The 72,089-nt window shown below is 43.5% G+C and overlaps 2 protein-coding genes and 1 long non-coding RNA gene across 8 annotated transcripts; all 3 read right to left on the reverse strand.

Annotated features, from left to right (window-relative positions):
• Positions 1–17,220: 17,220 nt before the first annotated feature.
• On the reverse strand, positions 17,221–20,865 carry LOC109757199 (uncharacterized). 5 transcript variants are annotated; one of them, XM_040388740.3, is made up of 4 exons: positions 20,394–20,865; positions 19,640–20,080; positions 18,983–19,218; positions 17,221–18,050 (listed from the first exon to the last, which is right to left on the reverse strand). In XM_040388740.3, exons 2-4 carry the CDS (start codon positions 20,040–20,042, stop codon positions 17,490–17,492), a joined length of 1,200 nt encoding a protein of 399 aa, XP_040244674.1. In that variant the 5' UTR covers positions 20,043–20,080; positions 20,394–20,865; the 3' UTR covers positions 17,221–17,489. The 5 variants fall into 5 exon arrangements, with proteins under 5 accessions (XP_040244674.1, XP_040244673.1, XP_020171621.1 ...); XM_040388739.3 differs by having other exon boundaries at positions 19,634–20,060; positions 20,331–20,863; XM_020316032.4 differs by having other exon boundaries at positions 19,634–20,080; positions 20,331–20,862.
• Positions 20,866–23,839: 2,974 nt separating this feature from the next.
• LOC109735202 (uncharacterized) lies at positions 23,840–24,854 on the reverse strand. The gene has a single exon (XM_045228472.2). The coding sequence runs from the start codon at positions 24,422–24,424 to the stop codon at positions 23,879–23,881; it is 546 nt and encodes a 181-aa protein (XP_045084407.1). The 5' UTR covers positions 24,425–24,854; the 3' UTR covers positions 23,840–23,878.
• Positions 24,855–39,462: 14,608 nt separating this feature from the next.
• On the reverse strand, positions 39,463–46,939 carry LOC141023269 (uncharacterized). 2 transcript variants are annotated; one of them, XR_012183990.1, is made up of 7 exons: positions 46,624–46,934; positions 46,279–46,404; positions 46,136–46,166; positions 45,275–45,464; positions 44,587–44,823; positions 44,128–44,190; positions 39,463–39,798 (listed from the first exon to the last, which is right to left on the reverse strand). It is a non-coding gene; the product is annotated as an uncharacterized lncRNA (long non-coding RNA). The 2 variants fall into 2 exon arrangements; XR_012183989.1 differs by lacking the exon at positions 46,136–46,166 and having other exon boundaries at positions 46,624–46,939.
• Between the last annotated feature and the right edge of the window lie 25,150 nt (positions 46,940–72,089).

The following is a 72,089-nucleotide window of genomic DNA, read 5'->3' on the forward strand; positions in this document are numbered from 1 at the left end:
ACCCCGAGGACGACGACGACGCCTAGGGCAGGGCCCCGCCTCGTAGTTTAGGCTGTTTTTATTTTTTTTTAAATGCAAATGTGGACGCGTGGACTCTCGCCGGCCTTCGTGGCCGGCTTTAATGTTTAATTAATGTTGTTTCACTTTTTTAATATGCATGCGTTCATTTTTTTTTCTAGCGCCGTCAAAATGGGTCAGGTCAGTGTTGGGCGCACGCGCCGACCAAACACGGAAGCGGACATCCGCATCCGCCTGGCCGACCTAAACGAATAAAAAACGGATAAAATCGCGGTACGTTCGGGTTGGCCCGTTGGAGTTGCTCTTATTTCTGTATTTTTGTTGTTTGTCTCTTAATGACTCGTGTCCTCACACATACATAATCTGTTGTATACCAGCCCAATCATCGTAGTAATTGGTCGTATGTGGTACTGTGGTATGTACAGTATGATGAGATGGTCGCGGTCGAAATGGAAGAAGAGCAGCACTATGTGCACGACGCATGCCAGCCGATTTATGCACATGAGCACATCGTTTAAGATCGAACCACACATGCATAAGACTAGAGAGTTCACAGCCGATGGATTGATCTGTCGTGCATGGATCGGCTTTTACTTGTTGTGTGTGGAGCAGTTTGTGGACAAAGAGAGAAGCAGCCGCTAGCTAGCAAAGCAAGATGGGAATCTTCAGTGGCTTGCGGCGGCGGGGCTTTCAAATAAGACCGCTTTTGAATACATTTTAACAAAAGAGATTAAGCTTCATTAAGCAACATTGCAAGGAAAATAAGCTGTGTATTTGTGCTAGGTGCCTTAAATCTTACTGTAGTGTTTTGGGCACTGCGGTGTTTTTTTTTTCATAATCTGTTGAAGATACTGTAACAAGTAACATTGCAAGGAAATAGAATGAAGCTTGCTTATTTGGAAACGTGAATCTCTTTTCGGCGGTGTGTGGAAAGAAAAGAATGGAAGAATGATGTGGACAGAGAGAGAAACAACGGTTAGCTAGCAAGCAAGGAAGATGTGAATCTTCAGTGGCTTCTGGCCAGGGCTTTAAAATACGACCGCTTTTGAATACATTTTGACAAAAGAAATTAAACTCCATTAAGCAACATTGCAAGGAAATAGGCTATTTATTAGTCCTAGGTGCCTTAAATTTTACTCTTAGTATTTTGGGCACGGCGGTGTTCTTTCACAATCTGTTGGAGATATTGTATGTAATAAGCAGCACTGCAAGGAAATCGAACGAAGCTTGTTTATTTGAAAAGGTGAATCTTTTTTCGGTGGTGTGCGTTAAGAAAAGAATGAAAAAATGATGTCGACGGAGAGAGAAACAACGGCTAGCTATCAAGCAAGCAAGATGTGAATCTTCAGTGGCTTGTGGCAAGGGCTTGGAGAGGACTTTGAAATAAGACTGCTTTTGAATACATTTTGACAAAAGAAAATTAAACTTCATTAAGCAACATTGCAAGGGAAATAAGCTGTGTATTTGTCCTAGGTGCCTTACATTTTACTCTTAGTGTTTTGGGCACGGCGGTGTTCTTTCACAATCTGTTGGAGATACTGTATGTAATAAGCAGCACTGCAAGGAAATCGAACGAAGCTTGTTTATTTGAAAAAGTGAATCTTTTTTCGGCGGTGTGTGTTTTAAGAAAAGAATGAAAGAATGATGTCGATGGAGAGAGAAACAACGGCTAGCTATCAAGCAAGCAAGATGTGAATCTTCAGTGGCTTGTGGCAAGGGCTTGGAGAGGACTTTGAAATAAGACTGCTTTTGAATACATTTTGACAAAAGAAAATAAACTTCATTAAGCAACATTGCAAGGAAAATAAGCTGTGTATTTGTCCTGGGTGCCTTAAATTTTACTCTTAGTGTTTTGGGCACGGCGGTGTTTGTTTTTTCACAATCTGGTTGAGATACTGTGATAAGGAGCATTGCAAGGAAACCGAATGAAGCTTGTTTATTTGGAACGGTGAATCGTTTTTCGACAGTGTGTGTTAAGAAAATAATGGAAGGCTGATGTCGACGCAGAGAGAAACAGGGGCTGGCTAGCAAGCAAGGAAGATGTGAATCTTCACTAGCTTGTGGCTTAAGTAAAGTGGGAAATTCCGTCCGTCCAAGCTGTCCGACTCCGATCTGACTTGACCACACATGCACGCGGAGGGAGAAAATAAAAGAAACAGATGGATCGACCGCATGCGACAGGCGGCCGGCTTGCTGATCCGCCGTGACCGTGGGTGCTAGCAAGAAAGTAGGCCGCCGGAGCGATTTTTTTTCCATGGTACTCCTATACTACGCGATGTGGATCATCTCAGGCCACTTCCAATGCATAAAAGCTTAGATAAGGTGCTAAGGATATTAAAAAGTTTAGCAACTAATATCCACAATGTATAGGTGCTTCACTTGTTGGTGCTAAGCTCCCCTCATTTAATGCTTTAGCAACTAAACTATGTCATCTTCCAAGCGACTAGTACAACGATACATGTTGTCGGAAGATCCCAACATCCACCTGTGTCACGTGCAGACAATTGCCCTCCCGGCTGACTGTTGCTGAGCCAGCCACGTCACCGCTTCAATACAGTGCGCGACTTGTGCACGTGCAGATATATTATCCACACATCATCGGCATTTCTACCTCTACCTGCTCTTCTCGCCGTCGTCCACCCGACAGTCATACAAATATATATTAGTAATAATCTTAAGAAAATGATACAAATCTGAACTCACACAGCTCTAATGGAGAGGAGGCCCGCGGGTGCTGCTAGCGGACAGACAGTCGCGGCCGAGGCTTGCGTACGCCGTCGCCGGTCGCCGTCGGAGACCGGCCGTATCGCTGGAACAACCGGGAGCACGTTAACCATCAACCCACTAGCCCGGCGCACCGTACTCATAGTGGAGATGAGACTTGCCGCATGTATACACAGTTTGTTCGTTACAAAAATCATTCGTTATTTCTGTATTTTTGTTATTTGTCTCTTGATGACTTGTGTCTCTCCTGACACATACCTACGTCAGGGAATCCGAGAGCAACTCCATACCGGCCCGGTCATCATAGTAATCGTTCCTACGTACTGTATGTATGAGATGTTCGCGGTCGAAATGGAAGAATGTTGTCGAGAGAGAGAGAGACAGACAGCAGCTAGCTAGCAAGCAAGGAAGATGGGAGGCGAGGGCTTTGAAATAAGACTGCTTTTGAATACACTTTGACAAAAGAAATTAAAATTCATTAAGCAACATTGCTAGGAAAACAAGCTGTGTATTTGTCCTAGGTGCCTCATAAAGTTTACTGTTGTGTTTTGGGCACGGCGGTGTTTTTTTTTTCATAATATGTTGGAGATATTGTAATAAGCAGCATTGCAAGAAAATCGAATGAAGCTTGCTTATTTGGAAACGTGAATCTTTTTTCAGCAGTGCGTGTTAAGAAAAAGAATGGAAGAATGATGTCGAGAGAGAGACAGAAACAGCTTGTTTTGCCAGCATTCGTTCGAGCGGGCGCTACCTTTTTGCATGATCCCGCTCCTCTCGTCCTCCCGCTAGGGTTTCCCCCCGCCGCCGCCGGCGCGGGCGCCCCAGCGCCTCCCGCGCCCCACTCCCCCTCCCCTCCTCCCCGTATCCCCCACCCCCCGCGTCGCCCCCCAAGCGGGGCGACCGGGGCGGTTCCCCTACCGCACCGCCTAGTCCGCCCCGTATCTCCTCCTCCTGCCGGTGCGGCCGGGCGCTGCCCACGCAGCGCCTTGGCCTGGCTGGCGGTGGCGGCCCCCTGCTCTTCCCCAACGTGGATTCTCGGCTCGGGCGGCATTTCCGGCGGCGGTGTTCCTTGGCCTACGACGGCCCAGCGGCCTGGTGGCGGCTGGCGGCGACCTGTCGCGGTGGTGGCGACGCCCATTGGCGGCGGGGCGGAGGGATGGCGCAGGTCGGCTGGCGGCGACCTGTCGCGGTGGTGGTGACACCCTTTGGCGGCGGGGCGGAGGGATGGCGCGGGTCGGCCGTCGGCGCGATCCCGACCCAGATCTGGGTCCTATGGGCCCCATCCGGGTCCTAGCGGGCCGGTCTTGGTGTTGCCTCGTTGCTCTCTGCGCGGTGATGAGGTGGAGCGGCTCGGACGGCGGGCGGCGGCGGCGTTGGCACGTCTTCTGCAGCACGAAGGCGGGGGCTTTACGGGCATTTGAGCGCCCGGGCGGACCTGTGTGCCCACGGGTCTGGTTTGCCCCTGCTATTGCATCCGGTCGGTTACCGTCGTTGACGGTGGAGGTTGTGCCCTCCCACGTACCGACGGTGCTGCTGCCCTAGTCCCGGCTCCTCCTCATCGTTGTGCAGCCCCTACTTCGTGGTGCCGTGGTGAGACGGCGTGGAAGCTTCAAGTCCGTGTTGGCGCAGTGTGTGGTCGGTTTGGTGGCGCGCTTCGGAGCGCCTGAGTGGTGGGTTGGGATCGGGACTAGGGCAGCGCGCGACTGTTTCTAATGTCAAGTATCTTTTCCTTAGACCATGAGATTGTGCAACTCCCGGAGACCGTAAGGGTACTTTGGGTGTGCCAAACGTCACAACGTAACTGGGTGGCTATAAAGGTACACTACGGGTATCCCCGATAGTATCTGTTGGGTTGGCACGAATCGAGACTGGGATTTGTCACTCCGTATGACGGAGAGGTATCTCTGGGCCCACTCTGTAAGACATCATCGTAATGAGCTCAATGTGACTAAGGGGTTGGTCACGGGATGATGTGTTACGGAACGAGTAAAGAGACTTGCCGTAACGAGATTGAACAAGGTATCGGTACCGACGATCGAATCTCGGGCAAGTGCTATACCGGTAGACAAAGGGAATCGTATACAGGATTGATTGAATCCTTGACATCGTGGTTCATCTGATGAGATCATCGTGGAACATGTGGGAGCCAACATGGGTATCCAGATCCCGTTGTTGGTTATTGGCCGGAGAGATGTCTCGGTCATGTTTGCATAGTTCCCGAACCCGTAGGGTCTACACACTTAAGGTTCGATGATGCTAGGGTTATAGGGAATAGATGTACGTGGTTACCGAATGTTGTTAGGAGTCCCGGATGAGATCCCGGACGTCATGAGGAGTTCCGGAATGGTCCGGAGGTGAAGATTTATATATGGGAAGTCCATTTTTAGTCACCGGAAAGGTTTCAGGGTTTATCGGTATTGTACCGGGACCACCGAAGGGGTTCCGGGGGTCCACCGGGAGGGTCCACCTGCCCCGAAGGACCTAATGGGCTGTAGTTGTGTGGGAACCAGCCCCTTAGTGGGCTGGTGCCCCCCCCAAGGGCCCAAGGAGCCTAGGGTTGGAAACCCTAGGGGGGCGGGCGCCCCCTAGTTGGAAACCCTAAGGGGGCCGCTGCCCCCCCCCCGAGGGGCCGCCGCCCTGGGGGCCGCCCCCCTCCACCTCCCCTATATATAGTGGGGGTTTTGGGGCTGCGAGAGACACAAGTCTCCTCTCTCTTGGCGCAGCCCTACCCCTCTCCCTCCTCGTCTCTCGCAGTGCTTGGCGAAGCCCTGCTGGAGTGCCACGCTCCTCCACCACCACCACGCCGTCGTGCTACTGCTGGACGAAGTCTTTCCCAACCTCTCCCTCTCCCTGGCTGGATCAAGGCGCGGGAGACGTCACCGGACTGCACGTGTGTTGAACGCGAAGGCACCATTGTTCGGTGCTTAGATCAAATTCGACCGCGATCTGAATCGCTTCGTGTACGACTCCACCGACCGCGTTCTTGCAATGCTTCCGCATCGCGATCTTCAAAGGTATGAAGATGCACTCCCCTCTTGTTGCTAGTAAACTCCATAGATTGATCTTGGTGATGCGTAGAATTTTTTTAATTTCTGCAACGATCCCCAACAGCTCTCTTGCCGGAGTGGGCCACCGAAGTTACCCTCACGACGTGGGTCCACGTCCCTATCTTTCACCGGCGACGAATGAACAGTGAAATGGTATTTGGGGAGTGAGCTAGTGTGCTTCACACCCCGACTGTGGACTGTAGCCGACGCACCTTCTCTCGTAAGCCATGGGCGTACTATACACCGACGGTGCTCCAAGATATTTTGTGCCACATCTCACACGGTTGGTGATAATAAACTATGTGCGATCTACTTGATTTACCTTCTTGATCATTTCAATTACGTAATGGGGTCACAGCTACAAAGGATGGTGTTTGAATTGTTAGAACTTATATCTGCAGTGAACATGCAACTATAGGTGTGTTGTCAAAAAAATTGGAATGACTCAGGGTTCGTTTGTACATTTTTATACATTAACTGGGTTTTCCAGGCATTTTATGCGCATAATTCAAATTTGAACTACATGCACATGCTCCAGTGCATAAAAACTTATTGAAAAATCAAATATGTGTCCTTGGTTGCATGCTTAGGTCCCATGCAAGAAATGGGAATGAATTTCAGACACCCTGCCACTGTCACTCGGCCGCAAACATTGAGATGCCTGGTTTTTAAAATTCTAGTAAATCTAAAACTCGTCTGAAATTCATGAAACTTGGCATGCTATCCTGTAGCGGCATCAACATGTCGTGGTACAAATTTTGTCCCATTTGGGGCAGGTTTGGGTATAAGCTTCTCACAAACCAGAGCTTCTCACAACAAGCGTGATGGTTTCGGTATTGAACGTGCCACCTTTGGGGACGAAACGATATCCGTTGCCTCTTATTGCTTTCAAAAAATTTCGAGTATCAACATATAACAAGAGGAGTGTTGTGCGAATTTTTGTGATTTTTCAGGGTTCGTTTGGACATTTTTATGCATTAACTGAGTTTTCAATGCATTTATGTGCATAATTCAAATTTGAACTACATGCACATGCTCGAGTGCATATAAATTGGTTGAACAATCAAATTTGTGTCCTTGGGTGCATGCTTAGGTCCGATGCAAGAAATGGGAATGAATTTCAAACACCGGGGCACCGTTGATTTCCGGCAAAACATTGAGATGCCTGGTTTTTAAATTCTAGTAAATCCAAAACTCGTCTGAAATTCATGAAACTTGGCATGCTATCATGGAGCGGCATCAACATGCCGTGGTACAATTTTTGTCCCATTTGGGGCAGGTTTGGGTATATGCTTCTCATAAACCGGAGCTTCTGACAACAAGCATGATGGTTTTCGGTAGAGAACGTCCCACCTTTGGGGACGAAACGATATCCATTGCCTCTTATTGCTTTCAAAATTTTTCTCGTGTCAACATAGAACAACAGGAGTGTTGTGTGAATTTTTGTGATTTTTCTGGGTTCGTTTAGACATTTTTATGCATTAACTGAGTTTTCAATGCATTTTATGTGCATAATTCAAATTTGAACTACATGCACATGCTCCAGTGAATATAAATTGGTCGAAAAATCAAATCTGTGTCCTTAGGTGCATGCTTAGGTCCCATGCAAGAAATGGGAACGAATTTCAAACACCGGGGCACCGTTGATTGCCGGCAAAACATTGAGATGCCTGGTTTTTAAATTCTAGTAAATCCAAAACTCATCTGAAATTCATCAAACTTGGCATGCTATCACAGAGCGGCATCAACATGTCGTGGTACAAATTTTGTCCCATTTGGGGCTGGTTTGGGTATATGCTTCTCACAACCGGAGCTTCTCACAACAAGCATGATGGTTTTCGGTAGGGAACGTCGCACCTTTGGGGACGAAACGATATCCATTGCCTCTTATTGCTTTCAAAAAAAATTCTCGTGTCAACATAGAACAACAGGAGTGTTGTGTGAATTTTTGTGATTTTTTGGGGTTCGTTTGGACATTTTTATGCATTAACTGAGTTTTCAATGCATTTTATGTGCATAATTCAAATTTGAACTACATGCACATGCTCCAGTGCATATAAATTGGTTGAAAAATCAAATCTGTGTCCTTGGGTGCATGCTTAGGTCCCATGCAAGAAATGGGAATGAATTTCAAACACCGGGGCACCGTTGATTGCCGGCAAAACATTGAGATGCCTGGTTTTTAAATTCTAGTAAATCCAAAACTCGTCTGAAATTTATGAAACTTGGCATGCTATCATGGAGCAGCATCAACATGCCGTGGTACAAATTTTTTCCCATTTGGGGCAGGTTTGGGTACATGCTTCTCACAAACCGGAGTTTCTCACAACAAGCAAGATGGTTTTCGGTAGGGAACGTCCCACCTTTGGGGACGAAACAATATCTATTGCCTCTTATTGCTTTCAAATTTTTTTCTCGTGTCAACATAGAACAACAGGAGTGTTGTGTGAATTATTGTGATTTTTCGGGATTCGTTTGGACATTTTTACGCATTAACTGAGTTTTCAATGCATTTTATGTGCATAATTCAAATTTGAACTACATGCACATGCTCCAGTGCATATAAATTGGTTGAACAATCAAATCTGTGTCCTTGGATGCATGCTTAGGTCCCATGCAAGAAATGGGAATGAATTTCAAACACCGGGGCACCATTGATTTCCGGCAAATCATTGAGATGCCTGGTTTTTAAATTCTAGTAAATCCAAAACTCGTCTGAAATTCATGAAACTTGGCATGCTATCATGGAGCAACATCAACATGTCGTGGTACAAATTTTGTCCCATTTGGGGCAGGTTTGGTATATGCTTCTCACAAACCGGAGCTTCTGACAACAAGCATGATGGTTTTCGGTAGAGAACGTCCCACCTGTGGGGACGAAACGATATCCATTGCCTCTTATTGCTTTCAAATTTTTTTCTCGTATCAACATAGAACAACGGGAGTGTTGTGTGAACTTTTGTGATTTTTCTGGGTTCGTTTGGACATTTTTATGCATTAACTGAGTTTTCAATGCATTTTATGTGCATAATTCAAATTTGAACTACATGCACATGCTCCAGTGAATATAAATTGGTCGAAAAATCAAATCTGTGTCCTTAGGTGCATGCTTAGGTCCCATGCAAGAAATGGGAACGAATTTCAAACACCAGGGCACCGTTGATTGCCGCAAAACATTGAGATGCCTGGTTTTAAATTCTAGTAAATCCAAAACTCATCTGAAATTCATCAAACTTGGCATGCTATCATAGAGCGGCATCAACATGTCGTGGTACAAATTTTGTCCCATTTGGGGCTGGTTTGGGTATATGCTTCTCACAACCGGAGCTTCTCACAACAAGCATGATGGTTTTCGGTAGGGAACGTCGCACCTTTGGGGACGAAACGATATCCATTGCCTCTTATTGCTTTCAAAAAAAAATCTCGTGTCAACATAGAACAACAGGATTGTTGTGTGAATTTTTGTGATTTTTCGGGGTTCGTTTGGACATTTTTATGCATTAACTGAGTTTTCAATGCATTTTATGTGCATAATTCAAATTTGAACTACATGCACATGCTCCAGTGCATATAAATTGGTTGAAAAATCAAATCTGTGTCCTTGGGTGCATGCTTAGGTCCCATGCAAGAAATGGGCATGAATTTCAAACACCGGGGCACCGTTGATTGCCGGCAAAACATTGAGATGCCTTGTTTTTAAATTCTAGTAAATCCAAAATTCTGTTAACCATTCATGTGACGCCACGTATGCAAAGTGAGAGCAGCGCAGGATTTGTGCATCCCTTCAACGCAAACGGTTGTTCTGGATGACCCATGTGCAACCACGTACAAACAATTTGGTAAGATTTGCATCTGTCATATTGGGTATGTTGCCATTTGTCAAACTGGAAAGATTTACATTTGTTGATCTAGTAACGTTGCCATTTGTCAATCCTTGTAACACTGCGACTTGTCAAAATATGCAGCTAGAAATCATTATCACTATGTAAGTTTTGCAACTAAAATTCAGTAATTAAGCATAGATTTCATTCATACATTAAGCAGTCGTTGTTAATTTATACAAACAGTTCAACTCGACAGCTGAACCGACCAAACTTCTCCCCAATTGTTGCCAACCATGTACTGAAATAGCTAGTTCAACTATATATACTAGCTAATTTTAAGTATGTTGTACAGTTCGACCACACTTCTATAGTCAGATGAACTGAACAAAATAGCCCCTAAATACTACTACTACCACGGAGGGGCTTTGTGCTACTTCCGGCAGCCTCTCCTCTGCTGAGCGCGCTCAGTAAGAGGCAGAGGAGGAGGAGGAGCCTACCGACGAGCTGGACAAATGCAATACGGTGCCTGCCGCTGCTGCACGTTCAGCGACGCTCGCCAGCTTGAACGCCCACTGCCGCTCCAGACGGTCCCTCTTGATTCTCGAAGCGGCCGGACTGCTCGTAGATCTCCTGGTTCCTCGCCTGTGCGTCGGCGTATGCTGCGGCCACGGCTGCGGTAAGGCTCTTTGCGTGCTCGACGAGGCGCTCCTCCTCTTCCCGCAGGAACTCGATGTAGCGTGCAAGGTCGCTGACGCACGTGCGGGCCTCCACCTCCGCCCCCCTCCTAAGGGCGGAGGTGGCGGAGTGGGTGATGATCCCGGTGGTCGACGGTGGGATGGCGGCCACGGCGGCCGACGATGGGGTGGCGGCCACGACCACCACCTCCCGCCTTTGGGCCGCGGTGGCGGAGCGGGTGATGGCCACGGTGGACGGCAGCGGGGTGGCGGCCATGACGGCGGAGCGGGAGATTGCCCTGGCTTTCGACGGTGGTGTGGCGGCAACGGCGGCCGGCAGCAGCTGTCGACGGGCAGCGGCGGCGGAGCGTGTGGTGGGTGTTCTGCGCACACCCAACAGGAAGGCCACGCGCACTACACTACGCCGGGGACTGCGCCGCCGCCGCGGTGTAGCCTCCCAGCTGGAGTTGTCCTCTGATGACGGCGAAGTGGCTGAGCGACGACGACGGACCGGTGCCATTGGCGATTGTGGAAGAAGCAGACGAGATAAGCTACAGGGAGGGAGGGGAAATGCGACGCAGGACTCGCCGGCCGTGAGGGTTTTTATAGCAGGCCGGTAAGCATTGGGATTTTGGGGGGATTTCACCGAGTCGGGCGGGAAGCTTGCGCGGGAACCTGCGAGGTTGCGTGGGAACGAGCTCACCGACGATTCATTGGCGCCACCGTTTGGCCAAAAGAACACCCCCGCGCGCTGCGCAAGCTTGCGCTGTAAGCCGTCTGCGGCAGCGGGGTGACAAGACGTGCGCGAGGAGGACGAGAGGACACGTACACATACAGTTAATAAAAAAACGTTTGCGATTTAATTACCTACTATACCCCCGTCCTGGTTTATAAGTAGGATTTATTAACTAATAAAATACGAATGCATGTCGCCATAGATTATATCGTTGGAGTCGTATTTGAACATAGTTTCCAACTATACAATTTTTGTAACATGCATTAACATTTTTTTGGTTAAATTTAAGGTTATACACCAGCAAGCGTTTGCCCGCAACACACACGGCTTATTCCATCACAAACAGCTCTGATGGATCAACTGTCTTCCATGTATCGCACACGCAACTCTAATCTGATTCGTGATTGATGTCTCCGACATCGCTCGCACAGTTCGTCTTATTTGCCACATATCACTGTGCCGTCCTCTGCTCGCGTCCCTCGGCAAGCTCTGCTCGCCGTTAGGCGCCGCAGCGCGCTGTGCTCGCCGTTAGGCGCCACGGCATGATCGGCTTGTGGACAGCTTTTCCTTGAGGCGACCGCGGAGCACTCTGCTCGCGTCCCTCCGCACGCGCTCTGCCAGCGGTTGGACGTGCGCACGATCACGTCGGGGGCCCCATATGCATGCGGTTGTGGCGCGCGCGTTGCCATGCGATGCAGTTACGTGCGGCACGATAGATTTATGCGTTGCAAATTCTAACTGCCATCAGGGCTTGCCGATATTCCTGGCCGTCCGGCTTCCCCTTTAATTCCAGCAGCCATTATAACCTTAGTCTCTTCAACCTTTCGATCGCGCCCCACAACACAACAAGCACACCCACGACGACACATAGAGAGGGGATGTCCGGCAGCGCTCCAATGGAGTTCGGCGAGCATAGAGTGGAGACCCACGCGAGGGAGAAGGATCTCTCGGTGGTGTACACCATCGACCCGGCCGTGGTGGACGACTACATCAACAGCGTTGAGCAGTTGCTTACTGGAGACAAGTACAAGGTGGTTGGCATCGACCTCCAGTACACCGCCGGTCGTCCCGGCATAGATCAAAAGGTTACCGTCGCCCAGTTGTCCGTGCGCCATCATGTCCTCATCTACCACTACTGCATGACCACAGAGGCTTGCGACCGTTTCAACAGGTTTGTCAACAGCACCGACTACAAGTTCGCCACGGTGAATACCAAAGACGATGTAAAAGCGCTCAGTGTTACGGGCTTGGCCTGCAAGAACCTTGTTGAAATCCATGAGCACTAGAGGGTCTGGGGCAGCACGAAGCAGGACTCCCTGGTCGAACTCGCCTCGGCCATCATTGACCCCTACTACGAAAAGATGAAGCAGGATGCCCAGAGAACAAGTCCCGTATCCTGGCACAAGGCCTGGATGCGGCAACTGGATGAACCTCACCTCAGGTTCGTGGCCAAGAGCGTGTACACATGCTACGAGATGCACAGGCGGATCGTTGACACGAGGAAGTGCCTCGTTACCCAAATCGACGAGTCTGGATCGATCCAAAAGAAGGGCAAGCGTCACAAGAAGTAGATGATGATCAGATGATTGTTTATGCTAGTTAATCATGCATGTAATATATAGTTTACTTTATTGGTGTGTGTGGAAATGTCATGTGTGTAGTAGCCACCTATGTAATTATGCATGTAATAGTTTACTTTGGTGTGTGCAAATGCCATGGTTGTAGTAGCCACCTATGTAAGTGGATGTTTAATTTGGTTATGCAAGCATGTCCTTATAAGTGTGTGTCTATATATATGTTGTTCTTCTGCATGCAATCCCATCGCACAACACACACGTCTTATTAGTAGCAACCGTCTGTGTTCTTATCGGTCTTCAGACACATTTCTGATTACAGACATGTTTGCCACGTATCACACACATCTTGTTAAGTTGAACCATTTTTGTTCTCATGTCTCAACGCAAACAGTTCATCCGAGTGAACCGCATGCCGTATATCGCACACACCTTTGATCTGGCTGACCGTTTCTTTTGTTTTGCCTAATCACAAACAGTTCATCCGAGTGAACCGTATGCTGTGTATCGCACACGCCTCCCTCTGGCTGCCCGTTTCTTTTCTTCCTCCTCATCGCAAACAGTTCATTGAACTGAACCGTATGCCCTTCATCGCACACGCAACTAAAAACTGAACCGTGTTTGATGCATCCGTCATCGCAAACGTTTTACACATTTCTGACCGTTTTCATACAGCACCGTTTGCGATTATGGCATCACGCACAGTTTCTCGAAGGGTCTCTAATCGTAGTGTCGCATTAGCAGCATCCTGCAGTAGTGTAATATCCTTTCAAGATGTATATTTCAGAAAGTTCAATGATTGGCATGGCATGGACTAGAGATGTGGACCCCTCAAAATGCTAAGGACAAAGATTGGCTAAAGTTCAAGACTCTTCATTTCTATTTTAGTGATCCAAGATCACATTGAGTCCAAAGGAAAACCAATACTATTAAAAGGGGATGAGTTGTTGCTTAATGGTCTACTTGCTCAAGTGCTTAGTGATATAGCTCCAAAACCCTCAACCACTTTCTCATTTTCAAATATGTCCAAAAGTCAAACGCGGCCCCACTGAAATGCTCCATCTGACGCCACCGAGTTCACTTGACATAGCCACTGCCAAAACCCTAGACAGTTCGGTCACACCGATATGGATCTCGGTCTTACCTAGATGGCCTTGCATTCTCACTTTGACATGCTTCCCTATTTCGGTCTCACCGAGTCAGTGAAATCGGTCACACTGAGTTTGCTTGTCATTCTCTCTGTTGCCTATTACTCCACTTCGGTCTCACTGAGTTGAAGTAATCGGTCTAACCAAGTTGATGTTTTCCCTATCCCTTGCACATCGGTCACACCGAGTTGTTCCTGTCGGTCCCACCGAGATTCCTAACGTTCACATTTTGAACTAAATCGGTCTCACCGAGTTCATCTATTCGGTCTGGCCGAGTTGGGTCAAATGTGTGTAACGGTTGGATTTTGTGTGGAGTCTATATATACCCCTCCACCCCCATCTCCATTTGTGAGAGAGCCATCAGAACGTGCCTACACTTTCACTACTCATTTTCTGAGAGAGAACCACCTACTCATGTGTTGAGACCAAGATATTCCAATCCTACCACAAGAATCTTGATCTCTAGCCTTCCCCAAGTTGCTTTCCACTCAAATCTTCTTTCCACCAAATCCAAATCAGTGAGAGAGAGTTGAGTGTTGGGGAGACTATCATTTGAAGCACAATAGCAAAGAGTTCATCATCAACACACTGTCTATTACCTTTTGGAGAGTGGTGTCTCCTAGATTGGTTAGGTATCGCTTGGGAGCCTCCGACAAGATGTGGAGTTGAACCAAGAAGTTTGTAAGGGCAAGGAGATTGCATACTTCATGAAGATCTACCCGAGTGAGGCAAGTCCTTCGTGGGAGATATGGCCATGGTGGGATAGACAAGGTAGCTTCTTTGTGGACCCTTCGTGGGTGGAGCCCTTCGTGGGTGGAGCCCTCCGTGGACTCGCGCAACCGTTACCCTTCGTGAGTTGAAGTCTCCATCAACGTGGATGTACGATAGCGCACCACCTATCGGAACCATGGCAAAAATCTTTGTGTCTACATTGTGTTTGCCTTCTCCAAACCCTTCCCTTTACCTTCATGTGCAATGTTTTACATTCCGCTGCTATACTCTTAGAATTGCATGTGTAGGTTGATTGATTGACTTGTTCTAATCGCTAAAATCTGCCAACACTTAAAATTGGGAAAAGACTAGATTTTTATTTGGTCAAGTAGTCTAATCACCCCCCTCTAGAACTGCTTTCGATCCTACAAAGGTGGTTAGACCAAAATGAGTAGAGTCAAGGAGTACCTTGCTCTGATACCAATTATAGGAACAAAGTATGTCTACCAGAGGGGGGTGAATGGGAGTTCTAAAATCTATTTCGGAAATCTCAAAACTCTCGGAACCTAGCAGCGGAGCGAATAAAACAGAGTACAGCGAGCAAATACAAGCTATCGAATGGAAACTAAGAACATGCAACGAGACAAATCACATAATTAATAACATTCGAAAGTACCGAGGGAGAACAGAGGTAACCAGTGATGCTCGATGGTGACAAGGTATTTGGTAGACCAGTTCGTCCTTCTGCACAAGGACTACGTCTGGTTGGAGGGGTTGTGACTTAACACGGAAGATAAACTCTCTTCGCCCTATTCTCCTCGCGACAATTGGTTTGTTAACCAATGTCGATTACTCATGGTAGATACTTGAGGTGATCTCCGAACCTTTACAGACTTCTTCTTCGAGAACCACAATAACTCTTGGTCTCTGAAGAAATTGACACCTAACCGTCTAGAGAGTTTGCAGCTCTCAAGAGTAATAGGCGGAATGTATTGGACTTATATTCAAGTGATGTTGAACCACTATCTAATTCTTCGGCTCTAGGGGTTTTCTCTCAGTGGATTTTAAACTCAAATCACTCGGAGAGGGGGTTGCTCAATAATCTTCTTAGAATCAAACGAAGCAGCCGCCGGACAACGCCGGAGCGGGGTGACTATTTATAGCCGCAGCCTTCCCTGGTGGGAAATGACCATTTTGGACAGGAGGTCCAGCCAATGGCAACCAACACGTTCACAACGGTTGGATTTTGGAGCAACAGTAACATTACTTGAGGAACAAGCAATGCTAACTCCTCGATCAAAGACAAATATCTCGCATCGAAGAAGATCTCAGTCTCTTGCTGGCAAGTATTTGCTCGGATCACAAAGAGATTTCTCTCACAACTTCCATAGGATTTGGGTTTAGCATCAAAGAATCAAAGTTTCGAATGCTACACCCCTCTTAATAGTACGGTGGTCCTATGACTCAATAAAGAGAAGAAGAACAACAAAATAAATGCTACGTCTTCACTTCGTCTTCAATCTCCTCGGACACAGTCACTTTCTTCGGACAGGTACCAATTGCTTCACGTCAGCAATATTGAGGGGTCACTCTTGTTATCATAATATTCAGTGATAACCTTCACTGCAACGCAGGGAGATTACCTTCGTCGTTTGCATCAAACTCCTCATGACTTCAGACCTATTACTCTGTGTGCACTAGCAAACACATAAGTCCCATACTGTTCATGTCAACAAACTCCAAAACATAAGGGGTCAATCATTGCACCAACAGATACTACCTATGTGATGGTATCTATCCTCAGTGGACCACTATTGTGAAGACAATCTTCAAACCTATCGGAGAGAAGAGGAAAAGATTTGCCCAAGAGCAAGAGAGTGCTAGGAAGGACATCGAGCGTGCCTTCGGTGTTCTGCAATCTCGATGCGGCATCATTCAGTATCCTGCTAGGACTTGGAGCACCAAGAAGTTGTGGGAGGTGATGACTGCTTGTGTGGTCATGCACAATATGATCGTAGAGGATGAGCGCCCGGAACGTATCTACGATCAAGGGTTTCAATTTCAGGGTGAGAATGGTGTGCCTGATCATGGAGGAGCGGGAACGTTTGAACATTTCACCCAATTTCACCATGAAATGTGTGATGGGAAAACTCACATGCAGTTGCAAAATGATTTGGTTGAGCATATGCGGGCTCATGTTGGCAACCAATAGATGTATCTTCTTTTCACATGTATTTGAGACAATTTAATTTTTATTCGGCTTGTAAAACTATGCTAAATTTATTTGGTTGTGAAACTATGCTTTATTTGCTTGTGAGACTATGCTATTTGTTTGCTTGTGAAACTATGCAAAATGTGTGCATATTTGTTGAAAAAAGGCGGCCAGCAGGCCAAGTGGGTAAATATGGGTCGGTGCGTTGGGCACATTGCCGACTCAAATGATAAACAAAGCGGACTCTGACCTGGCGGCCGACCCAAACGGATAAAAAACAACAAAATCGCCGTCCGTTTGGGTCAGGGCGTTGGAGTTGCTCTAAAGACGGTAGTGACAATCAAACTTTATCTTTTGAGTAGCGAATTGCACATACAGTACATCTTAAGTCCATCCTCTTGATCAGGTCCTATATTTGTTTTCTAGGGTATCATATTAGTCATTTGACTCTTTCACGTGTGACCTCAAATAGTAAAACTAAACAATACATCAATTATTTTAGTACCTTTTTTAATGATGAGTGTCTTGAATAAAAAAACAGAATAGCACCTCTACATAAAAAGTGAAGTCAAACAAATATATATATTACATAATCTTAATAAAATCATACAAATCTGAACTCGCACAACTCTAATAGAGTTGAATAATAAATACTCCCACTGTAAAGAAATATAAGACGTTTTAGATACTCCCACTGTAAACAAATATGATACAATAATCGGAGTATACACATTTTTGTGGAGCCATTTATTTGTTTTCTATGGCAACACACGTACATTCAACTAGTAACACAACCAAAGTTGGAATATGAAACGAGTGATTTACCTTTGCAAGTTCGACCAAGTCACCTTCACTGAGATAGAGGCAAGCTCAAGCATGATTTGCTGATAGTCGTACCCATGTTTTTTTGCTTTGAAAAAACAATGATGATCAAGATCATTTTTACAACTATTCTGACCTACCTTGAACTTCAAATGCATCAAAGTATCCTTTTTTACAGCAATCACATATCTTCTTAAGCCACATGACTCAACAACACTGCCACGAAAGAGTTGAATCTCATGTAATCCATTCCTAAGGACAACACACGAACTGAGAGATAAATCAAATCCACACTGCACTTTTGATATGACAACATCTATTGTGGCCTCAAATGCCCAACGAACGAGGGCTAAAGTGATGTCAACCGCACCACAATCTCCATTAATCCGATGCGTGAATGGATACTCAGGTGTGACTAGATCATGGTACTCCATTGCACCATCAATTAGTTGTAGATCATCTTCTTGCTTTCCTTTCTTGATCCTCATGTCGAACTCAACTAGAGCAGGGGCTACCATTGTGATGCCTCTCTTAGGGCCAGTCATCTCAATAAGAGAACCCTGTAAACCTATTATTATTTAGTAGCTCCTCATGGAAAGTAAGAAATATGTGAAGCATATGCTCTACTTTATGTCAATTGACAAAGATCTCAAATAAATGATAGTAAAATCCAAACCCTCCAATATAAAATCATTTGAAATATTTTACCAACAAACATAAGTTGACTGCATATAAAACATAACTTCGATAAATCATGCAAAGATAACTAACCACAAACTTGCCTAACATATGCAAAGGAAAAAAACACATCGTTGTATAAGATCCTCAAAGCACATGCATTTGCATAAACGAATGCATATAGTGATACTCCCTCCGCTCCTTTTTAGTTTGCATATAAGTTTTTGTTCAAAGTCAAAGTATCTCTACTTTGACCAAACTTATAGAAAAAAGTATCAACACTCACAGTGCCAAATTAATATTATCAGATTCATTATGAAATGTGGTTTCATAGAATATATATTTGGTATTGTAGATGTTCATATATTTTAATATAAATTTGGTCAAACTTTGCAAAGTATGACTTGACACAAATCTAATACGCGGAGTAAAATGGACCGGAGGGAGTACAAATAAGATCATCAAAGTGGTCCCACCATCACCAACACCGCAAATGTTTGACCTCTTTGGTTGCAGGATTCCGAAAAGCGTTACACTAAAGCACAAGATTAGAGTGTCACGCCATCTTCAGTACAAGAGACTGAAAGGATGTTTGATTGTGGACAGGAAAAGCATAGGAGTCTTCCTAAAAGGTTGAAGTGAATAGAATTTCAATAAACTATAGCGCAAATGAATCCCAAGAGAGAGAAAATCCTATGATTTCAACCCTATATCAAACAATGGAGGTAGGTGAACAACTCGAGCGGATATTGACTTGAATTATTAAATGAATGAAATATTAAATATAATTGCATATATATGTAAAAATGTGCACCTCTTCCACGATGATGGGATCATCCCTGCTACGATTGAAAACATAATTAAGCAATGAATCATAACGATCACACACTGCTATATATCCATATAGTTGTACCAAGCCGATGTTGGTACTAGCTTTTTCCAATTTCAGCGAGAAAATCTGCATCATAGCAGTTGCAGAATGTACCATGCATCTATCCCTATTCGGGAAACAATTCGTGGGATTTGAGAACATCATCGGCTCTAGTTGTGCTTCATGAAAAAAAAAATACATGTTATATTACAACAAATAATGTTTTATACAAACAATTTACACAAAAAAATAAAATTATAATTATGCTTGTCAATACATATTTGTGCAGTTTAGAAAGAAGAAGAATAATGTCATTTGATTTTCCGAGTCATGGAAGTTGTTGGTGTATGAGTACAAGGGAAACTTATTTGTAGGACTAAAACTAGTGACAAGATCCTAACCATGTATGGTATATCGACAAATTTATATATCTAAATGAAGCATGATATTTTTTTGCTAATTCATAAATTCTTTATAACAATCCAGATATATATTGCATTTTTTTAAATACAAGAATGCATTTTAAATCAGTCAAGCAAACTATATAGCCGGTAAGCATCCTAAAAATAAAATGGAACATGATAGGTGACTTACTCTCACCACGTTGAGTAAGATGCCATAGCTTTAGAATACCATAGTTTATCTTGTATATAGAACCATCCCGATGGGTGGTTTTCTTATAGATGTTGGCTTCAGATACAGGATAAGAGGCATGGCCAACAAGGACTTGCTTCGTTCGCCCCTTCATCCCTGATGTGTCCATCCCCTTGGTGGTGGCAAATTGTTTGCCTCTGGTGGCATAGATGGAGGTGCAGAAATAGTTACTGACACAAGGGAGGACGCAGAGCCAATTTGGCCTGCCCCATTTATTCACTCCTTTTACTGCAATGTTGCTTGCCAGGACAAAGGATGCATAAGCAGATCGGTCACCAAAGAGCAATCTTAGAACCCGGTCATTATTCCGTGTTAGTCTCATTCCAGATCCAAAAATCTCCAGCAGCATGGTTCTGACGAGAATAATCTACGGAAGGCCAAAACGCACTGTAAAAAACGGTCCAGATTATGGCATGAGTGGAGCATCCCGGCTTATTCAACATTTTTAGCCCAATAAATCTAGAATTTCTACTCAATGCTTGACGGTCCAAATAGATAAAACATGACAGAAACTACAAATGGCAATACCAAAATGTCAGAATAGTCCTGCACATTCACACATGCAACTGAAAACAAAATCTCTAAATCTTCTATTTAAGCTCGGCGCTAAAGTATGGCACATATACGGGACACATACACATGATACGGAATGTCAAAAAGACAACCACCAGCGCCGGCTGCCTGAAGCCCTGAGCCTCACCTGAAGAAGGGGAACAAGCCTGCAGCGCGGCGGCTGCCGCGGGGACAGGGCCGCCGGGGCAGGTGCGAGGCCGGATTGCAGGAGCAGGCCGCGGGACGGCGCGACGCGGGCTGCGTCGGGAGAGCGGCAGAGGTGCGTGACAAGGGAGCGGGATCAGCAGGTGGCGGTGCCGGCGCACAAGGCGGCAGCAACCTATCAACACGGCGGCGGAGGCGCGTGCATCGTGGCTCTGGCTCTGGCTAGCTGCCAGATTGCGCGTGCGGTCTCCCTCTGCCTTGGGCCTTGTTGTGCCACTGGCTGTCAGCAAGAAGGGCCCATTAAAAATAGTGCTGAATTGTTTTTTTCTCCAAATCGAGGGCCGTGGGGAGCTCTCTAGCGCCTTCAGGCCCTAATAGACCCTAATAGACCCTGTAGCACACAGCTGGGCCGGCCCATTAACGCACACGTTCGTCAGCAGCAACTACGCAAGCGCTACCCTAGACTAAAAAAGAGAGTTATTTTTCTTCTCTCGCAAGAGTCACTTTCTTGACATACGAGCATACGAAGTGGTGGGCCCAGCAGTCATCATGTGTCACGTACTGGGCACTTTCTCTGAATTTTGGTATTTTTAATTTTCTAAACACATTTTTTGTGTATTAGATGTTTTTTCTCTTTTTGGTTTTTGTTTGTTTTCTCTACTAAAAACTGTTTCATTTTGTTGTTTTGCAAACCACACCTGTGCTTCTTAGGAAAAAGTTGTGCTTTCATGAGAAGCACATATTTGGTTCCTAGATAAGTACAGGTGTGTTTCTCGAAAAGAAAACAAATATGTGCTTCACAGAAACACATATTTGCTTTCATGGAAGCACAACCCTGCTTCTCAAAAAACAAAAAAAAATTACTTGAACAAGAAGCACAAATTTTCTTGTCATAGAAATATAGATTTCCTTCCGCGAGAAGCACTCTGTTTTCACAGAAAACAAATTGTATTTTTAGAAAAAAGGAAAATAAATGAAAAACCGCAACCGTGCTTTCGGCTTCATTTTTTCTTTTGTTTTTTAGAAGATCTCGATGCGAGAAATCCAACGGTGAAAATGGTTCAGGATTGGGACGCACAGTTCAAGAGATAAAACGTTTTGAATAAACAAATCTACGGAAAAAAAACACTAGGTTACTACAAGTGGTGCACCTCCTGAGAAGGTAGGAGTGACCTTTGCAAGTGATACCCGTTAACTAGTGATTGCGCCGCTCGTCCTGATTGTCGGCTCGCTCTATTGTTGCTCGTTCAGAAAAAACCAGTAGAAGAAAATATGAAGCATTTTGGCTTATCTCATTTTGACCAGTTTGCGTTTAGTGATGAGATGCAATCTATGGACGACGGCTTGATGCAAACGGTTTGGTGGTGCAGCAACGGCAACGGATTTGTAGACCACTACATGGAGCTGCTGTGATGCGGAAAAGTGGTGACGATAACACATGATTGACTTCGATTTGGTGGTGCTTCTTGAGCACCCGGTCTTGAGCTCCAAGGTGAAAACCATATGTCTAACCTGAGGTTATACCTGACAATGACAATGTTTTTGCATCCTTACCTGGTTGAAGGTGTTGCTCTGATGTACTTTCGACTAGTTCTTCAGCGTGAAAATCTTGATTCTAACATTTGGTTGTTTAATCAGGTGATGATGATGTTTCAACGCCATTCCCTTTCTGAAGGCCTTGTTGTTGAAGAACTTTGTTGTTCTTGCGATGTCAAGAGATGGTTGGTGCAGATATGGTCGTTGTGGTAGTTTGCTTCATTTTGAGTCAATAAAATTCACCCTTTATCGACAAAAAGACCATATTTGTTGCATTTTTCTTTTCCTGAGGCCTTTGGATTTTCTTTCATATCTCTCAAGTAGCGCCTCCTATGTACTTTGAAAAGCAATGCAGATCAAACAATGATGAAATCAATTAAACTTCCAAAGGAGATATGGTAAGACATGCTCAGAGTATTTGCAGAAAATATGCTTCTCATAGAAACAGAGAAGACAAACATTCCGGCACAAAATTAGTAATTAGTAGCAAACAGACATACATATAGTGCAAGATCAAATATGGCATCAATAAATAAGAGTAAATCCGGTGCAAGATCAAATAACACAGCTAAAGTTCAAATATGAAGCAGAGTGCTTTCCATTCGCACATTGGTCGTTGTGTATTTTCTTTTCTTATTAATTCTTTGATGAAATTATTGCCAGTTGTTGAGTTTGTTAATTCAAAGCCGGGGTCGGCTCGAGCCTATTCTCTGAAATGTTCGCGCATTTGACCAATTCACCTTCGTGATGACCTGCAAGTGCACAAGGTTATTGTAGCACTTTCATGATAAGTAAGTATCGAACCCACGGGGAGCGGAAAGGAAGGCACCACAAACCCCACAACTATGTTATCACTTAACACACTCACATACGCACCCAGGCCGGAGTTTGGAAATAGTCTACTCTATCAGTTGCTAGAAAAACAGAATAAAAGGCGTTTACTATAGTATGAACTAGAAGGTAAAAAAGGAACAAAAAGAGATTAAGTTAGTAGAGACGGTACCTGAGCAGTAAAGTGTTCTCTAGGATTTCGAAGTCATCACTACAAATATGACCTGCGCAATAAGTTCGGAGCAAACACTCTCTATGGTATCCTCTATCCATCCTTCATATGCATAAGTGGTCGGTTCTGGTACAGAGCATGTTCTACTTTAACATAGACTTCATGCACATATGCCACCAACCGTAGCTTCCCCAAGCATGTTATCACATACGGTCAATTAAAGGTTTCCCCGTGGACGCACTCAGATGTGGATCATCTCATCTCCCGAGCGATTGGTACAACGTATGTGTCGTCGGAAGATCCCAACATCCACGTGCGTACGTGCAGATAAATGGGCATCACATAATATTTACATGGCCGATTTATTTGCTCTCCGGCCGACTGCTGCTGAGCCATGCATGTCTCGGCTTCAATACAACACGCGACTCGTGCGACGACACAAGGCCCTTCTATACGTATCTCCTGTGCGCGTGTCGCCTGCAGATCACCCCCATCCACATGCCATCTTCTATTCCTTCAAAAAAATAAACATGCCATCTTCTACCTCTACCTGTTCTTCCCACCGTCGTCCGCCCGCGCCGGCGCAGGCGCCTATCGCATCCCGATCGTCGTGGGCATGCGCCAGCCCACGCTCAAGGCAGACCTTTAAATAAAAAGTACAGTCATACAAATAGATATTACATATTCTTAATAAAATGATACAAATCTGAACCCACACAATTCTAATAGAGTTGAGTAAAAAAATACTCTCTCTATAAACAAATATAAGACGTTTTTACATTTGTTTACAAAGGTAGTACTCTGTAAACGCTAAAGGTGGTACATTAATAGAAGAATGCACATTTTTGTGGATCCATTTATTTGTTTTCTGCAAACCCATGTACATTCAACTAGTAACACAACCAAAGTTCGAATACGAAACGAGTGATTTACCTTTGCAAGTTCGACCAAGTCACCTTCACTGAGATAGAGGCAAGCTCAAGCATGATTTGCTGATAGTCGTGCCCATGCTTTTTTGCTTTGAAGGAACAATGGTGATCAAGATCATTTTTACAACTATTCCGGCCTAGCTTGAACTTCAAATACATCAAAGTATCCTTCTTTACAGCAATCACATATCTTCTTAAACCACATGACTCAACAACACTGCCACGAAAGAGTTGAATCTCATGTAAACCATTCATAAGGAAAACACACGAACTGAGAGATAAATCAAATCCACACTGCACTTTCGATATGACAACATCTATTGTGGCCTCAAATGCCCAACGAACGAGGGCTAAAGTGATGTCAACCGCACCACAATCGCCATTAATCTGATGCGTGAATGGATACTCAGGTGTGACTAGATCATGGTACTCCATTGCACCATCAATTAGTTGTAGATCATCTTCTTGCTTTCCTTTCTTGATCCTCATGTCAAACTCAACTAGAGCAGGGGCTACCATTGTGATGCCTCTCTTAGGGTCAGTCATCTCAATAAGAGAACCCTGTAAACCTATTATTATTTAGTAGCTCCTCATGGAAAGTAAGAAATATGTGAAGCATATGCTCTACTTTGTGTCAACTGACAAAGATCTCAAATAAATGACAGCATAAAATCAAAAACCTCCAAAATAAAATTATTTGAGATATTTTACCAACAAACATAATTTGATTGCATATAAAACATAACTTCGATAAATCACGCAAAGATAACTAACCACAAACTTTCCTAACATATGCAAAGGAAAAAACACATCATTGTATAAGATCCTCAAAGCACATCATTTGCATAAACGAATGCATATAGTGATACTCCCTCCGCTCCTTTTTAGTTTGCATATAAGTTTTTGTTCAAAGTCAAAGTATCTCTACTTTGACCAAACTTATAGAAAAAAGTATCAACACTCACAGTGCCAAATTAATATTATTAGATTCATTATGAAATGTAGTTTCATAGAATATATATTTGGTATTGTAGATGTTCATATATTTTAATATAAATTTGGTCAAACTTTACAAGTTTGACTTGACACAAATCTAATACGCGGAGTAAAATGGACCAGAGGGAGTACAAATAAGATCATCAAAGTGGTGCCACCATCACCAACCGCAAATGTTTGACCTCTTTGGTTGCAGGATTCAGAAAAGCGTTACACTAAAGCACAAGATTAGAGTGTCACCCCATCTTCGGTACAAGAGACTGAAAGGATGTTTGATTGTGGACAGGAAAAGCATAGGAGTCTTCCTAAAAGGTAGAAGTGAATAGAATTTCAATAAACTATAGCGCAAATGAATCCCAAGAGAGAGAAAATCCTATGATTTCAACCCTATATCAAACAGTAGAGGTAGGGGAACAACTCGAGCGGATATTGACTTGTATTATTAAATGAATGAAATATCAAATATAATTGCATATAAATGTAAAAATGTGCACCTGTTCCACAATGATGGGATCATCTCTGCTACGATTGAAAATATAATTAAGCAATGAATCATAACGATCACGCACTGCTATATATCCATATAGTTGTACCAAGCCGATGCTGGTACTAGCTTTTTCCAATTTCAGCGAGAAAATCTGGAACATAGCAGTTGCAGAATGTACCATGCATCTATCCCTATCCAGGAAACAATTCGTGGGATTCGAGAACATCATCGGCTCTAGTTGTGCTTCATGAAAAAAATACATGTTATATTACAACAAATAATGTTTTATACAAACAATTTACAAAAAAAATAAAATTATAATTATGCTTGTGAATACATATTTGTGCAGTTTAGAAAGAAGAATCATAATGTCGTTTGATTTTACGAGTCATGGAAGTTGTTGGTGTATGAGTACAAGGGAAACTTATTTGTAGGACTAAAACTAGTGACAAGATCCTAACCATGTATGGTATATCGACAAATTTATATAGCTAAATAAAGCATGATTTTTTTCCTAATTCATAAATTCTTTAAAACAATCCAGATATATATTGCATTTTTTTAAATACAAGAATTTATTTTAAATCAGTCAAGCAAACTATATAGCCGGTAAGCATCCTAAAAATAAAATGGAACATGATAGGTGACTTACTCTCACCACGTTGAGTAAGATGCCATAGCTTTAGAATACCATAGTTTATCTTGTACATAGAACCGTCCCGATGGGTGGTTTTATTAAGGATGTTGCCTTCAGATACAGGATAAGAGGCATGGCTAACAAAGACTTGCTTCGTTCGCCCCTTCATCTCTCATCTATCCATCCCCTTGGTGATGGCAATTTGTTTGCCTTTGGTGGCATAGATGGAGGTGCAGAAATAATTACTGGCATAAGGGAGGACGCAGAACCAATTTGGCCTGCCCCAATTATTCCCTCCTTTTACTGCAATGTTGCTTGCCATGACAAAGGATGCATAAGCAGATCGATCACCAAAGAGCAACCTTAGAACCCGGTCATTATTCCGTGTTAGTCTCAATCCAGATCCAAAAATCTCTAGCAGCATGGTTCTGACAAGAATAATCTACAGAAGGTCAAAAGGCACCCTAAAAAAAGGTCCAGATTATGGCATAAGTGGAGCATCCCAGTTTATTCAACATTGCCCAGTAAATCTAGAATTTGGACTTGATGCTTGACGGTCCAAATAGATGAAACATGACAGAAGCTAAAAATAACAATACCGAGATACAAAAAAGTAACAAACCGAAAACAAAATCTCTTGACCTTCTATTTGACAACTACCACAACAATTGACAACAAAATGTCAAAATAGTCCTGCACATTCACACATGCAACTGAAAACAAAATCTCTAAATCTTCTATTTAATCACAGCACCAAAGCATGGCACATCACGATATACTGGACACATACACATGATACGGAATGTCAAAAAGACAAGAACCACCGCCGGCTGCCTGAAGCCCTGAACCTCACCTGAAGAAGGGGGACAAGCCTGCAGCGTGGCGGCTGCCGCGGGCACTAGGCCGCCGGGGCAGGTGCGAGGCGGGAAAGTAGCAGCGGTGCTGGCGGCAGCAACCGATCAACCAAGCGGCGGCGGCCAAAATACTGCTGAATTTTTTCTCCACACCCCGGACCGTGGGGAGCTCTATCTCTTGTTTTTTAGGGGTGTGGGGAGCTCTCTTTAGACCCTGTAGCGCACAGCCGGGCCGGACCATTAGGGCATTCTCATCGGCCGCTCACTCTACCGCTGCTCGTTCAGGAAAAACCAGCATCTTCTAAAAAAACCCAGCAAGCTACTGGTTTAGGGGAAAAACCAACTCTCTCGGTTTTCATAGATTGAAAATTCGTACTTAAAAAAATGTACTCAGATCAAAAAAAGGTTCACCAATTTGAAAAAGTTCACGGTTGAAAAATATTCACAGATTTGAAAAAGTTCATGAATTCAAAAATATACATGATCTGGAAAAATCATGAATTTTATAAATTCAAAAAATTTAAAATCACGAATTTGAATATTTTTATTTAAAATGAACTTATTATAGAAAAATAAAAAAGTAAAATTTAGGAGCACTCATGATCATCAATTTTCGCAAACAGAAGGTGCTATCTTTTGGAACTATTCCTCGTGTGTTGTTATAACCCACCTCTGCACATGGACGTAGATTTATTTGGTTTTAGGCCCGTATCGTGGTTTAACCAGGCTTAATAGAAGTTATTTGACTAACTCTTCATTTTTGGGGCCTAATGAACGACACCCTCATCATCGTCCTTATCATTTTCCCTTTGTGACTGGAGGGACGGAATTGGTATACCTTTCTCTCCCGCAAGCTTTTAATGTGCATGGTTGCAACGAATGGCTCACGATCGAGTAGATTAACAAGGCAAGGCCCATGGCAGGGCATGGAAACTTCATGGCCAATGGTAACCACGGTTAAACCTAAATAAAAAACGGTAACCACGGTTGGCCCGAATGGGAGTTCATCATAGGTGGCGACCATGGAGAAGGAGAGCAGCATCAGCATGAGCTGCACTAGCCCCACGGCGACTACAGTAACTACATCCCTCGACCAGAGTTCGAGCAGATGGCGAAGCGTGTTCGCAGTGTCAAGCAGACACTCTAGCATGTCAACACCAACGTCAACATGCTCTCCCGGAACCTCCATGGGTTCACCACCGTGTGAGCTCCCAGCGGACATCACACGGTGCCACCATATGCACCCTTCTACCAGCCACTCTATAGACAGCCCCAACAACCGCCGGTCACACCTGGCGTGCCCTAGTGGCCTCATGTTCAGTGGCTACAACAGTCACCGCACAACGACAACGATCAGGAGTAGACCCTGCTAGGCAAAAAGCCTAAGCTTGGGGGTGATTCCCCCTTTTGTGCATGCATTATATGTGTTTTTACTTTTCTTTTTGTTTGGCATGTTTACTTTAAGTTTTGCATAATCAAAGTTAGGGTAGCCTAGAAGTTTAATTTGTTGGAACTCTTTTGTCGTTATTATCTTTTGTGAGTTTTCATGGTACTTGTCACTAGCTATCACTAGCTACCAGGAGATGGAAGAATGGGAGGAACGTGACTTGGGAAAAAACATCCTAGCCAACACAAGGATGTATAACATCTTCATTATCACTTCTCTCGCAAGTTTAAATAAGATAGTACTTTTATTTGGCTGGTTCACTTAGGTTTTGCTCCCGCCTAGTTGAATAACGGTTAATTCTAACTATTCATCAACCCGTGCATGGATAATAGATTAAAAAAAACTTGGAACACATTAATGAATAGGAAGACTTGGTAATTGGCTCTTGAAAATATCTTATTTGTAACATTATAGGTATTTTTGCACACACTTTCATAAAACCTGTAAATTTCATCTAAAACATGATATACTTTTATTATCAGATAAAAACTAATAATTACTTGGACCTGTGCCAAATGCACATGCTAAAACCAAAATAAATAAATTGCGAGAGAAGGGGGCATGTGGCCTACTTTTTCGAAAATAAATATAGTGCTTATTATCATGTTTGTGTACGGAACCTGCACTGACTAGGTGCATGGAGCCCGCTGTCAGCCACTAGATCGCGAAGAAAGGGCGTGTGGCCTGATTTTTCTGAAAAGCCCACTTGGAATATATATTTTCCACACAAAAAAAACCTTGTCATGGCATTTTACACCTCTATGACCAGTGGATCCCGCCTGTCTAGGTCCCGAAACCGCGACCCACGCCTAGCATAGAAGCCGGTCCAGTCCACCCTTCAGGTTGCGATGTCTAATATGGGTAATCAGCCATATGTACATGTAAGAGGACGCATGTGGAGCTTAAATGGGCTGCAGATAGTGCGCCCCATTTTGCAAGTGCTATTTTTTTAATATTTCTAAAACGTAAGTAATAAAATTATGTTCAAATATTTGTGTGTTATAAGTATTACACATTCAAAATATGATTAGTAAATAAAAACGTTTAAATATACACCGCATATTATATAAAAATATTTAGTTAATACGGACACTTAAAATGTATATTAAATAAAGAAATTTAATGAATACAAAAAAATACACTAGTGGCCTATTTTTAAATTATTCAAAATGATGAATACAAAAGTTTACAAATATTTATTAATATTCACATCTGTATAGTCTTTACTCATGACTTATATTTAAGAAAAATATATGATTTAAATATTAGGCAAGGTTGAATATTCGTATCAATAGTTTAAATTTTAAATTATGAATATTTTCACTTACACAAACATTGAATTATACAAATGTGCGTATAATTTGATTTTTTATAATAAGAATAATAATTTTAATTGTAATTTATTATTTATTTACATATATTTTATTGTAAACCCCTTCTTTGTAATTCATAAATTATTTTAAATATACAAATATTTTAGAAATAATATGTGAACAATTTTAGAAATAAATTATTTTGCTTGTTTGTACAATATTTATTAGACACGAATATTCAAACATTATTTTTTGCTGGGATAATAATTTACATACTTTCTACAAATTTCTAAAAGAATCTAGCAGGTGCGGAATGGGCCACAGTGACCGCAGCCCGTTTCAGTTCCACGAGGGCCTTTGTTCTAGTACATTAAGCCTAGTTATGTATTGTACTCAACCCTAAAAAAAGTTATCGATTGTACTCATGCAGATGTGAAGGGTGGGTGGTTATACCTTCTTGTGTGCTAGTTGTGGGTCATGGGTTCAAGACCTACCATTTTCCTGTTAATATTCACTCTATAGTGACAGATGGTATCCATTGGTCCTAGAGGTAGAAAATGTCATGTCGGCAGGGGCTATTTACGAAAAGAATATGTGCCAAGGTTTTTTTTGGAACCAGGCCACAGACCCCCTCCTCCTCGTTCCAGTGGTTGACAGGGGCCCCATGTGCCTAGTCAGCGCAGATCCTATATATAAACACAATAAGCACTGCATGCACCACTTCAATGTATACCGCAACTTCTAGCACCAAAATGATTGTTTGCACCAAGTTCTAGCATCAGCGGTGTAATTGACTCTTCTTTCTATCCACCGCAGGGGTGGTGTTGGTGTGGGTTTGTATGGTTCCTATGTATTAGTTGTTGCTTTATATATCTATATCTATATCTATACCAGTATATAGTGTATGAATAACTTTCAAGTAGCTGTTGTTGGATGAAGGCGATGCGACGTTAGAGAGGTGGCAAGTCTGTGTGTTGCTAACCGTTGAATCTTTTCATTACTTCGCCAGATTATGCCACGTGTACTATCTAGAAGGCGTAAGCCATATAGATATTTTGCATAAAACTTACAGCACACTTCTGCTTTATTCTAGACTCTTCCATGCTCACTCTCGTAACTTCTTTTTCTATCCAATCAATCATTATTTTTTTACTTCGTATTCAAGGATACGTACCTTCATAAATCATACTTCATCTTTGCAGAACATTAGCTTTGAGATGGCCATAAAAGACACCTAGACTAAATCATGCTTGATATACTGTACATGATTTTTTGCATCTTATATATACTTCATCCATTGATCCATATGGCTTACAATTTAATTCGTCCGTTATAGTTACTACACCAGCATGTCTATCTTTGATTGTCATTTGACTATCTGAGCACGTATAACTCAATAGTACAGATAAAGCGGGGCGAGAGTCTTTTTCGGCAATATCCAATTTCTTTCTTACTCTTTCTTTTTTGCGGGTGGATTTCTTTCTTAGTTGAGGAACTGAAACCAAGTCTTTAATACATGGATCGGATGGGATGAAAGGGACGAATCAAGGGCAGTAACGGGAAGAGTGCGTGTCGGAGAGGAGATCAGACGCGACGCATTACGTAAGTTATTCACGTAGGTGTAGGATTTTCGTGTCTTCCTATCTGAATACGCGGTCCACGTCTGAACCTATCTAGGCAGCCATGCAGCTCGCCAGCTCGGTCATCCAACGGCACGCGCGTACGTGCATGCTACCCATCTCATGGATGCCCGTGCATGCATGCAGCCATTCTCAACTATCTCATGCAGGACTAGGGGTATCTCCAACGACGACCTTTAAAATGGGCACGTTTGTCCACTGAAAATGATATGGGATCCGGCCATCCGATCATGTCTTCTAAAACTTTCGCCTCATTAAGAAAACTGTGAGCCAAGCCAAAGAGAAAAATCCAAGCTCAAGTGGGTTATTGGCCCCGCGTTGCCTTCTTCTCTGGCGACTCAGGGGAGATCCAATCGTGTCGCCGCCGGACTCCCCCTCCATCCTTCTCGTCTCGCCGCCGCCTGAGGCCCTGCAGGCGAAGCCCGGGCAGGTCTGGGGACGACGGTGGCGGGGTGCTTTCCTGAGTCGGCCTCTCTCCCCCGGCCTGGATCTCAGTGGCGGCAACCCATCGGATGCCTCGGCTGATCCGTGTGGCGGCTGGCCACGGGATGCCTTGGCCGGATCTGTGGGAGAGGGTGGCGGGGCTGCGGCGCTCACCGGCGAGCGGCGGCATGGTGTTGACGCTGGGAGGCCCAGATGCACGGCGGTGGCTGGATGGCGTGCACAAGGCGACGGCGCTCCGGTGATCTGGCATGGCGTCTTCTTCGGGCGGTGCGGTCCCTGATCTGATTCATATCTCATCGGCCTGCCTCGAGACTTTTCGGCTTAGAAGGATCCAGTCCTCTAGCCGTGGTGGTCCTGTGGTGAAGAAGGTGGACGTGGTGAAGCAGCTAGGCTCATTTTTCTGGAGGACACGGAGGCTGCGGGCGAAAGCCAGACTTTGACTACGGTCGAAGCCAACAACAAGGGCGCCTATGGGTGTCGCTACCTTGATGAAGGTGTCGACATGTAATCTTTGGCTTCCCTCCCAGAACACTTGAGGGGAAACCCTAGGTCCGGGTTTGCCCGGATCGGATGCGGCACTTGGGGTCAGTGGCGGAGCTAGCACAGGATCATTTGGGGGGGGGGGCAATGGCAAAATATGGGTTTATGAAGAGGCAAAACTCCCTATTTTTCCCAATCTATGCCATCACAAAAAAAAATTCTTCACAGAAGATCCCAGGCTTGGGGGGGGCCACAACCCCCCCCCCCCAGCTATACACATAGCTCCGCCAGTGCTTGGGGTCGTGTTCCCCGTTGGGGGTATCATCTTGGAGTTGGGCCCAGCTAGCGAGACTAGTGGCTGGTGGCGGTTTGCCGGTTGCTTATGTGCCATCAAGCATGGATGATCCGTTGTTGTGGTGTGGCCTTGCGAACATGATGCACAGTGGTAGTCCAGGGATGTGATTGCGGTACAGATAGCCAAGTCATGTTCGATGATATTGACGGCTTGTTGCAGCCAAGACGGCGCAGTGTAGACTCGTGGTGTATTGTTTGGGGCCCGTGGTCATGCTAAGATTTACCATTGACAAACACTTGCATCGGAGGCATGGGATCGCCGGAGCGTCTCCATGAGATTTTGGTGGTACCATCTCTTCTTGCCATTTGAGCTGCGGCCGATGTCATTTGAACATCGACGGAGGTTCTGGTTCCGTGGATGGTCTTTGGCAAGTCGCTTTCATAGTGTGTGCACGTTTAGTCTACGTGGCTGTGTCCATGTTCGGATCACGTGCGCTTGCACCGTCTTCTTTTGGATCAACACCTGCTCGGCGTGGATTATCATTGTTTTTTTTCAATTTCTTTTTGTTTTCTATCTGCCTTGGCATAGCTTCGGTCGTATGACTTTACTAGTTGTCGGTGTGATTTTTGTGTGTGTGCGTTCGTGTTAGTTGTGTTCATCTTGGCTATGCAGAGGTCAGATGTGTGCTCTTTGTGATTCTATCCCCTTGATGCTCCATATTGAGCTAATAAAATCCACCCTTTGTCGAAAAAAAAACTGTGAGCTCAAAATAACAGTATATTAAATTACCAATGACTGAAAATCTCCAATATGATAGTAGTTCTAATTTTAAATATAATAATCCAACTATGTAGAGTGGACGTGTAAGCTTCGGTTGTGGTGTTGGTTGATGTATATCATTTTTTGTAACATCAAATGTGGACTCGGGTTCTATACCCATCCCCTATTTATATAATATGATACACATATTCGTGTGTATTTGAGAAAAAATCCAACTAAGTTTTCAAATAAAATAATTGAAACTTGAATTCAACTAGCACTTTTCTAGTTGTCCCCTTAAACCGCCCATAGATGCTCAATCAAATCTTTCTTGAGTTGTCTGATGCCGAATTTGTTGATGCATTTGAACAAACTCATCAAACATGGTCGGATTCTGATTAGAAAGTTGGATAGGATCACTCATATTCTCAAATTCCAGACCTCTGACAGCATCTTCACCTTCATCCTTCACTATCATGTTGTGCATGATCACACAACATGTCATCACCCCCACAAGGTCTTCAGACCCCATTGTTTAACAGATCCACGAACAACTACTAACCGGGCCTGGAGCACTCCAAATGCCCTCTCCACATCCTGTTTAGCTCCTTGTCTTTGGGCAAAGTGGGATCTTTTCTGACTAATTGGCTCGGAGATGGTCTTGATGAAGGTGGCCATGAAGGATAGATACCGTCAAACAGATAGTAACTTATTGTACTGATGCCGAGTGACAGTATAGTTGCAAGGTGGAGCTTGCCCATCAGACAACCTAGCAAATAAAAGAGACCGCTGCAGCATGTTGATGTCATTGTGAGAACCAGGCATGCCAAAGATAACACGTCAAATTTAAATGTCATGTAATGCAACTGCTTCAAGAATGATGGCGGACTTCTTGACATGGCCGTGATGCCGAGAAAGAGGGAAGGGTGGAGACATGGGGTCCGTGAATTGATGCAGGACGACGTTAGATGTCAAACTGCGTCTGAACAACACGGTCCAAACATTTGCAGACGATTTGAAGGTTAGCTTTGGAGATGCCCTACTAAACAGGACTGACTAGATACTCAGCTTGTCCACTAAAAAAAGACACTCTAGCTTGCATGTGTGCACGTGATCACATTATACGCACACTACCATAGCCTCACTTCTCAACTCAGCTACATGCATGAACCAACTGACGCGACGAAGTAAACATGATAAACACTAGACAACAAGGTTAACTCTAATGGCATTGGACTAGCGATCGATCGCTGAAGAGAAGAAAAAGGTGGCTAGCTCTAGCTAGCGATCGACCAGCGCGATCTAATCTGTTCACGTCCGCAGCTATCTCCCTCGTAGCTCAACTTCCAAGTACATACAGAAGCATGCAACGTAAATCAACACACATACTTCTGTTTCTAGTTCATACATAGTTCAGACGTAGCATCGGGAGTTCATCATACCATATATCATGGGACTACCAAAATGATGGCATGTTTTACTGATTCATTATATAACTAAAGTAGGACTATATAGATAGGGAAAGCTCATCATCGACGGCCGCCCTTGCCCTTCTCCTCTTTGTCGTACAAGTAGCGCTCGAAGATGTAATAGGGGTCAAGCTAGATTTGCTCAGCAGCGGGCTAGATGTACTGGACGCGGCCCCGGACATGTTCTCGTCATCTTTTGGTGGGAGGCCGGCAAGGGCACGGACAGCCCGGGCTTGCTCCACCGCGAGGGAACCACCGCGAGGGCTCGTGTGACCCAGGCTTGCCACTTGGCTAGGATCTAGACATGGGCATCCTCCTCGGTCTTCTTCTTCGCGGCAAGGAACGCCTTCTCCCGCTCACGGCAGGCATGCCGTCCGTCGAAAGCGCCATCGCAGCTACCTCATACGCGGCCTTCCTCCTGAATGATGGCCAAGCCCACACTGCATTTCCCTTGCTCCATTTGACCGGCCAAATGTTCTGCGAACAGTTTCTTCAGTTCAGTTCAGAGACCATTTTGTCTGAGGATGGCATATCGCCATTGGCAATGCGCACCAGCACAGGAGTGGCAGTAAACTCACAAAAGAGCTGATACGCTCCACCAAAGCAAAGCAACATTAACATAAGATGATCATGTGAGGGCTAGGGTTTCGAATTCTGCCATTGATTTCAAATCTCGAGCTACAAGAGGAATTAAAGGGGGGAGGAGAGAGTCGTCTTCCTCAGGAAGGCGAGCACACACGCAACACACGCCAGCCACTAGCCGCTTCTCCTCTCCTACCTTCTCACCAACCCTCCACACACATAAGTACTACGTCCTACTTGGCCCACTCCGGCCCAGCCAGCCGAGCAGGCAAGCGAGGTTGTCGCTTGGGCCGACCCAATGCTTGAAACCCGTCTTCGTGCTTCTCCTGGTCGTTGACAATCCCACCCTCCTTAGAAGCAGCTTGACCCCAAGCCGGTGCACGTGAAAACTTCTGACGAAGTGTCACTTTGTCTTCCTAGGTAGCCATCTCTCTAGGCGGATCGCTCCATTTGACGAGTACTTGGATCAGGGAATCAGTGCCCCGACGAACAACTCGTTGCTGAAGGATTTGTTCTGGATGCCGGAACTGATCATCAGGATTAGGGAGTAAAGGAAGCACTTGACATCCCGGTGCAAGGACCATGCGCAACAGTGAAACATGGAAGACCGGGTGCACACGACTGGTAGGTGGTTGGGCTGATCTGTAGGCCACTTCACCCACACGCTCCACCACTTCAAAGGGGCCATAAAACTTGAAAGCAAGCTTGTGGTTGGTGTGTGGTGCCACTGAAGGCTGTAAATATGGCCGAAGTTTCAGAAAAACTGTGTCGTCCACTTCAAACACACGTTCAGTGCGGTGCTTATCAGCTTGGATTTTCATACGCTATTGAGCCCTCAATAAATGCTGACGGACAGAATCAAACACCACCTTGCGATCATCCGGCCATTGTTGCACATCCACAGACTGAATTACTGCATCCGAGGAGATACCAAAGTGACGAGGTGCATGCCCATACACAATCTCAAAGGGAGTAGTACCTATGGCAGAATGCCAGTTGATGTTGTACCAGAACTCACATAGGGGAATCCACTTAGCCCACTTAGTAGGATGAGCACTGACAAAACATCGTAAGAAGCATTCCACCTGTTGATTAACTTGAGCAGCGCTCATTCTAAGTTGAGTACCAGACTTAGACAACAATTCTTGCCAAAAGACATTGAGGCATACCATGCAGGCGCTATACTGAATTGAGAAAGGTTTCAGCGACTATTTCTGCTGCGAATGGATGGTGCATCGGAACAAAATGACCATACTTGGAAAATTTATCGATGACCACAGACAGGCAATTGTACTGACCAGATGGTGGTAGCCCCTCGACGAAATCCATTCTCACCATATTCCAAGGAAGTTTGGGGATAGGTAATGGCTGCAACAGGCCAAGGTAGGCTACACGTTCAGGCTTTGCTTGCTGACAAATCAGGCAATGTTGCACATACTGTTTGATAAATCCCCTCATGTGTTTCCAGCGAAATAAACGCCTAATACGACGATAAGTAACTGGGAAGCCCGAGTGTCCTCCAATGGGACAATCATGGAAAGCAGATACAATTTGCTTGTGCAACTCTGGAACATCACCCACCCAAACACAGTTCTCAGTACGAAGAATGCTAGCTGTCAAAGTAAACTTACTATCAGAAGAGGAGCTGGTGGACAATTTCTGAAGTAACTCAGTGCAAAATTTATCACCCACATAGCTCTGCATAATATCTTCAAGCCAAGCAGGTTGAGCTGAAGAGATAAGGTGCATTTCTGGTAACACATCAAGAGAGCTATGTGGTTTTCTGAAAAGTGAATCAACAGGACTGTTCTCAACCCCCTTTTGTAACAAATGTTGTATTGAAGGCCCAATAGTTTTGTAAGGGCTTTCTGTTGCCACTTGGTGTGCAAACGTTGTTCAGACAAACTAGCCAAACTTTGTTGGTCAATTCGGATTACAAACTCTAAAACCTATAAATACTGTCTCCAGTGGTCAACAACCAACAGGATTGCTAAGTATTCTTTTTCATACATAGAAAGATTCTGGTTCCTGGGGCCAGAGCTTTGCTAACATAAGCCAATGGATGTCCATTCTGCATAAGTACTGCCCCAATACCACACCACAAGCGTCTGTTTCTATCACAAAAGTTGAAGAGAAATTTGGAAGAGCCAAAACAGGAGTTGTTACCAAAGCCTGCTTAAGTAGTGCAAAAGCTTGTTGTTCATTTGCTGTCCAGTGGAATGGTACCTCTTTTTTCAAGAGATTTGTCAAGGGTTTGCTCACAATCCCAACGAATGAACTTTCTGTAATAACCAGCCAGACCCAGAAAACCCCTAACCCCCTTAGCAGATACATGAGTAGGCCAAACTTGAATAGTATAAATTTTTGCTGGATCAGTAGAAACCCCTTGTCCATTAATGATGTGCCCCAAATAAGCAATTTTTGTTTGAGCAAAAAAACATTTAAACAGTTTCACTTGCCATTGATTTCAAATCTACAGGGAAGAGGAGAGAGTCGTCTTCCTCAGGAAGACGAGCACACACGCGAGCCACTAGCCGTTTCTCCTCTCCTACCTTCTCACCAACCCTCCACGCACATAAGTACTATGTCCTACTTGGCCCACTCCGGCCCAGCCAGCCGAGCGGGCAAGCGAGGCCGTCGCTTGGGCCGGCCCAATGCTTGAAACCCATCTTCGCGCTTCTCCTGGTCGCTGACTGACAGACCATCACCTGAACTTAACCAACGCACAACACGACGGACGGATAGCATCGGTAGTCTCTGCATTTTACTGACAGAAGAAGATTAAGCTGCCGGGAAGAAGGCTGCTGTATTGAGGCGCAGGCAGGAGGCGGGAAACGAACGAACCAACCAACCAACCGCCCTATATACCAAAACCCTGTGTAACCGCCACCGGCGGCAACACCCAAACTAGAGCCCAGCAACAACCTCGCCTGCGCCGCGCAGGAAGACGATCGGCCTCCCTGCACGGCGATCAACCGCACGGAATAGGAGGAGGTGCGGCGGCGGAGCAAGCGCGAGCGGCTTCCCTGCACGCGGAGGAGGCGCATCGTGGGACGAGCTCGTCGCGCCCGGCCTCACGCGGCGGCGCGTCAAGCCGGGAGGAAGCTTCTGACGCGCGGCGTCCGGGGAGCCCGTCGCGCCCGCCCTCGCGCGGCGGCGCGTCAAGAGCCGGGAGCAAGCGCGCGACGCGCGGAGTCGGAGGAGCTTTTCGCGCCCGCCCTCGCGCGGCGGCGCGTCAAGCCGGAGGCAAGCGCGCGACGCGCGGAGTCGGAGGAGCCTGTCGCGCCCGCCCTCGCGCGGCGGCGCGTGAAGAGCCGGAGCACCATCGCTTGACCCGCGGCGGCGCGGCGTCGAAGGAGCCGCAGCAAGCGCGAGCAGCGCGCGGCTTCCGTGCACGGGGATCACCCGAGAGAGGGAGGACGCGCGGCGAGACCAGCGCGCGGGGATCAGGAGCGGACGATCAGGCGCTCAGTTGCCAGGAACCGGAGGAGCGGACGATCAGCTGCAAGAAGGCAAGGAAGTTCCGCCATTGCTCAGCCATGGGGCGCAAGAAGAACCGGACAGAACCCCTCGAGCAGAAGTACCCAACCCTCGCTGAGCTCCTCGCATCCCTGGACAGCGAGGTATAATACTTGCTGACCGATTTGCTAATTTCTCAACCCAAGAACACTTTCTTGGATCATAGAGTGACTAATGTACATAATTGCTAATTTCTCAACCCAAGAACCCTGCGTCTATTGGGGCTTCTCCTTCTTAATTGATCATAGCAGCAGACTAACTTTGGCATTCCGATATTAAGATCAAATGACGCTGTTAAAATCTTTGTTAATCCGACCATTTCTATCGGCGCTTCATTTAGCTGATGCAGTAGGAAAACCCAGCAAATACACTCAAAAATAGTGAAGGGCTTTAGGGATTCCAGAACATACGTAAGGCTTTAAACTCAAAAATAGTGATTGTGTACTATGTTGCTCGCAGTCTAGCTAGGAATACAAGTTTGTTCCTTTTAGAAGAAGAAAAAAGAATTACAATTCATTGACTTAACATTAGCATGACAAAAAAAAAACTCAACTGGATCAACATCTTTAACATTTCCATGGGTGTTACAAAAAATTTCTTACAAATAGAGCTGCAGATCAGATAGGCCAAATGAACTTCCAAGGAAGCTGTAGAAAAAATAGTACCGATCGAGTCCACATTCCATCCAAATCTTTAGCATGCCTGTTACAATAAATTTCTTACAACACAAATACTGCCACTACAACAGTCCTTACAGAACCATGAAAATCTTGCTTTCTACAATACTTACAAAATACTCTTTACAACTAACCAAGCCATGAAAAAAAATGCTAAAGTCACTCAGCAACTTCCTGTTACAGTGTTTTCTTCTAATTAACTCCTGCAACAAACCATCTCAAGTTTCTAATCCAAATCCATCAACCGATATACATAACTTGCAAGTCTTCAATTCCCCAAGCCACCTTGGAGACACATCAGCCAAACCAACTGTCATCCTCCTGCCACAACATCCTTGTCATGAGAAACTCAATTATTCAAAAGGCTCTTTGGGCAGAGTAACCATTGACATCATAAAATAGGGAAGACAGGATCTAGTAGGAATCAATTTACCACCATAGTCTAGAAAATTTCCTTGCTGGATTCCCATCTTATTCTCAGCTTTATTCCAGTCACTAACTCACTATTCCTCAATTTAACAGTACGCACAGGAATCCCTAAATATTTAAAGAGGCAATGAACCAATATTCTAGGTCAAAATCTCCTTATCTTTCTAGATCATTCCCAGCTGCCAAAGCAACAAATATCACTCTTACGGAAACTATTTTATAAACCAATTAAATGTTCAAACAGAATCAGAATTGATTTTAGATTTCTAGCATTTTTTTCTCCAGCCTCAGTTAAATCATCGCTAGACCTACTACTGAATTAGGCACTGCCCCTTTAATCTCTCCTTGAGAAATAGCTCTACAAGTTCTTGCAAGAAATTAATAGCAATATTGAATAAAATGGGGGACAGGGGGCCCCCTGTCTTAAACCTTTCTTAGTTTTAAAAAAGGACCCAACTGGTCATTAACTCTAACAGAAAACGTTACCACTTTGAACAATCTGTTCTATCCAGCAAACATAATCAGAAGGAAACACTTTCAGAAATAAAAAAAAAATAGTAAGTTGGAGTCTTCGCCACAAACCAAAAATATGATTATTAACAGAAGTAAAAGCCAAATTCCTACTTTTTTCTAAACTGATTACTCCAACACATATCAAATATCGTAGAATCGTAAAAGTTATCTAATATTCAAAAGCATAATAAGCAAAAGTAAAGGTTAGTTGGAGTCTCGACTGAAAGGAACATATGCACTAAGATTGTTCATGATTAAGCAAATGCTAACATGGCATAGAAAATCAAAATGTATAGGTATAGGATATCGTGCACATAATTAGTTGTCTTTCTACATTTTGCATCTCAAAGAGGAATGAATTGTAACACACTAAAATGAAGGTCGGGCATTATGACAAACTCATCCATATGGTACTGTCAAAAAAAGTCCATATGGTTATTGACAAATCTATTTTTATGCAAATAACCTTAACCTTCATGCTATACAATTTAACCAACTTGGGACTACTGTTGTAAGCACCGACTCTCCAAATTATAAATGCATTCACTAATACTACAAGAATCTTTGGCACTCAAACATAACCAGCGGCTCTCTGCGAAAAAACAATCATGGAGTTCTTGAGAATACTTTGCGCAAATTTATGCCACAACAATTTGTTGTTGCTCTTTGACAGTAACAGCAGCACATATGATTACTCAACCAAAAAATACAGCAGCATATATGATGTAGTGTTCATTGTCCACCTTTTTCCTGCTAGGGTACATTGACTGATCTATTTTTTAAATTCCTGATTCATATTTAGGATGTGCTGCTTTTGGATATTAGTGGCCCCCCTAAAGTGGTACAGGCTAACTACAAGAAGTATGTCCAATCAGCGAGATGGTGGAACTATAAGAAAGGCATCCGAGTGGATGTGACTCGACTCTTCCGCAGAAAAAAACACGTCTTCACCACTCCGGAGAAGGGCACGTGTTGCACAGTGGTCAAGTATAAAAAAGATACAATCACATTTATTAAGCAAGGTAGATACTGGTGGGTTAAAGCCTACTGCATTGATGGTAAGGTGCATGAGCTGAAACCGGAAGGTGACCAGAAGAACTACATAGAGTGCTCGGACCACACAGTCCTTTCCTTTGGAGGTAACCACCATGATATATGCAATGATGACCCTGGAGGGTCGCTTACAGGTTTGGGTTACCTAAGAAAGGCATTCACCTCCGTAATCGAGGGTGGGAAGCGCATAGACCCCAAGTTCGTAGGTCTTTTTGTTGTTTATCTGGGTGAAGGTCCAAGGTTTGAGATAGTTTTTCAAGCCCTGTACATGAACATTCCCAGCCCAAATTCTATGCGCCTCGACTATTTTATTCCATGGATGAATGAGCTTGTGCGTAACTGGAATAAGCTGAGCAAATATGCCATGAAGTACATGCACTGTCTTCGCGAAGGATTGGAGCTCCCAGAGTTAGACCAAGGCATTGCTTTTCCAGGGATGGACTCTATTGAGAAAGTTCTTCAGTTGGTGAAGATTCTACAGTTAGATGCTTACAATGCTGGTATTTTCAGTCATGAAAAAGCGCAACAGCCAGATGTATGGCGTGCACGTGATGAGTCATTTGCTAGAAAGGAAAAGGATACACACTGCAAAAAGAAACATGGAAAAGGTGCACCTCCTCCTGAGGATTCTTTTGTACCTATGGATGACGGTCTGTTTCATATGTTGAATGTCAATGGGAAGGTGGAAAGTTTATTTACAGAGCAGCCCCCTGGTCCTGAACTGAAACTGGGTCAAGGGCATGGGCGGTTTTCAAATAAAGCAAAAGTTAGTTCTCCAAGCTGCTACGCTAGAAGGAAGATGAGCACCCAAGGATGGGACAACGAGGTGTGTGTAAAATGTTAAACAGCACTCAGAGCTATATCTTTTGCATATCCATATTGTATAATCTTCTCAAAACGTTTTATTGCAGATTCTTCATCTGAAAAGGTCTATTTTGGATATGCCAATGGACAAACTGCTGCATACCACCTTGGCGAGAAGACAAGTGCAAATGCCCATGAGGCTTCATGTCAGCATCATAAATACCTCAAAAAAATGAAAAGTTCTTACAAAAACGACTACATGGACAACCCAGAAGTGCTGTCCTTATCGTTACCTCCCCAAAGACAATATAAAGGTTTGTAAAAAGTTGCTTTAGTTTGAATGCTCTATTATTCACTTTATAATATCTTTGCACCTCTTATTGCAGGTTTTGGGTATTGGAGGAACTGCAGAATTTATAGGTGAAAGAATTGTACAAACCAGAATGGTCAACAAAAGAATGGCCATGCTCGGGCCTTTGATTCTCGGTATGCACATGGTGCAGACCTGCCCGCGGTGGCCAGGAACGTTTCCAGCTGCTAACAGCAAAGGACACAATGTTTTGCATCGGTTTATTCTAAGCCCGCAGAGTCCTGCACAAGGTGAAGTTGGGAGGTAATCTCTCTTATTCCAAAATTTTGACTCTACACTGAAATAAGCACCAAGGTGGACAAAGTGGCCAGTGTCTTCTCCATATTCTCTTGCCTGATTAATGGCTACACACTGATGTGTTTCTTCAAGCAATGCCATAAATTTCTGTTTAGATGTTGGCAAGTTTGTGTTATTTATTGTTTTGTAAAAATGGTTGTAGATATCAACCCTAGGTTTTCTGTGTTCCCAGGAACAGATTCAGACTTTTAAAATATGAGCTATGCAACACTCCTCCAATTTATGATGTTCTACTGCTCTGCCTTGCACTGTGACTCGGATTTGTAGTGCTACATGCCTACATCATAAAGTCTAGTTGGCCATAAGTCTCTGTTTAGATGCTGGCAAGTTTGCCTTATTTTTCGTTATGTAAAAATGGTTGTAGATATCAACCATAGGTTTTCTGTTTATTCTAGTTCCCAGGAACAGATTCAGACTTTTAAAATATGAGCCATGCAACACTCCTCCAATTTATGATGTTATACTGCTCTGCCTTCCTCTGTGACTCAGATTTTTAATTGCTCTTGCTCAGCCTTGGATTTTGCTCTGCTCAATGCTCGCACGGTCACACCTCATGCTAGCTACTAATAATAATTTCTGCAGGTTATGGCTGAGCTGCAAGGAGAAGCTGCAGAATATGGCTTCTGGCAAGATTTGCAGCACAAGGATATAATCGAATGCAAGTTGTGCAAGAAAATGCCCCAAGGAAACTGTGGAAATCAGGAAAGAGATGCTCGAGTTACTGAACCGCAATTCAAGAAAGAAAATGCCCCAAGGAAACTGTGAATATATTGACTATTGCCAGTATAGATTATCTGGACCATGTACTTCTGGTGACACTGTTACTCTCGACGTAAATTTCTGTTCCAGAACAGCGTGCAAATGCTAAAGACCAACTTGATGATTTGCTTGGTTTTATGCAGAGGGGATGCTGGGAGAGTTTTGTTTTCATTTCTCTGGTCAGAGTTTATGTGGTTAGATAATTAGTGAAGACTATTTTGACATTTCCAAGCGAGATTTACATATTGGGTGAAACATAAGAAATTTATCCTAAATGATAATAAGATTACAGAACCAGAAGGAATTCAAATGAAAAGTGGCATCTGAACCATAAGGTATGTAAATTATACCACAGACTAAATTGCAGTTGCATGCATAAAATCTGCATTAATTAGTAAACCATGCAAGTTAAATTCAGAACATACCATCTGAAATCGAGTGCCTGTAGTTAGATACATCGTTTGTTGATTGCCTTGGCCTCCAAATTTCTAGTATTAGAAACAAAATTAAATAAGTAATAGCTGTATTACAAAATGTTCACGTTGAATCAGCCTAGTGGAATTGGAGCATATGATGTCATTAACATTCTAGATGACTTTGCTAAAAAAAATCATTTTGCAAGGATTTGAATAAACCCATGAGGGGCTGCCAGCTTTGTTCCTCGGGTGAGGATCGAAATGCACCGTATAACTAAGACAAACACCATTTTAACTTATAGTAGCCTTATACCATAATTATCATAGCATGCAAACTTGGTAGAGAACATAAAAATTATAAACAGTAAACCATTCATGCTACCACCAAAACCATGATAAATTCCGAAAGAAGATCATGTCAAACATAAGGAGGCAAAGCATCAAAGAGGGAAATAGGGAAGAACTCACCAGTGCAGAGTCAACGAGACAATTACATCCCGCTTACGTGCAGCGGCGTCAGGGGTAGAACTGCGGCCATCCCCGAAGTGAAGAAAAGAAGAGGATATTGCCGCAGCATTTAGTGACACTGATGGGTGGCCTCACTAGTAACAGCTGCAGTGGCCACAAAGTGGGGCGGTCTTCTTTAGAACACCATACTAAACCACTAATGCATACAGACCCTTGCCCGCAGCATGGGAGGTGGCTCTGTAAGAGAATCAACAATATGGCAAGAAGAAGGGTTATCAATTGTAAGATTGACATGTGTCCTAATTGCTCACAATTTAATCTGTGCGAGAATCAACAATATGACGGGCGACTTGATCTTATTGTGACAGAGGAGTACGCATCTCTAGATTCTTATCACCATGTCTCAGTTCTAAAGAAGCAATAGGGTCAGAGTAACCATTTACTTGCAATTTCCATGTCATTCTTTGTAAATGTTATACTACATGGCACATGCCCATGTCAAAAGGGGAAATCATATATTCATATGCAACTCAATGATCATATGGTACAAAACCTGCATCCTGTAAAAGAATCCCCAGCCTAATCAAAGATGGCAATTGAACACCCCATGGTTGTATTTCATGCCATGAATTTCTCTGCAAGTAATTCATATCAATAGAACAATCTGAGTGGGCACGGAAATGCATACATTACAATGGGAAAAGCTGAAGCTGAGTCATCCAAGTATGGAGCAGATTGAACACCCTCAGAAACAGTCAACTACAGCTCACGCTTCCACTTCGCATCAGTCAGTCTGCATTTGATGGACCTGGAGGTTTCTCCCTGGGATGCTTTGATCCATAGTGATCTATCAACTGCCTCTCGTTAGCCTGTTGTGCCTGCACACATAGAAGATGTTACATTAGGTTGACACTGCATCAATCATGAGGAACATGTATCCATGTAAAGCTAACTATACACTAGTATATACGGTTATGCTTGCACACAGTTTTCAACTTGATTCACATCAACATGAACCCAAGCAAAATATTCCACGAATTTCTTCATGAAATCCAGACCATGTGACCATGTCTAAAAAAGAAATCATATGTAACTCAGCAAGCATATGCCAGCACAGTTGCATCCTAACAATGATCATATGGTACATAAAAACAGAAGCCCAGAGCCGAGACCTAAGCAAAGATGGCAATTGGACGCCCTAAGTAGTTAATATTGATAATACTTCATGGGCAGCCCCAGTGCATGTAGCTCCCGCTTGCGCAGGGTCTGGGGAAGGGTCCGACCACTTTGGGTCTATTGTACGCAGCCTTTCCCTACATTTCTGCAAGAGGCTGTTTCCAGGACTTGATAATACTTCATGCCACAAAAGAATTTATCTGGCAATGATTCATATCAAAGAGATGATATAGAACTAACTGAGTGTGCACACACATGAACTCAAGCATAATATTGCATGGCTTTCTTTATAAAATTTAGACTATATGACGCATCTCGGAAAGCATATGCTAATGCAGTCGCTTGGTGGCAATCTATGACCAAGTTCACTTACATATATTCTCCCTCCGTCCCAAAATAAGTGTCTGTACTTGTACATCATGATAGTGCAGTGGCAACCGCAAAAACTCAGTAAGAATTTCATAAAGAAGAAAGCGGACAGAAATAAAGAGGCACTCCTTTGGTGAAAGAAGGTACCTTAACATATGCTCATCTGGATCTCTCCTCTTGACCAGAGGCTGGCCCAAGGATGCTGCCGGTGCATTCATGGAGTGTCACACCTGACAGCAATCGCAGCGACGGGGAGAACCCCGTTAGAGCAACCTGCGAAAAACAAAATTGCAACCCTTGTACAACAACGAATAGTAGAGCAAGCAAACGACATCCCATAAACAAATAAAAGAAGCAATTTTGAAAATAAAAGTCTGCAACGATCCACATGGAGAAGCAATTTGTCCGATGAGAATAACCAGGGGATCCACCAGCCGGAGCAGCCTAAATCGCAGGGGGGAAACAAAAAGGGGTTGGGGAAAGATGAGCTACCACATCGAAAAGTTCATCCTTTGATGGGGGTAACCGCGAGTGTGGACGAGACCGAGATTTGCTGCAGAGCAAGGATGCGGGGGTGAGCTTCTGCCGGCCGGGGCGACCCACGACATGCCCCTGCATGGTCCTGCCGGCCGCCGGGCTTCCGGTTGTGCGGTGCAGCACAGGCCAGCGCGCGGGAGGGGTATCCGGCAACGCCGTCGAGCCGCAAAGGCGCCGACCATTGCTGAGGCGGAGGGGAGGTCGAGGCGGCTAGGGTTTGCGGGTCGGTCGTGGCTGGTGGGGCGGGTGCTAGTGGGTGATTGGATGGCTTGTTTTCCTTGGCTGAGAAAGGAAAGAGAGTGAAGGAAGGACGTGGCCTTTTTTTTTTTTTTTTTGTGAAGTATCTAGTGAAATCTCGCATTCGGTGAAAATCTGAGAACTTGTCTGGTGCACCATTGGATCTACGAGGAACGGCTCCCGCTCAAAGGTAAAACTCCAACCAATTACTTAGGCCTCGTTTGGTTCGGAGAAAATCAAAATGTTCAGGAATAGTACAAGAAGTTGATAGAATGGCACTTGTCATCCAGATGAATTGTCTTGCCTCACTTTTATACACAAAATGAGCTTTTAGTGGATGTATAGATTCATTCAAAAACACAGTAAATGAACAGTATTCTTTCAAAAACACAAGAAATTTTTCTCTGGGATCTTTGTTCCTATGCTTTTTCTGTGAAAATCCTTCAAACTGAATGAGGCCTTTAACACTAAGGGCATCTCCAATCGCCGACTCTCCGCAACCGTTTGGACCACACGGTTTGGACGTGTTGTGCCATCCAACATGGGCCTATGTCGGTCCACCAAGCGGTCTGGACGCACTTTCTCCCGCAAAGTGGAGACAACGTGGGGGGGGGGGGGGCTGCGGGAATCCGGGTAACAGTCACGTAGGACTCTGACATCCTAGGCCCATTAAATCCCCTTCCCGGACTCATTTCCTTCCACTCCACCACTCCCCCCCTTACTTTGCATCCGCAACCTCTACCTCCGTTGTCGTCGTTGTACATCTCTGGTCGCCGCAGAGGCATTGCTAGATGTCGGCAACCAGCACTGACGCGCCCGCTTGCCTTTAGGACAGTGTTGTCCACCCTGGAGCCGTTTGTACCCAGGTACACTCCCCCTCGTCGACGACCTCCATGACGGACACCATGTCCGGCAGGTGTTCGGTCAAATGCCATTTAACTTAATTTTGGATGCCATGTCGTTCTTTCAGAGTATGGAAGATGGCGGGTACTCAACCATGGAGGATAAGCTATTGTGCAATGTGTGGTTGGCCGTATCCGCGGATTCCGTAGGCAGGAGCAGATGTGTCATTGCATTTCAGTCAAAATTTAACGAAAATGAACAAATTTGATGCATATTTAAACAAACCGGATGATATTCATTCATACTTGGATAATTTTCACATAAATGCTTTTCATCTAAACTTGAGCAAATTCATTACATTTCAACATATTTCAATTAGATCGTACTCTAAACCTAGTCTAAATGACAGTCGGCGCCCGTTCCCATGTCCGGCAAGCCATGAGCCCCGAAAACTAAAACTCCGCCTCCGCAGCCTGCAAGCAGCTAATCGGCCGACGATGGTGAGCCCGCCAAACTTGTCTTCAATGGGAGGGGAGGAGTGGTGGCCTTCCTGAGAACTGAGCACCGGGGACCTCCCATGCTCTACTCTTCCTCACCGCCGCCATCGCCCGCGGACGTGTCGGCTTCGTGGTCATGGCGACGGGGCGCGGTCATGGCTGATACATCCATTTTGCATCATGTTTTTCTACTATTATTTATATTGTTTGAAAGTTATATTTCACTTCTGGGTGCATTCTAATGCCCTTTCTCTCTTAATTTGCAAGTTTCATCACAAGAGGGAGATTGCCATCGGCTGGAATTCTGGACCTGAAAAGAGTTACAACAGAAATAACTATTCTCCGGAGGTCCAAATGACCTGAAAATTTATGGAGATTTATTCTAGAATATATAAAAAGTACTGGAAGAAGAATCACCAGAAGGGGCCCGCTTGTGAGCCACAAGCTCAGGGGCGCGCCCTATCAGCTTGTGGGGCCCACAGTAGGCCTCCGGGGCCCATCTTCTCCTATATGAAACCATTTTCCCTAGAAAAAAAATAAAGAGAAGACTTTCGGGATGAAGCGCCGACGTCTCGAGGCGGAACCTACTCCAGCGGAGCGATTCCTCTGGGGATACTTCCGGCTGAGAGGGGGAAATTAAAGCCATCATCATCACCAACTTTCCTCCCATCATGGGAGGACTCATCTCCATCAACATCTTCACCAACACCATCTCATCTCCAAACGCTAGTTCATCTCTTGTATTCCATATTTGTCCAAAACCTCATATTGCTAGTAGTGTTGATTACATCTTGTAGTTGATGCTAGTTGGTTTATTTGGTGGAAGAACATATGTTCAGATTGTTAATAATACATTTATCTCCTTTGATCACAAACATGAATATGATTTGTGAGTAGTTCCGTTTGTTCTTGTTATAAGTAATTATGTGAAGTTGGTCTTCGTTCAATGTTATGATGATGTGTTATGTTGTTCTTCCTCTAGTGGTGTCGTGTGAACGTCTATAGGGTAACGTAGCACAAAAAAAATTCCGACTTACGCACCAACCCAGGACCACTATGGAGACTGCATACAAGGTTTGATCTTTTTCGTTACCGACTCGTAGCGCAGCGGGAAGTAGAGTCGCTGACGATCGGCGGTACAGATCCCCGCAGCTAGGATTTACAACCTCCCAACCGCGAGGATGTATACCCTCATCTGCCCCTCGGACAGACCTCGAGGAGGTGGTCGGATAGTCCCCCAGACGGTGTTGCGGACAGCCCTTCGGAGGACCTTTGAAACTCGGACAGTCACGGACAGCCCTTCGGGAGGCACTCTCGAACTAAGACCGAAACTACGATCTCTCTACAGAGTTGCACACATACGGTGTCATCTATCCGGCAGGGCTTCGCCATCCAGAACTAGTTCCCACCGAAACCCAGACAACCTTTCGGCTCTACGAAACTATTTCGCGGGGAGAGAGAGAGAAGTCAGATCATTGCAATGACACTTGTATGTGAGAAAGAGTGAGTGTGGAGAGTGCCTCTCCACCTCTATTTATAGGAAAACCCAAGGGGTAGGGGGAAACATGAAAAACCCAAAATACCCACACTTTATGTCACACATAAAAGGGCATAAAGGGATGACAAGTGGAGCTCCATGGAGGAGCTGCACCCTCCAATGTCCCACCTTCATGGGGCCCCCCCAAGGGGGTTCCTTGATCCCCAAGTCCTTCTAGAAGCCTTTTGGGAAAAGCCCCAAAAGGTGGCTTTCCATAAATATCCCAAAAAGCACTTTCACTATTCACGACGACATTTTTCAGCATCCGTTCGAACTGAAAATATTAATGTGGGCTAAGAACATTTCCAGTACCCACTAAAATAATTTTCAACGCATTCCGAAAAAATTCCGGATTTAGTGATTTTTCATCTGCGAAAAGCATCTGAAGTGGTTCCGGCAGCTCCGGAGCATTTCCAGCTTTTATCCCGGAAAATTCCAGAAAGTTTCCAGATTGACTCTAGCACCCTCCAAGAATTATCAAGCATGTGCCGAAACCAATTTAACTTAATAGTATATCCCGAAACAACTTTTCGGTTTCACCGAAACTCATCCGATGACCTCTCTCTGCGGAACTTTTCCGGTGTCCGAAACTTTTTCGGTGATTTTCTCTCAGACTCCCTGTCTAGTATTCAGCAGATAGATGACCCTTAAGCGTGTGACCCTATAGGTTCGGTGAAGTATAGAAATGACCCGGAACCCCTTCTGATCAATGATCAACATCGGAGCCGTGGACACTCATATTGACCCCTATACCCACACGAATGAATATTCGAGTCAACCTCCAGTTGCAGTGAGCTATTCCTGTTGCTTCGCGATATGTCACAAACACCCGAGGTGAGATTTATTGCATCCCCGTGGACGAACAATTTGTCCACCATGCAAGTTACCTCGTTACCGGTTTTGTTCTCTTTTCTCGTTTCCGTGTTCCGGCATCCCAGTGATCAAATCAAAAGGTGTCTGGCCAGATTATGGATACCGTAACACCGAGAGGACCCGAGAATATCTCTCCATCATCGGAGGAGCAAATCCCAATCTTGAGCTATCAAGTTACTTGACATACTTTTCCGTGAACCCGTAAGCCGCCATAATAGCCACCCATTTACGGATGACGTTTAACAAACCCCAAAGTTCATGAAGCAAGCATGAAGAAACTCGATACTCTCATGGTCTAAGGAATCATGCAAACGTTAACCATCTCTGTGTTATGTACCATTAAATTGTGACGAATGAATCTCATAGCATAACATCAATCCGGGTCGATTCAACACAAATGTTCTCTTAACATTGTGCCCTCAAGATTGCTGACATAGACATGCCCATGATCAGGAAAACAGGACCATCATGCAACACTTGAGCTAGTCTTAGAGGCCATACTAGGAATACATTTTACCGTTTATTAATCCACACGTGCATATGAGTCTTCCTCCGAGCCTCGTGGTTATTGCAGACTCGAGAACCATAACAGTTATAGCATGGAACAGAAATATAATTATGAACCGGGAGATAATCAATAACATTTATTATTGCCTCTAGGGCATATCTCCTACAAACTCCCACTTGCACTAGAGTCAATAATCTAGTTAATGCTAATGCACTTTACACCTATAGCATACTGGTGCAAAAAATGCTTCGCATGTGGTATAGCCTGATGTCCATCGGATCTGACAACTTCAGCTCTGTGTGTATCTCTGCATATCCTCGCCTTTTCACGCTTTCACAAAATTCATATTTTGTGCGGACTTGGCTTTGTATATATGTGAATCATTGGTCGAAACCTAATTCCTCAGACTGAGTTATGGAGCAACTATCTGCAATAGTGTCCCATTGACCAAAGCCTTCTTGGAACCATACCAAGTTCATGAATGAACTATATGATTCAACATATTTGTCTTTGTCGCTTGTAAAGCGGCAACATACTTTGCCTTTGTTATAGAATTCGCCACAGTAACTTGTTTGGAACAATTTCCAACTAACTGCACCACCATATTGTGTATTACACAAAACCCTCAATTTAAATCGAAAATCGCATGGAGAAATGATGAAGATTGCATCGATGTAACCTTTTACAACGAACTCTTCATGATCTCCACTTGCGAGAAAACATGTCATCAGTGCTACTTTAGTACTCAATGATCCTTTTTCACTGTTGTCCCATGATCAGTACTTGCGATCACTTTGGTATCTATACTCACAACCGTTTGGGAGTATTGGACATATCTGGTTGTTTTACATACCATGGAATACATGATTAATCCAAACACAGGAGTGTGTGGAATCTCCATCATGTATTTTGTTCATCAGTGTTTTGGGACACCGAGTCTTGCAAAAACTCTTTCCATGTGACTTCGGCAAGAATCACTCCTTGTTGTTCTTAGTGCTAAACGGTTTTAGCATCTTGTCAATATTTATTTTTGCTCAACCCCATTAGGTAAATCCATCTCCATAGATCATTATGCCTAATATCAAGGCTATTTAGCCCAAGCACTTCATCGGAAAACTATTTTCAAATGAAGTCCTAATTCGTGTCAAGAAATTTATTTCCAATTAACAATGTGTCAAGCACACAAGGTTTTCAGAAATATTATTATGCTCCCACTTACTTTCTTGAAACCACAAGCATCTTCGTTACCCATTGATGAAGTCAAACCCCTTTGACCATTCCATCAAAAAACGAAGATTCCAACTCCATTTTGCTCTCTTCTGTCCATTGCAGGAACTCTGAAGTTTGCATACTTACTATCATCCTCTGGACCGACAAAATACTTTGGATTGTATCTCATACAAGTCCTAGGTTGTATTTCCATTTCATGGAAATTCTTTTGTCATCCATGTTTCATATCTCACGTTTTGAAATATGTATTAATTGCTAGTTTAACCTGAACCGACTTTAAGCATTGCTACGGTGAGACATCTCATTGTAGTCAACTCCTTGAACTTGTTATTGCAACAAGTCGAGCTTAATGGATAAAACATTTTATCCATACCAGTTTATAGTCCCATTACAATCCGTTAGACTCCAAGTCTTTCAGAGGGTTTATCAAGATTTAAATCTTGAATCATTTATGGAAACTATCTCGGATTATATTGGCATTTAGCCAATTTCGGAGTCAGGGCCCATCAACGCTCCCTTGTGTATCATAGGTATACTGTTGTTTAACAACAATATCTCGTTTGCGCACCTAAGAGGTTTGCACGAGCTTTGCCTATGTTGTTCAGCTGCAAGTTCGACCGAAGTCCATACATCTCATGTAGAATCTTCCGTATCAGTCAAAGTAGGCAACTCTGGAATCACTTCCAAGGTTCCTTTCCTTTGACCTGATGACGAAGATACTTGTTATCTCATCGAGTTGCACTGTCCTCCCACTTACCCTTTTGCAAGAACTATTCTCTTTAAAAGCATACCGTTTTGTGGCAAAAATCCTTTGCCTCGGTATAGTGGTGGGGGAATACCCAATGACTTGGGATAACTTACAAAGTAGCACTTGTCTGATTTGGAATAGGTTTGTAACCTTTTACACAAGCCCCATATTCCAAATATTAAGAAAAGATATAACATGGTTGGGCGTACCATACCATGCCGTCATTTCAACAGACTTGATGGAGCTCTTTTCAGTGTAAAAGCCGCGGTCTCTAAAGCATTACTCTTTAAAAGTGATAATGGCAAATTTATTTATGTAATCTTTGATCTTGCCATGTCTTAAATGGTTTGATTACATCTTTACAGACATTCCACTCATAGTGGTGTTCCGGAAGGTGTAAGCTATGAAACTCTTTTCACAACTCATCAGACATTCGCTAAACTTGTAACTCAGAAATTCCTTTCTGCAATCAAATTGTAGAAACATAATTTCCTTATTACAATAACTTCTACTTCATTTTTGAAAACCTTTCGAATGATTTCAAAAGATCCAGACTTACGTCTCATCAAGCAAATATCCATATATCTACTTGAGTCATTTCTGAAGATATATAAATCCACTACTTGCAACAACATTTATTGAACTACACACATCAAAATGTATGATCACCAATAAGTTTGTTGCTCGTTCCTTATGGCCTGTGAACGGTATTTCAGTCACTTCACTTTTCGGAGGAAAGTTGCAAGTGTCAGATGATTCAAAATCAAATGACTTCAACATCCAACATAATGGAATTTTCCATGCGGGTTTCTCCAATGTGACCAAATGCAGTGCCACACTTGTGTGGTATTCTTTTAGTCTTGCGACATTTAGCGTTAGTGTTATGGATGTATCATATTACCATCAATATTGCTAACATACATCCCATCTTGGATGGAAGCATGGCCCTTCATGTTATTCATAATACTGAACAACAATTGTTCTTTTATGAACAACCCTTTTGCAATAAACATTGTGCAATGGGCTAGAGTGTATGAAACACCAAAATGAATTATGAAAATAAACACAGAGGTAATATATTAATATCATTATTCATAACATACATCTCATTCATAATGAAAGTATGGCCCTTATGTTTATTCATAATACTGAACATCAAAAGTTCTCTTATGAACAACCTTCTTACAAGATACCTTACACAAAGGGCTAGAGTGTGTAAAACTCTATAATGAATTTTGAAAATAAATACATAGGGAATACAGTGATGGAAGGTATAGTAACTTTTACTATGATCCCATCTCGTATCAAAACCTCATTCTTGGCTAGTCTTTCGGGCGGTAGTAGTTCTTGCATGGATTCGCAACAGAATGCAATTGAGCGGGTATCTTTGTGATCAACTCACAATACCCAAGAATTAGTGATTAACAAGTTTAATCATAATTCCCAAGAACTATTTCTTCTGACCAGCCTTCTATACATCAATAACTCATATGGCATTCATACATATGAGCTGGATATTCCAGTCTTCACTCCTTTTGCCTTTATACTTCTAACAGTTTAACTTTTAGTATTTCTCCTACTCACAAAAGAAGCACCCAACTTAAGAGTGGCGTTAGCCCCGGACTTCCTAGGCGTGTAAGTCATACTAACACCCTTTGGACTCTTCCTTTCTCTTTAAGTTGTTGTTTTATTCACCTTTCATCATATGACAGACGTTCTTTTGGATCCCTCTCTTATCAGTCTAATGCATAGTAAACACTTTACTAATAATTTGCAAACAAACATTGCTTTGGATATTTCATATCTTTCAGCCTTTGTTTGTATCTGAAAATTAATTTTCAGTTCCATGCATATCACATAACTATCCCAAACTTTCGAAGTTCGAGTTTCATGGAAGCAAACATATTGCACTTGTCCGCAACGGAATTCTAGCTTTTGGATCGAAGGACGAGAGTCTCATCATCCATTGCATTAAGCGAGAGTATACGGAAAGCATGCGATAGGACAAAGTCCTTCTCGGCACTTTTGAGGACAATCCTCACATTACGTTACCAATCGTAAAGTTTTAACCAGATATTTAACAGCTATTCAATTTTAACAGGGAAGGTGGAAACGCGAGCCATTATTCTACAACTATTTTGCAAGAAACACTTAGACAATGTTCATAATTAATTGCACTGAGAATTAAACATGTTAATTCAACAGTGCGCTCCCACTCAAATCAATATCTCTCATAATTGATTTTGAGTGACACAAGATCCGCATATCAATTGTTCGCCATTGGTGTAACACCACTGATGATGAAAATCTCAACCGGTAGGCCCACTTGCCAATCACATCTCTATGTGACTCTTGTTCATCTTTCGATGGGCGTGTTCCGAGCTCATGACGGTCATGTCTGAATGTCAAGACAACCAAGTGATCTCGCTGCAAGGTCTCAACTCACCCGCCTCACACTTCTCTAATCGTTCGTACCCGTGTGACACGGCGCACCCCGAAAAGATAAGTGCCGTGACGGTGCTACACTTGGGAGAACACTAACTACTTTGATATTTTAAGTGAGAGATCACCCTAATAAAAAGCGACTACCGCACAACCAAGAAGGGTGCATCATAAGGGATAAACATCTCAGGCAATTCATAATAGCATGATATGGTATAGCCCTTTCTGACGGAGAAGTATTTCATTTCTTCGTCTTCGGCATTTGCGTTGGTGTTCACCTTCGCGAAGATTGCCACCACCTTGTCGATGCACCAGATAATATTGCTATCTCTATAGCTAATAAAATAAGTGCATTACTTAAGGTTGACACGCAGGTCATTAAAGTGACAATCATATGGCTCCAGCCATCATGTTGAATCATGACACGCAGGTCATGTTAATCAATTTACATCATATAGTCATTTCATACATAGTCAAATTGTTATGAGCACTGCTATACCACATCACATGCACATGCAAACCCCTCCTGCAAAAGCAAGTTAGACGCCTCTAATCGGTTCATGCAAAAACTTGTTTTTCGTGGCTTCTAAGGTTTTGAAACAAACCGAAGCTACCAACGTCCATCATCAAGTATGATAATTCAAGTCGCTAGATTAACTTTGCGGCGTGTATGAAGCACGAGATAATAAAATCTCGAACCCCATACTAAACTTCGTCATACGCATGACCCCCATGCAGATCATATCTGCATTGCCCTTTCGTCTGCGAAACATCCATCTTTCTTTAACTATGGTGGAACCCAAAGAACTCTTAGCACTTCGTTGATCTGTCAATCAGCATACTCAGGAGCAGCATTAAAGGATCACGAATTGCTGATGACCCACAAGTGTAGGGGATCTATCGTAGTCCTTTCGATAAGTAAGAGTGTCGAACCCAATGAGGAGCAGAAGGAAATGACAAGCGGTTTTTAGTAAGGTATTCTCTGCAAGCACTGAAATTATAGGTAACAGATAGTTTTGTGGTAAGATAATTTGTAACGGGTAACAAGCAATAAAAGTAAATAAGGTGCAGCAAGGTGGCCCAATCCTTTCTGTAGCAAAGGACAAGCCTGGACAAATTCTTATAATGAGAAAAGCGCTCCCGAGGACACATGGGAGTTATCGTCAAGCTAGTTTCATCACGTTCATATGATTCACGTTCATTACTTTGATAATTTGATATGTGGGTGGACCGGTGATTGGGTATTGCCCTTTCTTGGACAAGCATCCCACTTATGATTAACCCCTATTGCAAGCATCCGCAACTACAAAAGAAGTATTAAGGTAAACCTAACCATAGCATGAAACATATGGATCCAAATCAGCCCCTTACAAAGCAACGCATAAACTAGGGTTTAAGCTTCTGTCACTCTAGCGACCCATCATCTACTTATTACTTCCCAATGCCTTCCTCTAGGCCCAAATAATGGTGAAGTGTCATGTAGTCGACGTTCACATAACACCACTAGAGGAGAGACAACATACATCTCATCAAAATATCGAACGAATACCAAATTCACATGACTACTAATAGCAAGACTTCACCCATGTCCTCAGGAACAAACGTAACTACTCACAAAGCATATTCATGTTCATAATCAGAGGGGTATTAATATGCATTAAGGATCTGAACATATGATCTTCCACCAATTAAACCAACTAGCATCAACTACAAGGAGTAATCAACACTACTAGTAACCCACATGTACCAATCTGAGGTTTTGGTACAAAGATTGGATACAAGAGATGAACTAGGGTTTGAGAGGAGATGGTGCTGGTGAAGATGTTGATGGAGATTGGGGCCCTCCCGATGAGAGGAGCGTTGGTGATGACGATGGCGATGATTTCCCCCTCCCGGAGGGAAGTTTCCCCGGCAGAACAGCTCCGTAGGAGCCCTAGATTGGTTCCGCCAAGGTTCCGCCTCGTGGCGGCGGAGTCTCGTCCCGAAAGCTTGCTTATGATTTTTCCTCAGACGAAAGACTTCATATAGCAGAAGATGGGCACCGGTGGGCCACCAGGGGGCCCACGAGGCAGGGGGGCGCGCCCAGGGTGGTAGGGCGCGCCCCCCACCCTCGTGGCCAGGGTGTAGGCCCCCTTTGGTATTTTCTTCGCTCAGTATTTTTTATTGTTTCCAAAAATAACTTCCGTGGAGTTTCAGGACTTTTGGAGTTGCACAGAATAGGTCTCTAATATTTGCTCCTTTTCCAGCCCAGAATTCCAGCTGCCGGCATTCTCCCTCTTCATATTAAACCTTGTAAAATAAGAGAGAATAGCCATAAGTATTGTGACATAACGTGTAATAACAGCCCATAATGCAATAAATATCGATATAAAAGCATGATGCAAAATGGACGTATCAACTCCCCCAAGCTTAGACCTCGCTTGTCCTCAAGCGGAAGCCGAAATCAAAAAATATGTCCACGTGTTTAGAGATAGAGTTGTCGATAAAAATAAAATACGGACATGAGGGCATCATGATCATTCTTGTAATAGCAACATATATATATATATATATATATATATATATATATATATATATATATATATATATATTCTCATATGATTTCTTATGCTCAAGTAACAATCTATTCACAATGTCGAGTATGAATCAGAAACTTCATTGACAACTAACAAACTATAATCTCAGTCATTAAAGGATTTGCAATTTATCATAACATGGGAAAGAGTCAATATAAGAGCTTTTCAGCAAGTCCACATACTCAACTATCATATAGTCTTCTACAATTGCTAACACTCATGCAATACTTATGGTTATGGAGTCTTTATCGGACACAGAGAAAGATAGGGGCTTATAGTGTTGCCTCCCAAATGTTTTACCTCAAGGTAATGTCAACAATAATAGTTCATGCTAACTTACATCCAATTGGATATATATATATCAGGATCTTTCCAACATGAGGTGCTTGCCAAAGGATAAAATGAAAAAGGGAAAGGTGAGGATCACCTTGACTCTTGCATAATGTAAAAGACATAAAGTAAAAGATAGGCCGCTCGCAGAGGGAAGCAGAGGTTGTCATGCGCTTTCAGGGTTGGATGCACAAAATCTAAATGCAAAAGAACGTCACTTTATATTGCCACTTGTGATATGAACCTTTATTATGCAGTCCATCGCTTTTATTACTTCCATATCACACGATCGTATAAAGCTTATTTTCTCCCACATTAATAAGTCATACATATTTAGATAGCAATTTTTATTGCTTGCACCGATGACAACTTACTTGAAGGATCTTACTCAATCCATAGGTAGGTATGGTGGACTCTCATGGCAAAACTGGGTTTAAGGATATTTGGAAGCACAAGTAGTATCTCTACTTGGTGCAAGGATTTTTGGCTAGCATGAGGGGGAAAGGCAAGCTCAACATGTTGGACGATCCATGACAATATACTTTAACTAAGATGTGAGGAAACATAACCCATTACGTTGTCTTCCTTGTCCAACATCAACTCTTTAGCATGTCATACTTTGATGAGTGCTCACAATCATAAAAGATGTCCAAGATAGTATAGTTTATATGTGAAAACCTCTCTTTCTTTATTACTTCCTATTAATTGCAACGATGACCAAAACTATGTTTCCCAACTCTCAACAACTTTTAATCATCATACTCTTTATATGTGAAGTAATTACTATCCATAAGCTCAATACGAACTCTTTTATTTCTTTTTATTCTTTCTATTTTCTCAAGATCATAGCAAGATAGCAAGGCCCTTGACTCAACACTAATCTTTATTATATATAGCTCACGGACTCGATTACATAAGGGGATCACAAAGAAAAACTCAAAACTAAATCATACCAAAACTTTATTCTACTAGATCAAGATATTACTAAAGGGATCAAACTAAGTAAAACGGTAAAGACAGGAGTGTGATGGTGATACGATACCAGGGCACCTCCCCCAAGCTTGGCAGTTGCCAAGGGGAGTGCCCATACCCATGTGTTTATGTCTCCTTCTTCAGAGTTGGTGTTATGATCTTCTTGGCGATGATGCCCCTCAGGATACGATTCTCTTCCTCGAGCTTATTGACTTGTTGTTTGAGGTCCATATTTTCCTTGCGGAGCTTGCCTGTAACGGCTAAAAGCTCCTTTCACCCAAGGGTGCTGCATAGCTTCTGGAGAACAAGTGACACTCTTTTTCATATTTTCATAAGAAAGAAATTTAACGTTGGAAGGAATAACCGAGTTTGGAATAGCTGAGCTTTGTAGCTCCCCCATGATGAATCTTGCTTGGAAGCGAGAGGTAACTTCTTGATCCTCCTCCATGGCATCTATCCTTTTCAAGTCGGTCTCCATCTCGTCCTCCGTTGATGGCCCAAAGTGATGAGCATCATTGTTTGCTCCTGGACCTGGTGTCGGGTGAGACACCCGACTCTCTCCGACTAACTCTTGAGAAGACATCTTGCTCTAAATCTGTAACAGAAACAGCTCGAAACAAAAATAGAAGACTTTTGCATGATACGGTGGTCAAAACCTTCGGGAGATTATATAATGAATTTTTACCGACCAAAAGAAGTATCGTGCAAGAAAACGGAGTCCGGAGAGCACACGAGGTACCCACGAGGCAGGGGGTGCGCCCAATAAGGTAGGGCGCGCCCTCCACCCTCGTGGAGGCCTCGTGTCCTCCCCGGACTACTTCTTATTTTCCTATTTTCTTAAATATTCCAAAACAGAAAAAATTGCTATTAGAATTGTTTTGGAGTCGGTTTACTTACCGTACCACATACCTATTCCTTTTCGGAGTCTGAAAGGTTCTGGAAAGTTTTCCTTATGTATTCCTCCGGGGTTACGGTCTCAATAATATTAGTTTCAACATTTATAGGATTACCTGAGATATAATGTTTGATTCTTTGACCGTTCACCACCCTCGGACTTGTGCCTTCGAAGTTGTTGATTTTTATGGCACCGGAACGATAGACCTCCTCGACAACGTAAGGCCCTTCCCATTTAGAGAGAAGTTTTCCTGCAAAAAATCTTAAACGAGAGTTGTATAGCAACACATAATCACCTACATTAAACTCACGCTTTTGTATCCTTTTATCATGCCATCTTTTAACTTTTTCCTTAAACAGTTTCGCATTCTCATAGGCTTGGGTTCTCCATTCATCAAGTGAGCTAATATCAAATAGCCTCTTCTCACCGGCAAGTTTGAAGTCATAATTGAGCTCTTTAATGGCCCAATATGCCTTATGTTCAAGTTCGAGAGGTAAGTGACATGCTTTTCCATAAACCATTTTATATGGAGACATACCCATAGGATTCTTGTATGCATTTCTATAGGCCCATAATGCATCATCAAGTTTCTTGGACCAATTCTTTCTAGATCTGTTAATAGTCTTTTGCAAAATTAATTTGAGCTCTCTATTACTCAACTCTACTTGACCACTAGACTGTGGGTGATAAGGAGATGCAATTCTATGATTAACATCATACTTAGCAAGCATTTTACGAAAAGCACCATGAACAAAATGTGAACCACCATCAGTCATGAGATATCTAGGGACTCCAAACCTCGGAAAAATAATTTCTTTAAGCATCTTAATAGAGGTGTTATGATCAGCACTACTAGTTGGAATAACTTCTACCCACTTAGTAACGTAATCAACAACAACTAAAATATGTGTATATCCATTAGAGGCAGGAAAAGGTCCCATATAATCAAAGCCCCAAACATCAAACAGTTCAATAACAAGAGAATAATTCATAGGCATTTCTTGACGTCTACTAATATTACCAATTCTCTGACATTCATCACAAGACAAGACAAACTTACGGGCATCTTTGAAGAGAGTAGGCCAATAAAAACCAGATTGCAATACCTTATGTGCAGTTCTATCTCCAGCGTGGTGTCCTCCATATGGTTCGGAGTGACACTTGCGTAGGATCTGTTCCTGTTCATGCTCAGGTACATAACGTCTAATAACCCCATCTACTCCTTCTTTATACAAGTGTGGGTCATCCCAGAAGTAATGTCTTAAATCATAAAAGAACTTTTTCTTTTGCTGGTATGTGAAACTAGGTGGTATAAATTTAGCAACAATGTAATTAGCATAATCAGCATACCATGGAGCAGTACGAGAAGCATTTATGACCGCTAATTGTTCATCAGGGAAGCTATCATCTATAGGTAGTGGGTCATCAAGAACATTCTCTAGCCTAGACTAAGTTGTCTGCAACGGGGTTCTCAGCTCCCTTTCTATCAGTAATATGCAAATCAAATTCTTGGAGCAGTAGAACCCATCTAATAAGTCTAGGTTTAGCATCTTTCTTTTCCATAAGATATTTAATAGCAGCATGATCAGTGTAAATAGTTACTTTAGAATCAACGATATAAGGTCTGAACTTATCACAAGCAAATACAACTGCTAAGAATTCTTTTTCAGTAGTAGCATAATTTCTCTGTGCAGTGTCTAGAGTTTTACTAGCGTATTGAATAACATTTAATTTCTTATCAACTCTCTGCCCTAGAACAACACCTACAGCATAATCACTAGCATCACACATAATTTCAAAGGGTAAATTCCAATCAGGTGGCTGAATAATAGGTGCAGAAATCAAAGCTTTCTTAAGTATTTCAAATGCTTCTACACAATCATCATCAAAGACAAAATCAATATCTTTTTGTAATAGATTAGTCAGAGACCTAGAGATTTTAGAAAAGTTCTTAATGAACCTCCTATAAAAGCCGACATGACCAAGGAAACTTCTTATACCTTTAATGTCCTTGGGACATGGCATCTTTTCAATAGCATCAACTATGGATTTATCAACTTCAATACCTCTTTCAGAGATTTTATGCCCCAAGAAAATGCCTTCATTAACCATAAAGTGGCACTTCTCCCAATTCAAAACAAGACTAGTGTCTTCGCATCTCTGCAAAACTCGATCAAGGTTGCTCAAGCAATCATCAAAAGAGGATCCATAAACAGAGAAATCATCCATGAATACCTCACAAATATTTTCACAAAAGTTAGAGGATATAGCCATCATGCATCTTTGAAAGGTAGCGGGTGCATTACATAAACCAAAAGGCACACATCTATAAGCAAAAGTACCGAAAGGGCAAGTAAAGGTAGTTTTTGATTGATCGTCCGCTGACACAGGTATTTGAAAGAAACCAGAATAACCATCTAGAAAGCAGAAATGTGTGTGTTTGGATAGCCTTTCTAGCATTTGATCAATAAAAGGTAAAGGGTAATGATCTTTCTTAGTAGCTTTATTTAATTTACGGAAATCAATTACCATCCTATAACCTGTAATAATTCTTTGCGGAATCAATTCATCTTTATCATTAGGAACAACAGTAATACCTCCCTTCTTAGGGACGCAATGGACAGGACTCACCCAATCACTATCAGCAACGGGATAAATTATACCTGCCTCAAGGAGCTTTAGTATCTCCTTTCTTACCACTTCTTTCATTTTAGGATTTAACCATCGTTGATGATCTCTAACTGGTTTGGCACCTTCGTCCAATTTAATTTAGTGTTGGCATTGAGTGGGACTAATGCCCTTAAGATCATCCAGAGTATACCCAATAGCAGAACGGCGCTTCTTCAGAGTTTTCAATAATCTTTCCTCTTCCTGCTCTGAAAGGTTAGCACTAATAATAACAGGATATATCTTCTTTTCATCAAGATAAGCATATTTAAGATTATCAGGTAACGGTTTAAGCTCAAACACGGGATCACCCTTGGGTGGAGGAGGATCCCCTAGGATTTCAACAGGCAAGTTGTGTTTCAAAATAGGGCCCTGTTTAAAGAATACTTCATCTATCTCCCTTCTTTCATTCATAAACATATCATTTTCATGGTCTAGCAAATATTGTTCTAAAATTAAACTCACGAGACATATCTCCCAAGCCAATTGTAACAACATCCTTTTCACAATCAATCTTAGCATTAACAGTATTCAAGAAGGGTCTACCAAATATAATGGGACAAAAACTATCTTGTGGGGAACCAAGAACAAGAAAATCAGCAGGATATTTAACTTTTCCACACAAGACTTCAACATCTCTAACAATCCCAATTTGTGAAATAGTATCTCTATTTGCAAGCTTAATAGTAACATCAATATCTTCTATTTCAGCGGGTGCAATATCATGCATAATCTCTTCATATAAGGAATGAGGTATTGCACTAGCACTAGTACCCATATCACATAAGCCATGATAACAATGATCTCCTATTTTAACAGAAATAACAGGCATGCCTACAACAGGTCTATGTATCTTAGCATCGGGTCTAGCAATGTTAGCATCCTGTTCACGGAAATAAATAACATGCCCATCAATATTATCAGCCAAGAGATCTTTAACCATAACAATACTAGGTTCAAGTTTAATTTGCTCAGGAGGTGCATATGTTCTAGTATTACTTTTACGAACCACAGTTGAAGCTTTGGCGTGATCCTTTATCCTAACATGGAAAGGTGGTTTCTCAACATAAGTAGTAGGAACAATAGGATCATTATAAGTGATAGTCTTTTCTTTAACTTTAATAGGTGCAACTACTTTTACTTCAGTGGGAGGATTATATTTAAACCACTTCTCCTTAGGGAGATCAACGTGAGTAGCAAATGATTCACAGAAAGAAGCTACTATCTCAGAGTCAAGTCCATATTTAGGTTTAAATTCACGAAAAGCATCGGTATCCATAAAAGATTTAACACAATCAAACTTAGGTGTCATACCTGACTCCTTACCATCGTCGGAACCCCAATCTTCAGAGTTGCGTTTAATTCTTTCTAGTAAGTCCCACTTGAATTCAATAGTCTTCAGCATATAAGAACCAGCACAGGAAGTATCAAACATGGATTGATTATTACGAGAAAGCCGAGCATAAAAATTCCGAATAATCATTTCTCTTGAGAGCTCATGATTGGGGCATGAATATAACATTGACTTAAGCCTCCCCCAAGCTTGAGCGATGCTTTCTCCTTCGCGAGGCCAAAAATTATATATATAATTACGATCACGATGAACAAGATGCATAGGATAGAACTTCTGGTGAAATTCCAATTTCAACCGTTTATAGTCCCAAGATCCCGTATCATCACATAGCCTATACCATGTCAATGCGTCTCCCTTCAAAGATAAAGGGAAGACCTTCCTCTTGACAACATCATCGGGCATACCTGCAAGCTTAAATAATCCGCAAACTTCATCCACATAGATAAGGTGTAAATCGGGATGCAATGTTCCATCTCCTGCAAAGGGATTAGCTAGCAGTTTCTCTACCATGCCCGAAGGAATTTCAAAGTAAACATTTTCAGTAGGTTCAGTAGGTTGAGGAGCAACTCTTTGCTCTACTGGATGGGGTGAAGATACCCCGAACAGGACCCTCAAAGGATTAGTTTCCACAGTAACAAGTGATAATAAATTTCAGCACACTATATAAATGGTTCCTTACCAAGTTCCACTCACAAAAGGTGCTTCACTCCCCGGCAACGGCGCCAGAAAAGAGTCTTGATGACCCACAAGTGTAGGGGATCTATCGTAGTCCTTTCGATAAGTAAGAGTGTCAAACCCAACGAGGAGCAGAAGGAAATGACAAGCGGTTTTCAGTAAGGTATTCTCTGCAAGCACTGAAATTATAGGTAACAGATAGTTTTGTGGTAAGATAATTTGTAACGGGTAACAAGCAATAAAAGTAAATAAGGTGCAGCAAGGTGGCCCAATCCATTTTGTAGCAAAGGACAAGCCTGGACAAATTCTTATAATGAGAAAAGCGCTCCCGAGGACACATGGGAATTATCGTCAAGCTAGTTTCATCACGTTCATATGATTCACATTCATTACTTTGATAATTTGATATGCGGGTGGACCGGTGCTTGGGTACTGCCCTTTCTTGGACAAGCATCCCACTTATGATTAACCCCTATTGCAAGCATCCGCAACTACAAAAGAAGTATTAAGGTAAACCTAACCATAGCATGAAACATATGGATCCAAATCAGCCCCTTACGAAGCAACGCATAAACTAGGGTTTAAGCTTCTGTCACTCTAGCAACCCATCATCTACTTATTACTTCCCAATGCCTTCCTCTAGGCCCAAATAATGGTGAAGTGTCATGTAGTCGACGTTCACATAACACCACTAGAGGAGAGACAACATACATCTCATCAAAATATCGAACGAATACCAAATTCACATGACTACTAATAGCAAGACTTCACCCATGTCCTCAGGAACAAACGTAAATACTCACAAAGCATATTCATGTTCATAATCAGAGGGGTATTAATATGCATTAAGGATCTGAACATATGATCTTCCACCAATTAAACCAACTAGCATCAACTACAAGGAGTAATCAACACTATTAGTAACCCACAGGTACCAATCTGAGGTTTTGGTACAAAGATTGGATACAAGAGATGAACTAGGGTTTTAGAGGAGATGGTGCTGGTGAAGATGTTGATGGAGATTGCCCCCCCGATGAGAGGAGCGTTTTTGATGACGATGGCGCCGATTTCCCCCACCCGGAGGGAAGTTTCCCCGGCAGAACAGCTCCGCCGGAGCCCTAGATTGGTTCTGCCAAGGTTCCGCCTCGTGGCGGCGGAGTCTCGTCCCGAAGGCTTGCTTATGATTTTTCCTGGGACGAAAGATTTCATATAGCAGAAGATGGGCACCGGTGGGCCACCAGGGGGCCCACGAGGCAGGGGGCGCGCCCCCACCCTCGTGGCCAGGGTGTGGGCCCCCTCTGGTATTTTCTTCGCTCAGTATTTTTATTGTTTCCAAAAATAACTTCCGTGGAGTTTCAGGACTTTTGGAGTTGCACAGAATAGGTCTCTAATATTTCCTCCTTTTCCAGCCCAGAATTCCAGCTGCCGGCATTCTCCCTCTTCATATTAAACCTTGTAAAATAAGAGAGAATAGCCATAAGTATTGTGACATAACGTGTAATAACAACCCATAATGCAATAAATATCGATATAAAAGCATGATGCAAAATGGACGTATCAATTGCCAGAACTTTGTGAGATTCCACCATGCCGTCAAGATCAGGATTATGCAAATTCAAGGGAAGCAACAAGAACATCGGGTAACAGATTTCATCTGCTACCCGAACAAATAATTTTTAGTAATAGAACTCATCTTTTACCTAATTATATTATGCAACACCCATACATCTCTATGTATTCTAGATTGCAACCTACACCTATGCATAGAACGGCTCTGATACCACTGTAGGGTAACGTAGCCAAAAACAAAAAATTTCCGACTTATGCACCAACCCAGGACCACTATGGAGACTGCATACAAGGTTTGATCTTTTTCGTTACCGACTCGTAGCGCAGCGGGAAGTAGAGTCGATGACGATCGGCGGTGCAGATCCCCGCAGCTAGGATTTACAACCTTCCAACTGTGAGGATGTATACCCTCATCTGCCCCTCGGACAGCCCTCGAGGAGGTGGTCAGACAGTCCCCCAAACGGTGTTGCGGACAGCCCTTCGGGAGGACCTTCGAAACTCGGACGGTCACATGGACAGCCCTTTGGGAGGCACTCTCGAACTAAGACCGAAACTACAATCTCTCTACATAGTTGCACACATACGGTGTCATCTATCCGGCAGGGCTTCGCCATCCAGAACAAGTTCCCACCGGAACCCAGACAGCCTTTCGGCTCTACGAAACTATTTCGCGGGGAGGGAGAGAGAGCCAGATCATTGCAATGGCACTTGTATGTGAGAAAGAGTGAGTGTGGAGAGTGCCTCTCCACCTCTATTTATAGGAAAACCCAAGGGGTAGGGGGAAACATGAAAAACCCAAAATACCCACACTTCATGTCCCACATAAAAGGGCATAAAGGGATGACAAGTGGAGCTCCATGGAGGAGCTTCACCCTCCAACGTCCCACCTTCACGGGGGCTCCCCAAAGGGTGTTCCTTGATCCCCAAGTCCTTCTAGAGGCCTTTTGGGGAAAGCCCCAAAAGGTGGCTTTCCATAAATATCCCAAAAAGCACTTTCACTATTCACGACGACATTTTTCAGCGTCCGTTCGAACTGAAAATATTAATGTGGGCTAAGAACATTTCCAGTACCCACTAAAATAATTTTCAACGCGTTCCGAAGTAATTCTGGATTTAGTGATTTTCATCTACGAAAAGCATCTGAAGTGGTTCCGGCAGCTCCGGAGCATTTCCAGCTTTTATCCCAGAAAATTCTAGAAAGTTTCCAGAATGACTCTGGCACCCTCCAAGAATTATGAGGCATGTGCCGAAACCAATTTGACTTAATAGTATATCCCGAAACAACTTTTCGGTTTCACCGAAACTCATCCGATGACCTCTCTCAGCGGAACTTTTTCGCTGTCCAAAATATTTTCCGGTGTCTCAAAATTTTCGGTGATTTTCTCTCAGACTCCGTGTCTAGTATTCAGCAGATAGATGACCCTTAAGCATGTGACCCTATAGGTTCGGTGAAGTATAGACATGACCCGGAACCCCTTCCGATCAATGATCAACATCGGAGCCGTGGACACCCATATTGACCCCTATACCCACACGAATGAATATTCGAGTCAACCTCCAGTTGCAGTGAGCTATTCATGTTGCTTCGCGATATGTCACAAACACCCGAGGTGAGATTTATTGCATCCCCGTGGACGAACAATTTGTCCACCATGCAAGTTACCTCGTTACCGGTTTTGTTCTCTTTTCTCGTTTCCGTGTTCCGGCATCCCAGTGATCAAATCACAAGGTGTCTGGCCAGACGATTATGGATACCGTAACACCGAGAGGGCCCGAGAATATCTCTCCATCATCGGAGGAGCAAATCCCAATCTTGAGCTATCAAGTTACTTGACATACTTTTCCATGAACCCGTAAGCCGCCGTAATAGCCACCCATTTACGGATGTCGTTTAACAAACCCCAAATTAAGTTCATGAAGCAAGCATGAAGAAACTCGATACTCTCATGGTCTAAGGAATCATGCAAACGTTAACCATCTCTGTGTTATGTACCATTAAATTGTGACGAATGAATCTCATAGCATAACATCAATCCGGGTCGATTCAACACAAATGTTCTCTTAACATTGTGCCCTCAAGGTTGCTGGCATAGACATGCCCATGATCAGGAAAATAGAACCATCATGCAACACTTGAGCTAGTCTTAGAGGCCAGACTAGGAATACATTTTACCGTTTATTATTCCACATGTGCATATGAGTCTTCCTCCGAGCCTCGTGGTTATTGCAGACTCGAGAACCATAACAGTTATTGCATGGAACACAAATATAATTATGAACCGGGAGATAATCAATAACATTTATTATTGCCTCTAGGGCATATCTCCTACAACGTTGACTACACGACACATTACCATGATTGGGCCTAGGGGAAGGCATTGTGGGATTATCAAGTAGATGATGGGTTGCGAGAGTGACAGAAGCTTAAACCCTAGTTTATGCGATATTCCGTAAGGAGCTGATTTGGGTCCATATGTTTCATGCTATGGTTAGATTTATCTTAATTCTTCTTTCGTAGTTGCGGATGCTTGCGAGAGAGGGTAATCATAAGTGGGTTGTTTGTTCAAGTAAGAACACCACCCTAGCACTATTCCACCCACATAACAACTTATCAAAGAAGTGAACGTGAATCAGCTAGACATGATGAAGTTAACTAGACGAAATTCACATGTGGTCCTCGAGAACGCTTTGCTCACTATAAAAAGTACTTCCGGCTTGTCCTTTGCAGTAAAGGATTGGGCCACCTTGTCTCACCTTGTTACTTTTAGTTACTTGTTACTTGCTATCAAACTATATTTCACTACTAGTTTACTGCACTTGCAGAGAATACCTTGCTGAAAACTGCTTATTGATTCCTTCTGCTGCTCGTTGGCTTCGACACTCTTATTGAAAAGACTACAATTGATTCCCTATACTTGCGGGTCATCAAGACTCCTTTTTGGCATCGTTGTCAATGAGTGAAGCGCTTTTGGTAAGTGGAATTTGGTAAGGAAACATTTATATTACGTGCTGAATTTTATCTTCACTTGTTACTATGGAAGGTAAACCTTTTAGGGGCTTGTTCGGGGTATCTTCACCTCGAGAAAAAGTGGTAAGAGCCGCTCCTCAACCTACTGAAAATATTTACTATGAAATCCTTGTTGGTATTATGGAAAAATTGCATGTTAATCCCTATGTAGGAGATAGAACAAATACACACTACTAGGGAAAACCTTATACACATGATCTTACGAGTAGCACGGGTTATAAACCCATGCTACTACTAAGTTGATAGTAGTAGAGCGGGGTATAAACCCACGTTACTACTAAGTGGTCTCCACCGTGCCCGCCGGGACAAGCAGTAGTAGTAGCTCGGGGTATAAACCCACGCTACTACTAAGTTGGTAGTAGTAGCACGGTGTATAAACCCCACGCTACTACTAAGTGGTCTCCATCGTGCCGCCCGCGACATAGAGAAGAGAGCAGCAATCAATTTTTCTTTACTCGTTGGCCCGGTAATATTTCTATCTTAGAGAGAGCAACCGTCCCGTCCCATCCCCTCCCCTCCTCCCAGTCCCAGATCGCCGCCGCCACCCAACACCGACCTCACCGCCGCCACCCAACACCGACCTCACCGCCGGCCATGGCCTCCACTCTCTCCCCCACAGCCTTCGCCACCACCCTCTCCCATCCAATCCCCTCACAAGAAGACAATAGAAGAGAGAGATCGAGCGAGCAGGTCGGGTGGCGGCCATGGCGCCCCTAGATCCATTCGCCGCGGTTGTTAAGGCCTTCTCCGACCTGTAGCTCTGTCCCCATGTCAGCTCACTCGCTCGCGCGGGCGTGCGTCATGAGACGGCCGCCAGCTCCGTCCCAATCCTCTCGTCCCCACCTGACCCGGCGGCTAGATGGAGGATTCACACCGTCGTCAAGGTCCTGGACGGAGATGCTTGCGAGCTGGCTTCTGCTCGCCCGCGACACACGCAGCTCTTCCTCACGCATCTCTTGCCCATCAAGGTAATCTCTTTCCCATCTTCTCCTTGATACGTCTCCATCATATCTATAATTTTTGATTGTTCCATGCCAATATTCTACAACCTTTACATACTTTTGGCAACTTTTTATACTATTTTTGGGACTAACATATTGATCCAGTGCCCAGTGCCAGTTCCTGTTTGTTGCATGTTTTTTGTTTCACAGAAAATCCATATCAAACGGAGTCCAAACGGGATAAAAACTAACGGAGATTTTTTTGGAATATATGTGATTTTTGGGAAGAATAATCAACGCGATACGATGCCCGAGGGGGCCACGAGGCAGGGCGCGCGCCCCAGGGGGTGAGGCGTGCCCTGGGCCCTCGTGACCACCCCGTAAGGCGGTTGGTGCCCTTCTTCCGCTGCAAGAAAGCTAATATTCGGATAGAGATCGTGTCCAAAATTCAGCCCAATCGGGGTTACGGATCTCCGGGAATTTAAGAAACGGTGAAAGGGCAGAATCAGGGAGCGTAGAAACAGAGAGAGACAGAGAGACAGATCCAATCTCGGAGGGGCTCTCGCCCCTCCCACGCCATGGAAACCATGGACCAGAGTGGAAACCCTTCTCCCATCTAGGGAGAAGGTCAAGGAAGAAGAAGAAGGAGGGGGGCTCTCTCTCCCTCGCTTCCGGTGGCACCGAGTGCCGCCGGGGCCATCATCGTCACCACAATCTACACCAACAACTTCACCACCGTCATCACCAACTCTTCCCCCCTCTATGCAGTGGTGTAACCCCTCTTTTACCCGCTGTAATCTCTACTTAAACATGGTGCTCAACGCTATATATTATTTCCCAATGATGTATGGCTATCCTATGATGTTTGAGTAGATCCGTTTTGTCCTATGGCTTAATTGATGATCGTGATTGGTTTGAGTTGCATGTTTTATTATTGGTGCTGTCCTATGGTGCTCTCCATGTCGCGCAAGCGTGAGGGATCCCTGCTGTAGGGTTTGCAATATGTTCATGGTTTGCTTATTGTCTGCATTGCGTGAGTGACTGAAACACAAACACGGATAAGTGGGTCATGGTGTATGGGAATAAAGAGGACTTGACACTTTAATGCTATGGTTGGGTTTTACCTTAATGATCTTTAGTAGTTGCGGATGCTTGCTAGAGTTCCAATCATAAGCGCATATGATCCAAGAAGATAAAGTATGTTACCTTATGCCTCTCCCTCAAATAAAATTGCAATACTGGTTACCGGTCTAGTTATCGATTGCCTAGGGACAATTAACTTTCTCGTGACAAAAAGCTCTCTACTAAAACTAATTTAGTTGTATCTTTATCTAAACAGCCCCTACTTTTTATTTACGCGCCCTTTATTATCTTGCAAACCTATCCAAAATACTTACAAAGTACTTCTAGTTTCATACTTGTTCTAGGTAAAGCGAACGTTAAGTGTGCGTAGAGTTGTATCGGTGGTCGATAGAACTTGAGGGAATATTTGTTCTACC

Source organism: Aegilops tauschii, chromosome 5 (genome assembly GCF_002575655.3).
Source record: "Aegilops tauschii subsp. strangulata cultivar AL8/78 chromosome 5, Aet v6.0, whole genome shotgun sequence".
NCBI classification, from domain to species: Eukaryota; Viridiplantae; Streptophyta; class Magnoliopsida; order Poales; family Poaceae; genus Aegilops; species Aegilops tauschii.

What these genes read in the sequence shown, in the direction of transcription:
- LOC109757199 (XM_040388739.3), bottom strand. Translation starts at nt 20,042, where the DNA reads ATGCTGCTGGAGATTTTTGGATCTGGAATGAGACTAACACGGAATAAT. An exon ending in TCTTACTCAACGTGGTGAGA is followed by an intron (nt 19,219 to 19,633) that starts GTAAGTCACCTA and finishes TTTTTCATGAAG; the next exon opens with CACAACTAGAGCCGATGATG. An exon ending in ATCCCATCATCGTGGAAGAG is followed by an intron (nt 18,051 to 18,982) that starts GTGCACATTTTT and finishes ATAGGTTTACAG; the next exon opens with GGTTCTCTTATTGAGATGAC.
- LOC109735202 (XM_045228472.2), bottom strand. Translation starts at nt 24,424, where the DNA reads ATGACTGACCCTAAGAGAGGCATCACAATGGTAGCCCCTGCTCTAGTT.